This window comes from Euleptes europaea, chromosome 18 (assembly GCF_029931775.1).
Source record: "Euleptes europaea isolate rEulEur1 chromosome 18, rEulEur1.hap1, whole genome shotgun sequence".
Classification (NCBI taxonomy): domain Eukaryota; kingdom Metazoa; phylum Chordata; class Lepidosauria; order Squamata; family Sphaerodactylidae; genus Euleptes; species Euleptes europaea.
In genome coordinates this window covers 30,293,398-30,358,705 of record NC_079329.1, presented here as the reverse complement: position 1 = coordinate 30,358,705, position 65,308 = coordinate 30,293,398, and the positions used below count along the sequence as shown (strand labels likewise).

At 45.1% G+C, this 65,308-nt stretch overlaps 4 protein-coding genes across 6 annotated transcripts in view; all 4 read right to left on the bottom strand.

Moving 5' to 3' along the window:
- Nucleotides 1–5,740: 5,740 nt before the first annotated feature.
- LOC130490963 (keratin, type I cuticular Ha4-like) lies at nt 5,741–17,972 on the bottom strand. Its single transcript, XM_056864777.1, has 7 exons — nt 17,514–17,972; nt 15,604–15,686; nt 12,118–12,274; nt 11,002–11,163; nt 10,786–10,911; nt 9,466–9,686; nt 5,741–6,044 (listed from the first exon to the last, which is right to left on the bottom strand). Exons 1-7 carry the CDS (start codon nt 17,970–17,972, stop codon nt 5,741–5,743), a joined length of 1,512 nt encoding a protein of 503 aa, XP_056720755.1.
- Nucleotides 17,973–25,554: 7,582 nt separating this feature from the next.
- LOC130490969 (keratin, type I cuticular Ha6-like) lies at nt 25,555–31,488 on the bottom strand. Of its 3 annotated transcripts, none has more exons than XM_056864790.1 (8): nt 31,033–31,488; nt 30,097–30,179; nt 29,847–30,003; nt 29,295–29,456; nt 29,056–29,181; nt 28,128–28,344; nt 27,339–27,356; nt 25,555–25,667 (listed from the first exon to the last, which is right to left on the bottom strand). In XM_056864790.1, exons 1-8 carry the CDS (start codon nt 31,486–31,488, stop codon nt 25,555–25,557), a joined length of 1,332 nt encoding a protein of 443 aa, XP_056720768.1. The 3 variants fall into 3 exon arrangements, with proteins under 3 accessions (XP_056720768.1, XP_056720769.1, XP_056720766.1); XM_056864791.1 differs by lacking the exon at nt 27,339–27,356 and adding an exon at nt 27,028–27,054 and having other exon boundaries at nt 25,555–25,652; XM_056864788.1 differs by lacking the exon at nt 27,339–27,356 and having other exon boundaries at nt 25,555–25,693; nt 28,124–28,344.
- A 5,992-nt stretch (nt 31,489–37,480) lies between these two features.
- LOC130490837 (keratin, type I cytoskeletal 15-like) lies at nt 37,481–45,096 on the bottom strand. Its single transcript, XM_056864643.1, has 8 exons — nt 44,478–45,096; nt 42,203–42,285; nt 41,657–41,813; nt 40,828–40,989; nt 40,045–40,170; nt 39,183–39,403; nt 38,630–38,655; nt 37,481–37,593 (listed from the first exon to the last, which is right to left on the bottom strand). Exons 1-8 carry the CDS (start codon nt 45,030–45,032, stop codon nt 37,481–37,483), a joined length of 1,443 nt encoding a protein of 480 aa, XP_056720621.1. The 5' UTR covers nt 45,033–45,096.
- Nucleotides 45,097–63,002: 17,906 nt separating this feature from the next.
- LOC130490971 (keratin, type I cytoskeletal 19-like) overlaps nt 63,003–65,308 on the bottom strand; it is a 9,923-nt gene continuing 7,617 nt past the window's right edge. Inside the window, exons 4-6 of the mRNA XM_056864793.1 lie at nt 65,225–65,308; nt 64,973–65,098; nt 63,003–63,227 (exon numbers count right to left, since the gene is read on the bottom strand). The exon at nt 65,225–65,308 is cut by the window's right edge and continues 78 nt beyond it. Of these exons, the coding sequence (XP_056720771.1) occupies nt 63,003–63,227; nt 64,973–65,098; nt 65,225–65,308 (435 nt within the window). The remainder of the gene's footprint in view (nt 63,228–64,972; nt 65,099–65,224) is intronic.

Here is a 65,308-nt window from a genome sequence, read left to right as displayed (position 1 = left end):
TTGTAATAGCAGGAGATCTTCTGCTATTACCAGGAGGTTGGCAACCCTAGCTAGGACTTTGGTGAAACCTCTAGACCCTAGCATGCATGTCTGATAGGGTTGCCAACCTCCAGGTGGGGCCTGGAGATCTCCCAGAATTACAACTGATCTCCAGACTACACAGACCATTTTCGGTGGAGCTTTATAGGGGGGACTGTAATGGCCGAGATATCTCTAGTGGTCCAACTCTTTAGGAGGAGATCCAGAATTAGGTAGATTCTTTTAAGGAATGCATAATTCCAGTGACATTCCCAGAAAAAAAATAGTCAGTCAGCTAGTCAATCTTTATTCTGTCCCACAAGCCATTGGGGAAAAAAATCAGTTTTCATTCATCACTGAACCTGAGTTTAGCAATTGTAAGCTGCTCCTGAAATGCACCATGCATATGTTCAAGCATCTGGCTCCTGTCCTATGTACAGGCAACAAACCATTACTATAGGTATTGTACCCTCTCTGACATCCACATACACACACAGACTCTTCTCCCCCCCACACACACACACGAGAAAAGGTATAGAAGAAAACCCCAAAAATCAAACTGTGTGATGTCTTCTTCAAGCAAGAGCACGGAGGAGAAGTAAATCCAATCCTATTCCGGTAAGCAGCAGCCGCTCGGCCCAGTCAGGAATCAGATCTCTCAGCAGCACCGCCACCAAAATGGAAGGCAATGAGTACAGTCGGGACGGGAGGGGAGGGATGGGAGTTTTATACTCTTCTCCTGGCCATTTCAAAAGTGAGAATCCCTGCTCTGATTGGCCAGGAGAAGACCCAGCTTGGCCACCATTGGCCGCAGGAGAATGCTGCTTACAAACTGACACGCTGCTGCTTCGGAGCCCCCAAATTTGCTGAATTTATTCGGCGTTCGCCCGAACTTGCCGAATTCGCCTCCTTGTTTTCCCGCCTTTTTTGAATGCGGCTCTATCCGAACCGGAAATCGCCGAATCGGAGGAAATTCGGCTGTTTTTTGGTTCAGATGGAACCGAATCGACAGCCCTATGGGGACAGCAGAGGTGATCCAGTAACTGCTGCACTGGCTGCAGTGTTTCCTCAGATCTTTGGCTTCAGCATGAGCCGATTACATCAATTATTTATACAGAGGCTTAGAGAACTGTTAAAATCTAGATTACAACTCTTTTGGTTGTTGAGAACTTGGAAAATTGTGCAAAAGCGTAGCTACAGTGGAATTACTGAAAAACATCCCATTTTAATGGAACATCTTCTGTAGCATAGATGCCTGGTTTCACCCATCTCTAAACATGATCTCCATCTCGCACAAGTCCCTTACGTTCTCTACTGTGGGCCTGTTGATTACCACATCCCAGCTTTCTTTTGCAGAATTTGTTCCTCTGCTAGTCCAGTTTCTCATCTGTCTGTCATTGGCTTCGAGTCTAAGGACATTTCCCTGAAAGCAAGCCCCATTGAATAACATGAAACTTACTTCTAAGTAGACCTGCTTAGGAGTGCTCTTGCTTTGGTGTCCAGGTCAGACTCGTCATAGTCCTGTTTAACAACACCTCCTGGTGGCCCTTCTGACATTTTGTAGCTGTTGCTCTACCAGAACTTTTCTAGCTCAGAAGGATCTAAGACTGGCGATCTGCCCACTTCTGCGGACAGGAATAGCCTCTATTCAAGGCGGATGTAAGTTTGTTTTGCCGAGAAAAGGAACCTTCTTTCCCCCTTGAAGAAGAGTCATTAGCTATGGAGCTGCTAGGATGGCCCAAGAAACTGTGTTAACCCTTTCCCACCCAGGCTGTGGAGAAACGTATTCCCTCTGTACTACAAGAGGGTTGGGGGCGGAAGTGGTGACAATGGAGGGGTTAAAGGGGGCATGGCCAGAATGCGCAGGGGCAAGTTCTTAGCCACTGTGTCCTTTTCATCCCTGCAGGCGGAGGTAGCAGGAGCTGGTTGTAGAATCCGGCCCCAACCATGTGGAGCAGGAGCAACTCCAGCGTGCAGCTGGACTGCTACGCCCACCTGGTGTAACAGGCCATCCTGTGCCACAAGGTGGGCAAGTGCGCCACCAGTTGGATGCCTGCCTGCTTGCCCACGTGGGGGGTCATCTGGGCAGCTGCCTGCTTGGGGCTTAGTTGGTACCCCCTCTCCCTTCTAGTTCTTTCCCCTCTAAGTCCTGCAAAAGACATGTAGGGCAGGAAAGCGCCGGATCGGGGTGTTACTGGACCGGGCTCCTTCGCCTACAAGCCCCGAGTGGCTTGTAGCTCACTTCGTCTTGTGTTTTCTGGTCTGCCTGAATCTCTCGGGCCCAGCTGGGTACAGCAGAGCTCAAAAGTGAGTTGCTCTAAACACTTAGAGGAGAATACACTGAAGAACTTATGTAAGAAATAATATCTTTGTAACATACAGGCTCAGGCTGGAATTGACCTAGCTGGGGTGCAGTGAGAAGCCCTGGCCGTGATACTGCCAAAACAGAAACTCCTATCTGGTCATGTTCAAGAGGAAGTCCCCATTGGAGGTTTGTCCAGGGCACCTGCAGCCATCTTCGTGGTCCAGACTGCTTGGTTAGGCAATGGGCCAACCATTAACTTTTAATGCATGAATCCCAAGGTAAGATTTTCCTTTTCATTGTCACAGCTAGCTGTCAGGATTTCTTTGCAAGTTACTCCAGGATGGGGCCATGGCTCAGCAGCAGAACATCTTCTTTGAATGCCAAAGATCCTTGCTTCAATCCTCTAGTTAAAAGGATCAGGAAGCAGGTGACATGATCCACTGTTAGTCAGAGTACACAGCGCTCACCTGACCAATAGTCTGAGATGGGTGAAAAGTATAGTTCTGATGTAGTGATGCAAAAAGCTGAACAGCACTTCAGCTCCCCCTTGTGCTTCTACATTGGTACTGCATTCTGACTGAAATTTTATGCTTCAAGTTATTTCCCTTGGCTATATTCTAATTTCAAGATTTCCTGATTCATGTACATCTGATTATGATTATGATTATGACTATGATTATGATGATTGTTGTTGTTATTGTTCTTGTTATGGTTATTATTATGGCTATTATGGTTATTATGGTTATTATTATTATTATTATTGTAAAAGGCTTTCACTGTCAGAGTTCATTGGTTCTTGTAGGTTATCCTGGCTGTGTAACCGTGGTCTTGGTATTTTTCTTTCCTGACGTTTCGCCAGCAGCTGTGGCAGGCATCTTCAGAGGAGTAACACTGAGACACTGTCCTTCAGTGTTACTCCTCTGAAGATGCCTGCCACAGCTGCTGGCGAAACGTCAGGAAAGAAAATACCAAGACCACGGTTACACAGCCCGGATAACCTACAAGAACCAATTATTATTATTATTTGCCATCAAGTCACAGCTGACTTATGGCAACCCCTGGTGGGGTTTTCAAGGCAGGTGACGTTCACAGGTGGTTTGCTATTGTCTGCCTCCCCATCACACCCTTGGTATTCCTTGGAGGTCTCCCATCCAAATAATTGCCAGGGTCGAGGCTGAGTGTGTGTGACTGGCCCAAGGTCACCTAGCAAATTTCCATGGCAGAGTGGAGATTCGAACCCGGGTTTCCCAGATCCTAGTCCAACTCCTTAACCACTACAACCCGCTGGCTCTCACACTTCAGATTATAAGCAATTTAACAGCTATTGGGTAGGGTCCTCTTGGGTGGGACACAAAGGAACAGCGGCGGGTATGTGTGTATGGGGTGGTAGGATTTGATTCTGACTACTTTCTGCTTTATCTGAACTCTCTCAGCCCCAACTACCTCACAGGGTGTCTGATGTGGGGAGAGGAAAGGAAGGAGATTGTAAGCCAGTTTGATTCTCCTTAAAAAGTAGAGAAAGGTCATTTATGCATGGTTGCTTTAACCTCCTTTATTCCCCATTTTAGCCAGGATCAAAGTAACCCGGGTTGGGGGAAACTGTATGCATTGGCTGGAATGATCAGGGATGAAACTGTGTGCTAATGGAGGCAGGAGGGAATACCGAAAAGCAGTCTCCCAAGTTCAAATCAAGTCCCACCCCTTTAAATGCTGCTCTGTAATTGGCTGACTTTGCAACTCACCCTGAGAGAAGATTTCCTTCCCACCCAGACCCAACTGCAGCATAAAAAAGCATTTTAAGAATAAAAAACAAACAAAAAACAAAACAAAACGGAGCAATCTGAAAGAAGGTGGGGGAGGAGTCCAAGCCTTGTTTTTAAAAAGCCTTTATTTTGCTCAGAAAGAGCTCCAAGGTATCAGAAGCACTTGAATCCCTGCCTCTTTACACACTGCTTCGTGATTGGCTGTGAGAGAAGCCAATCTTCTGTGCTTCCCCTGTTTGGCTGCCTTGAAGAAGGGTTTGGAAAAGGGGGGGGCAAAGCTCAACCCGAGAAAGGTGTATGCTCGCTCTGTGGCTCTGGAATGAGCCAGGAAGAATGGTTTAATTTGGGCCAGAAGAAGAATGGGAAAAGCCGGGTTCGTTTTGCATCGAAACAGTGCTGAGCTTCCAAGGAATGAGATATTGTGCATACTGAAAAATTTGATCATGGCTGAAACAGGGAATAAAGGAAGAAGGCTAAAGCGACCATGCATAAAACACCAAAGTCAGCATATAAAAACTAACTCTTCTTCTTCTGTTAGTGATACATGCATGAAATAGATGATTTTATGAAGATTTTGAATGGGATGGATATTATGATCCTTTTCGTTTATGCATGGGGCAAGGTTAGGATTGACAACCTCCAGGTACTATCTGGAGATCATCTGCTATTACAACTGATCTCCAGCCGATAGCAATTAGTTTTCCTGGAGAAAATGGCCGCTTTGGCCTTTGGACTCTATGGCATTGAAGTCCCTCCCCAAGATTTTATATATATATATATATATATATATATATATATATATATATATATATATATATATATATATATATATATATATATATATATATAATTATTATTACGGCAATAGCCATATAAGCTATGTAATATATATAATCACTGGAACTCATGTTATGAGGATCCTTAGGATCATAGATTGTGGCTTTGGAAAGATAGAAACCCCTCTAGAATTTTGCATCAGCTGACTTTCCAGAGGTGCATCTGATTTTCTTTAGTAAGAATGTGGCATTCCCGAAAACTTCTTTCGACAGCAGGTGGCACCAGGACCTAAGGATGTGAGGGATTGATTGTTTGAAACTGATGTCGAATCTCTGCAACCGGTATCACACCTGCATCGTAAAGGGCAGGCATGTTGAAATGCAGTTGTAAATGTACCCTGTGTGGCTATCATTTGATTCAGATTGTGAGCTAAGGGCACACACCGCTACAAATACTGCGAATATTCAACAACTGAGCTCTGGCACAGGAAACTGATTCCGTGACTAAGGCCTTGTTCCGACTGAGCCTGGTTTGGGAATCTTGTCCACCTCTATAAACTTTAAATCAGTTGTCATAAAATGAACATTTCCTTTAAATCACACTTCAGACACCGTGGTTTATTTTTTTTTACTGTTAGGCCAGAAAACAAAAGTTTATTAAGAAAGAACCAAAGAGTCTTCCTAGAATCCTAGAAAGCACCAAAGCAGCGGGGAACGGAGGAACCATCTTATCAGAGCCACCTAGCAGACTATGCTTAACCTTAGCATGACTCTTAGCAGTGTTGTTTTCTAAGCACAGGGTAGGAGCATGTAGCCTTTTTTGTTGCTCGAGATCAGGTCCTCGAGGCCTTTTGATTTTATATCTGAATGCCGAGATTTCACATGCGGCAGATCTTTGTGCTGATCCGTGGGCCAGGTGGGCATGGTCCACAGGGTGGTGGGCAGGCGGGACCACAAGGGGCACAAGGGCGGGGGGGACAGGGCATAGGACCACATGGGGCACAGACTGGCCTGCAGGGATTGACGCAGGGCGGAGCCATGTTGGGTTCAATCAGCTGCACGCATGGTTGGCACTCCGGCGGACAGACAGGGATGCAGACTGTCTCTGGCACACAAACTGGCCGGCAGACAGAGGAACGGATGGCAGTCATACCCTCGGGGTCAGATGGTCGATTGGGGAGCCTGGAGGGAAACAAACATCGCCAAGGGAAGATAGAATCATAGAGTTGGAAGGGACCACCAGGGTCGTCTAGTCCAACCCCCTGCACAATGCAGGAAATTCACGACTACCTCCCCCCCACACACCCCAGTGACCCCTACTCCATGCCCAGAAGATGGCCAAGATGCCCTCCCTCTCATCATCTGCTTAAAGTCATAGAATCAGCATTGCTGACAGATGGCCATCTAACCTCTTATTAAAAACCTCCAGGGAAGGAGAGCTTACCACCTCCTGAGGAAGCCTGTTCCACTGAGGAACTGCTCTAAGTTGGTCAATTTCAAAAGCAGATAGTGAATTCCAAAAAACATAACGCCATGTAAATACCTTTTATTCGGATCAACCCACATAATATAAAACTGTGTGAGCTCTTTTGAGTTCTCCAGAATTTTTAAAATCAGGCTGAATATTAAAGAATGTTATTGGGGGGGGGGTGCGGATTTTGGGCCCTGACATTAAGGTTTATTCTGCATCCTGTGTAGTATGCCATGAATTTTTAAATAATGATACTGGGAGAAGCTGATACCTGAGCTGATTCCCAGGTTCTGCAGAACTCAAAAGCTTGCATATTGTTTCAGTTGGTCCTAAAAAGATATTCATAGAATCATAGAGTTTGAAGGGACCACCAGGGTCATCTAGTCCAACCCCCTGCACAATGGAGGGAATTCACAACTACCTCCCCCACACAGACACCCCAGTGACCCTTACTCCATGCCCAGAAGATGGCCAAGATGCCCTCCCTTCCATCATCCGCTTAAGGTCATAGAATCAGCATTGCTGACAGATGGCCATCTAACCTCTTATTAAAAACCTCCAGGGAAGAAATATTGCAATGTTTTTGTTTTGGGATTTCCCTTTACATCAGCTACCTGTAATCTATTTTCTGTTGTTGTTTTTTAAGCAGTGAGAGGAACTATCAAGTCATACAGTACACATTAATAAAATCTACAGTATAAATAAACGGGAGTTGCATTGCTGAATTATCCCCTGGACAGGCATTTAATTCTGAGCATTGTGTTATCGGAATTACTGCTTAATATCTGTTACTTATTAAGCAAAGGATTCACATTATTTTTTATTGTGCTTGCTCTCACATCAATATCTGAAGCAGAACAATGTTATTCTTTGGCAGGGGCAAGGAACTGAACTGTGACCTCACTACCAACATATTTACCTGGAAGTACAACTCATTTACTTCAAGTGGACTTATCTTTAAATAACTGTGCTTAGGATCACAGTCTAAATGAGTTGTAGGTATATCCTAATGGTGTGTTTCTGTGAGTCCATGAAAGTAATGCCTTTTTAAATAAAATGAAATGCCAGTTTTGAATGATTTAGCTCTGTGGTCTGATACTGTTGTACAGATCGGATGCCAACCTCCAGGTGGGACCTGGAGATCCCCTGGAATTACAGCTCATCTCCAGACTGCAGCGATCAGTTCCCCTGGAGGGAGTGGATGCCTTGGAGGGTGGACTCTATGGCATTGTACCCCCCTGAGGGCCCCATCTCTCCCAGGCTCTATCCCCAAATATCTAGGAGCTTCCCAACTTGGATCTGGCAACCCTGTTCCCCATCCCCTGCCAGTTGCCCAGGGGGACCTGCCAACCCTACACTGTTGCCTTGTATCACTTTTTAAAAAAATGTTCACTCGTTTAATGCAGGATGTAAAAATATTCCAGCTAAACACTTGTCCATCTCAAGCACTGCAGTCCTATTAGGAAATTGTAACTTTCCCCAACTATTTTAACCAATGACCTCCTGTTTACAGGTATGTCTCCCTAGTCAATCACTGTCCCTTTGGGGGAGAAGTATAAGAAGTCTTTTTAAAAATAAAATTGTCGATGTGTACACATCTGCCCTAAAGATTGCAGCTCCCATCCCTATGCCTCTAGAAGTTACATCTCTGAAGGGAGAGGCAGGCAGACACAGCTGAACTCTGGTATATATACATGCAATTACATGCATATGGACACGGAGCCGTTATAAATACAGACAGAACTACTGTGAGAAGACTTTGTTAAAGGAAATTGTTTTGGTCAGTTGACTAACTCACTCTCCTTTAGAAGTAGGGTTTCCAGGTCCCTCTTCGCCACCTGCGGGAGCCAGTGGTGTAGTGGTTAAGAGCGGTGGTTTGGAGCGGTGGACTCTGATCTGGAGAACCAGGTTTGATTTCACACTCCTCCACATGAGCGGCAGAGGCTAATCTGGTGAACTGGATTTGTTTCCCCACACATGAAGCCAGCTGGGTGACCTTGGGCTAGTCACACTCTCTCAGCCTCACCTACCTCACAGGGTGTCTGTTGTGGGGAGGGGAAGGGAAGGTGATTGTAAGCCGGTTTGATGCTGCCTTAAGTGGTAGAGAAAGTTGGCATATAAAAACCAACCCTTCTTCTTCATCTTTTGGGGCAGAGCCTGAGGAGGGCAGGGTTTGGGGAGGGGAGGGACCAATGCCATACAGTTCAAGTGCCAAAGTGGCCATTTTCTCCAGGTGAACTGATCTCTATCGGCTGGAGATCAGTTGTAATAGCAGGAGATCTCCAGCTAGTACCTGGAGGTTGGCAACCCTATTTAGAAGTCAGGCTGGGCACGCTATTGCAGAATAAACAAATATTTCATACAGGAGGCAGAGAAGAACATTCATCTGTAATTGGGGCAGGGCTCAGCTCAGGAGTAGTGAAAAGATAGGTGCTGCAAGAATGCAAAAGCACCCGTGTTTTCCTCTGTGAAATGTGATAAATTCAATTCCACAGGCATCAATGGGAGTTCCTTCCAAGTAGGTATGCTTAGGATCACAACAGAGAAGAGGTAAATAAACCTTTGATGAAGCCTGCCTGCTCTGGATCAATAATGTTCTCTGTGGAGATCCAATCAAGTAAGCGACGCAGCAGGACAGAAGCATATATTTTCCCCAGTATGGATAGTAGTTACTCGGATCGTTTTTGTCCCCTTTCTTATGGATAGGGACAATTATCGTCCTTCACCATATGTTAGGGATTTGACCTGTTTGATTAACAACAGTAAAGAGGGGTGCTAATATATCACACCACCAGTCTCGATTAACCAGAAAAAATTCAAGTGGAACTCAATCTGGCCCAGGTGATCTACCTATTTTCATCCCCCTAATGACTTCCCTAACTTCTTCTCTTGTTATTTCTGGCCAGTATGGTAAATTCTCAGGTTGTTCATGAGTAAAGTCCGCTGGACCGTTGGTGGCATATAACGTCGAGAAATATCGCTCCCACGTTGTTAGAGGAATACAGAAGGTGATTAATTTGCCAGTACTTTGGGAGGAAGAGATTAATGCCCAGAATTGTTTAGGGGTAAATAAACCAAGCAGCAAACAAATCCCTACTAGGCTGTGCCCCCAACTATCCATTCTATACATACTTGCAGTCTTCCCCTTCCAGCATGTTGCGGTAAGTGGTGATCTCGCAATCCAGGCGGGCCTTTTCATCGAGGAGGGTCTTGTACTCGCAGTTTTGGCGCTCGATGTCGCAGCGGATTTCACCAAGCTGGGCCTCCACGTTGCTGATCATGCATTGGAGCTGTGAGAGTTGGGTGCAGTAGCGGGATTCAGTTTCTTGCAATGTGTCTTCCAAAGCAGCTTTCTGGGGGTAGTCATGGGCAAAAAAGGCAAAGCGTTCTATCACGACATGTCATCTAGTCATGCCCATGCACAAAAACTAATGTTTAAAAGACCATAACGTTTTGTAATGGTTAGCTGGAGTTGAGATGGTTGATACTGGTGGCCCCCAGATTTCAGACTGCATATAAGTGAGCCCTAGATATGGAAAGGAAAAACCTGATTGCTAAAAAGAGAACTTATTTTAATTTGTGAAGGAGGCCATGGAAGCCTGTAATCCACCCTAATGTCTGCATTTTCAACACTTTAAAAATAATGGAAACAGAGATTTTTCAGGGTGTTTAATTATGTGTGCGATATCAACTTCCATAGATGTGCAGCAAGATTGTTGAATTGTTCAATGTACACAACCATGAATATCTGTTTTAGTTGTGGAGTTTGATCATTTGTATGCGAGGAGTCCTCATAGGTATGAGTTTTCAGAGCCCTTCAGAGCCCTTTTGAACTAGTTTGTCTTTTATCATATAGAAACATGGCACACGGGATGCGTGAGTGATGTAACACACCAACTTTGGGCTTGCTGTGTACCTTTTTAAGGATAGAATGAACTAAGATTGTCCCGAGCCTTTGAGATAGGAAAGAAAGTGATCTAGGTTAATAATATTCGATCCTACTTTGCCAATAGCCCTTTGTCTTGTTGTATAGACAGACCTCTGAATGAGGCTGCTGTTGCCAAAGTAGGGTTGCCAACCTCCGGGTACTAGCTGGAGATCTCCTGCTATTACAACTGATCTCCAGCTGAGAGAGATCAGTTCACCTGGAGAAAATGGTTGTTTTGGCAATTGGACTCTATGGCATTGAAGTCTCTCCTCTCCCCAAACCCCGCCCTCCTCAGGCTCCACCCCAAAAACCTCCCACCGGTGGTGAAGAGGGACCTGGCAACCCTATGCAGAAGAAATGTGCTCAAATATTAGGTAAATATGTGATTTGCAACAAAGCCTAGACTTAGGGGTTTGCCTCTGTTCTCTTCAGAACAACTGTTCAGAAGCAAGAGACACATTCTGTGCAAACACACAAGTATTTAATAAACAGTAATGGTTTGAATTTTCTGACTTCGGACTCACCATACTCTGCTGAGCTTGCAGGTCAATCTCCAGGGCCTGAACACAACGTCTGGTCTCGATTATCTCTGACTGGCAGCATTGCAACTGTTCTCCACTGGAGATCACCTCCCTGTTTAGTTCTTCCATCTGAAAAAAGTCCCCAAACAAGAAATGAGAAAGCAGCATTTCTGTCACCCAGAGAAACGGGTCTGGTTTGCATTGACTTCAGGGACGCACCTGTGTACAGTACCAGTCCTCGACTTCCCGGCGATTCTTTTCAAGATCAGCCTCATACTGGCCTCGCATTTCATCCAGGACCTTGTTGAGGTTGCAAGACGGGGCGGCGTCTACTTCTACGTTGATGCGATCACCAAGCTGGGAGCGGAGGGCACAGGACTCCTAGAGAAGGGGTGAGGAGGAGGATAAGGGACGGGCACAAGGGACTGTCCTTCCTTGTGCAAATAAGCATCATGGAGGGGGAAAAATGCTGAATTGGTTTCTGCTGCTAGTCATGACTGGATGAAATTTTGGACACTGGTGAAATTTTGTTTTGGGGAATTTTGTTATTTAGGGCATTGCTTCATGCTCTGTATAGTCAAGATCATGGAGCTCGGCCTGTATGCAGGAGAGTTGGTGAACAGAGGGTGTTCCTGCCCTCATACAAACACAGGGCGTTTTCTCACATGCCGAATAATACACATTCTATCCACTTTCAATGCCCTTTGCAGCTGGGTTTTACTGTGTGAAACTACAAAATCCACTATTGTTAAAGTGCATTGCAAGTGTATTATTCAGTATGTGTGAAAGTGCCCATAGAATAGGGTTCCAGATCCCTCTTTGCCATCGGCGGGAGGTTTCTGGGGTGGAGCCTGAGGAGGGTGGGATTTGGGGAGGGGAGGGACTTCAATGCCATTGAGTCCAATTGTCAAAGCAGCCATTTTCTCCAGCGGAACTGATCTCTATCGGCTGGAGATCAGTTGTAATAGCAGGAGCTCTCCAGCTACTACCTGGAGGTTGGCAACCCTACTGTAGAAACAGAACTGGAAGGGACCTTAAGGGTCATCTAGTGCAACCCTCTGCACAACACAGGTCATTCACAACTACCTTCCCCCAGTGACGTCTCTGTATGACCAGAGGAAGGTACAAAACCGTCCAGGATCCCTGGCCAATCTGGCCTGGAGGAAAATTCCCTTCCGATCCCAAAGTGGCCATCAGCATTACCCTGGGCATGTAAGAAAGGGTCACAAGAGCCAAACACTGACTCATCCCTTTCTGCTCTTCTTCTCATGATCTGCTTTTGTTAATGTTTTAGCAGCTCTTCTGGTCTTGGTGCTGGTAGTGTTTCATCCATACCTCTTCATGGTTTTTCTTCAGGCACATCATCTCCTCAGTCAGGGACTCGAGTTGAGTTTCCAGGTCAGCTCTGCACAGAGTGAGGTCATCCAGGACTCTGCGGAGGCCAGTGATGTCAGACTCATCCCGCTGACGAAGGCTGAGCTCATAATCATACCTTTGAAGAGATGGCAGATAGATAATTACAATACAATCCAAAATGTGAAGGCTGGAAAGAGAGACCTGGGCTTAAATCCCTGATCAGGTGTGGATCGAGAAGGTCATTAAAATGACTGTTTGCCCAAAGCTCATCCATTAAGGTGTGTTTACTGGGACTCTAGGCTGGTCCCTTTCACTACTGTTGACATTTCTCAACCGATGTTGGCCATCATAAGAAAGAATTAAAATTTTTGTGTTTACGTGTTCTAATTCGTATGGATAAAATCCTTATAATCAGAGATTACCCAAATCATATTATGCAAGTTCCAGCATACTCAAGTCCATAAATTGCACTTGTACTTTTTATGTTAACTCTATGGTCCAGTCTCTATCCAACCCTGTATTGCCACACTATCATATGCAGATGATACTGTCATCCTTTCCACCACCAAAGTAGGGCTAAAAAGAGCCCTTCGGGCACTCATGGTTTATTGTAAGGAGGAGCAATTAACCACCTCTCAAAAACTAAAATTGTTGTTTTCTCCAAAAAGAACTCCAGTCATAGATGGCAGATTGACGGTCACAAGATTGAGCAAGTAAAAATGTTTAAGTATCTAGGAGTGGTGTTCCAGTCATCTGGCTCATGGCCAGCTCAGTTATCTCATATATCTGAGGCAGCCCAAAGATCGGCCATAGCAGCTTTAAGATTCTTTTTTACAAAAGGGGGTTCACACATACCTTGTGCATTGAAAGTTTTTAAAGGTAAAGTGATTCCACAATTTATGTGTGGCTCCCAGATATGCTTATATAAAGACTATCATAAATTCCTTAGATCTTTATTTGGAGTACCCTGTTGTATCTCGAATTCCTTCCTTAGGTTAGAAGCAGGATGTCTAGAAACACACGCTTGGTTTCAAGCTATAATCCTTTGGTTTAAGCTAAATCTAGCTCCGTCCGGACCAACTTTGTTAATCCTCGCTGATAATTTCCCCTCAAGGTGGCTGAGAGCAATAGAGGACCAACTCCATCACCTTGGCTATAGTATAGCTTTACTACAACTTGGATACCAAAGAGTTCAAACATTAATTAAGCAAAGGCTATGGTATACTGCCCTTCAGGTTGACAGATCACGGGCTCTTTTTATCAGTAGTGAAAGATCATACTGAAAAAATTGTTCCTTCAAACTATCTCTACATATTGGAATTTTCCAAGCAGCCAGCGAAGATATTGTCGAAGGCTTTCACGGTCAGAGTTCATTGGTTCTTGTAGGTTATCCAGGCTGTGTAACCGTGGTCTTGGTATTTTCTTTCCTGACGTTTCGCCAGCAGCTGTGGCAGGCAACAGATGCCTGCCACAGCTGCTGGTGAAACGTCAGGAAAGAAAATACCAAGACCACGGTTACACAGCCCGATAACCTACAAGAACAAGCCAGCGAAGAGCTTTTACCTTAGTTCGACTTAATGCACTCTCATCTGCCCTTATTGAAGGGAGATATACATGCACTCCTTATGTACAGCACCTTTGGCTTTAATGAAACTACCTTTAGGGAGGCAAAATTCTGTGCATTGGCATGTTTAGAAAGGCAGAAGACGGTAGCTTAAGTATTATTATTAATACTTATTAATTTTAAATGCATTCTTTTATTAATTTCACTTAAGGTATAGAGATTTATGTGTATCTAATGTATTTTTTGGTTAATATTCAGTATTAATATATTTGTATGTAAGTAGGTATGTATGTATGTGGATATGTTTATGTCTGTAATATTGGAGTAGCGTTCAGTAGCCATGTATTTAGAGTAAGGATTTATCATTTTATATTAGGGATTTACCATTTTATTATAGTAGTAGCATCTGATATTACACGATTGGTATTATATCAGATGTTGCTGGTCTTTGACTGCAAATAATTTGAATTTGAATCTGAATCTGAAATCAAATGGGATGATCTTGTATATATCTGGCGTGAGCAGGGTGGGATAAGAAGTGGTGGCAGTATTTGAATCTTTACTCTTGCGCAGTATTTGATCACTTGGACTTATTCTGTATTGGTGCTGGTGGAAAGTGCCATCAAGTCGCAGCCAACATATGGTGACCACATAGGGTTTTCATGGCACGAAACGTCCAGAGGTGGTTTGCCATTGCCTGCTTCTGCATAGCAAACCTGGTATTCCTTGGAGGTCTCCCATCCAAATACTAGCCAGTGCTGGCTCTGCTTAGCTTCCAAGATCTGACGAGATCGGGCTAGCCTGAGACATCCAGGTCAGTGTTTTCTAGGTTTGATTAATCATTCTCAATCAAATGGTTCTAGTATTATATCATAAAGAAGAGGCAAGACCTACTAGGCTGAAGAAGAAAATGGGCAGGGGCTGAGATGGCGTAAGGAATGTATCTGTCTATATGTATCTGTCTATATGTAAATGGTAAAAGGTGGAAAATGCAGTCAAGTCGCAGCTAATTTATGGTGGCCCCGTAGGATTTTCAAGGCAAGAGATGAACAGAAATAGTTTGCCATTGCCTGCCCCTGCATAGCAAACCCTGGATTTCATTGGTGATCTCCCACATGTTCTAACCAGGGCCAACCCTGGTTAGCTTCCAAGATCTGATGAGATCAGGCTAGCCTGAGCCATCCAGGTCAGTGCTTCTGTGTAGGGTTGCCAACCTCCAGGTACTAGCTGGAGATCTCCTGCTATTATGACTGATCTCCAGCTGATAGGGATCAGATCATCTGGAGAAAATGGCCGCTTTGGCAATTGGACTCTATGGCATTGAAGTCCCTCCCCTCCCAAAACCACACCCTCCTCAGGCTCTGCCCCAAAAACCTCCTGCTGGTAGCAAAGAGGGACCTGGCAACCCTACTTCTCTCTCTCTCTCTGTGTGTGTGTGTGTGTGTGTGTGTGCCTTAAAACATTGTATGGGAGGAGATAAAGCATGAGACATGACAATCAGTTGTGGAAGTGATTCCGTAGATGTTTAAAAAAGAGGATATGTATGTCTCCATATGAAATATACTTTTAGGTTCCTTGATGCCTTCATGTGGAAGAATATTCATTATTATCCATTACAGCGTTCTTAATATAATATCTAAATGCTTTAGATCCTTATGGAATAGACCCCAAAATGTCCAGCATAATTTGTTTTGGAAATTTTGACCTGAGGAGCCCTAATTGATACCATTCTTGCTAGTGCCCTCACTTTTCATCCTAGTTTTCCTGAGCTGCTTGGGAATCACAGTTGTGCACACTGATATTAGTTGTGCTTACTGATATTAATGCCAGTGAGGGCAGGGCACTAGAACATACAGGGCTGATGAACGAGAGCCCTGAATCTTCCCCATGGACATTCTTACTTGGTGCAGTAGTCATCGGAAGCCATTTTGAGATTGTCAATATCCAGGCACAGCCTTGCGTTGTCAGCCTTAATGCAGCAAATCTGAAAAGCAAGAAAATAAAAATGTAACTTTAGCCCACCCAGATTGAGGGCGTAAGGCGAAGACAGGAGAGAAGTCTAAAGGACAAAGGAACAAACATCTGGATGTACCTTAGGGTTGCCAACCTCCAGGTACTAGCTGGAGATCTCTTGCTATTACAACTGATCTCCAGCCAATAAGAGATCAGTTCCCCTGGAGAAAATGGCTGCTTTGGCAATTGGACTCAATGCATTGAAGTCCCCTCCCCAAACCTCGTCCTCCTTAGGCTCCGCCACCAAAATCTCCAGGTATTTCCCAACCCGGAGCTGGAAACCCTAATGTACCTTGATACAGGGGTCCCCAACCTTTTTGAGCCTGTGGGCACATCTGGAATCCTGACACAGCATGGTGGGCGCAGCAACAAAATGCCTGCCACAAAATGCCTGCCACAGGAGGCAAAGCCAGCCACAAAACGATTGCCACAGCTTCACTTCAGTAACACAGTTGCAGAGCTTTGTGCTATGGTGGCAGCTGCTGCTAAAGCAACATTTTTAAAAACCTGCACAGCCAATCATATCTAATAGTCAATCAGAAGCCTTGTTGGGCAAAAGCCTTACCTGGATCCACCCACTTCTTAAAAACACCTGGTGGGCGCCAGAAAAGGTGTCAGCAGCCTCCACGGCACCTAGAGGTAGCATGTTGGGGACCCCTGCCTTAATATATTAGTAAACCTGCTTTTTAAAAAATCCATGGCCAACCCTGCTTCTGAGATCCAACGAGATGGGACTAGCCTATCTAAATATTTGAGTGTTTGACTATCCATACTGGCCATGTATGTTACTCTCATACGTTCCTCTGAACCTCCTGTCTGGGTACAGGCAAAAAAAAAAAAAAAAGCCTGAGTCTTTGGTCTGACTTTGTATGGCAGTCCCTATTTTCTTGTCAGACAAGAAATAAATCTTTAGTTACACCTTTAAAGCTCGAATTAAATGGAGATGATCTCAAACTGTACTGGAAACATTCTCACTTTCTTGTCTGTTCTCAAAAATATTTGCTGTGGAAGTATATCGGATTATTGAAGGCCCTTCATAGAATCATAGTTGGAAGGTACCACTAGGATCATCTAGTCCAACCCCCTGCACAATGCAGGAAATTTACAACTACTTCCCACACACACACCCCCAGTGACTCCTACTCCATGCCCCGAAGATGCCCTCCCTCTCATGATCTGCCTAAGGGCATAGGATCAGCATTGCTGGCAGATGACCATCTAGCCTCTGCTTAAAAACCTCCAGGGAAGGAGCGCTTACCACCTCCCGAGGAAGCCTGTTCCACTGAGGAACCACTCTGTTGGAAAGTTCTTCCTAATGTCTAGATGGAAACTCTTTTGACTTTTGAGAACAGACAAGAACCTTATGCCCATAAAGGACGATGTGACTGACATACAATCAGCATTGCTGACAGATGGCCATCTAGCCTCTGCTTAAAAACCTCCAGGGGAGGAGAGCTTACTTCCTCCCGAGGAAGCCTGTTCCACTGAGGAACCGCTCTGTTGGAAAGTTCTTCCTAATGTCTAGATGGAAACTCTTTTGACTTTTGAGAACAGACAAGAACCTTATGCCCATAAAGGACGATGTGACTGACATACAATCAGCATTGCTGACAGATGGCCATCTAGCCTCTGCTTAAAAACCTCCAGGGAAGGAGAGCTTACTTCCTCCCGAGGAAGCTCTAACTGTTAGAAAGGTCTTCCTAATGTCTAGATGGAAACTCTTTTGACTTTTGAGAACAGGCAAGAACCTTATGCCAATAAAGGACGATATGACTGACATACATCCAACAGCCATTACCTGCTGCTGGAGCTCGTCAATGCTGCAGTAGAATGGCTTGAAGTCAGTGCAGACGTAAGAGTTTTCGCATTCATACCATTCTCGGATCTTACATTCCAGCTCCGCATTCTCTTGTTCCAGGCAGCGCACTCTTTCCAGGTAGTTGCCCAGCCGGCTGTTCAGGAACTCCATGGTCTCCTTTTCATTGCAGTTGAGGATCCCTTGATCGTGGCCGACAGGGTAGAAGTTCAGAGGGCGAGCAGGTGGCGGGACACAGGTGGAACCCAGACCGGTAGGGGGAAGGCTAGTTCGGCTGCTGTTGGGAATCGACGGAGTCGTGCGACCTGGAGTAGGCAGGCACACGCTGGATCGCCGAGGAGGACGGCAGTTGACAGAGGCGGCGCTGTTTGGCCGGCAATTTGTCGTAACCCTGCAGGGACCCCTGAGGGACCCGCAAGGGTGAACTGAAGTGGCAGCCATAGCGGAGAGGGAGCGCAAGACTTCAGATTCAGCTGGAAAACCCAAGGCGCCCAAGTCTGAAAGACACTTTAGTTGGTGGAGCTTTTTTATACCGTGAGTGTTGGGTGTTAGCTCCTTTACAAGGCTTTATCCTAGTTAATATTTGTGGCGATTTGTGCATGGCCTTCTCATTATTCTGCACTATGCTTGCTTAAAAAGCATTTCTTGGCTCATAAATTTCCCCCTCCCCTTCACACTTGGCTTGCAAACTCAGGACTCCTCTTGCTGGCTGACCCTGGAATTATAGTTTTTTACAATGCATCATCAAAAGAAGCTCTCGGCATCAGGCACCAGCCCTCAATGGCTGGGTGTGGGTCCGCTGGGTAACATTATGGGCTTGGCATTTTACAATAGGGTTGGCCTCTCTCCCTCTCCCCCCCTCCCTTCCCTTCCCTTCCTCTGGCCTACTTTGACCAAACATAAAGCGGACATGTCAAAGTGATTCTCTTGGCTGCAATGCACAAAGGAGGTTGAGTGAAGGGATGAAATTTCCCAAAATGGATAAAATTTATCCTGTGTACAGCTTCATCAAGGATGTGTCATAAGTAGACCCCCCTCAATAAATTTCTGTAGGGGAGATGTTATGGATCACTTTCACGTCACACTCAGGGCACAAGTTAGTGTTGCCAGGTCCCTCTTCGCCACTGGCGGGAGGGTTTTGGGGTAGAGCCTGGGAAGGGTGGGGTTTGGAGGTGGGAGGGACTTCAATGTCATAGAGTCCAATTGCCAAAGCGGCCATTTTCTCCTGGGGAACTGATCTCTATCGGCTGGAGATCAGTTGTAATTGCAGGAGATCTTCAGCTAGTACCTGGAGGTTGGCAACCCTAGCACAAGGGATTGCCATATTTGAGGATGTGAAGGAAATTTCGTCCTGAGTTATATTGGTCAGGTAAGACCAGGTTGAATTGTGGCTCTGTCAGAACCTCTGGCAGCAGGTAGCCTTGTCCCTGAATCCTTCTGGGATCTGCAGTCCTGGCTCTTCCTGGCTCTCCCCCGAAACAAGCTCAGAGGATGGTATGTGCATATGAAGTATAAATTTCATCAGGGTTATGATGCTGGAGGGGGGTTTAACCCTATATCTGTGTGCCAGTTTCCATTGTAAACCATCCCCAAAGCTTTTACCACTTGGATAGCCGTACATTTTGCTCAGGGGTATTATTAGTAGTAGTAGTAGAAGAGTAGGTTTTTATATGCCAACTCTACTACTTAAGAAAGAATCAAACCGGCTTACAATCACCTTCCCTTTCCCTCCCCACAACAGGCACCCTGTGAGGTAGGTAGGGCTGAGAGAGTGTGACTAGCCCAATGTCACCCAGCTGGCTTCATGTGGAGGAGTGGGGAAACCAAGCCGTTTCACCAGATTAGTGTCTGCCGCTCATGTGGAGGAGTGGGGAATCAAACTGGTTCTCCAGATCAGAGTTCACCGCTCCAAACCACCACTCCTAACCACTACACCACCCTGGCTCTAATATGCAACTTATAGTCCCTTCCTCCTTCAGTACTGTGGCCCTGATTCGTTAACTCTAACTGTAGTTCTAGTGTAGGTTGTTGAGGTTGTGAGAGATCTGACTGTGTTTGAGGCAGTGCAGTCATTGGTGGGGATGGGGCAGCAAGACACAGACAGAAACCAGGGTACTATAGAGCAGTTTTTTAAAAACATACATTGTTCGCGGTAGCACTGGGAGACTGCAGGGGACTGGAAGCGGCAGATGGACTGAATTCCCGCATCTGTGGCTTCTTGTCACTTCGGAGCAATTCCCCTCAAACTGGGAAACCTCCTGGTGTCCCCTCCAGCATCTGCTGCAGAGAGCACTGCAGTTTGTTGATGGTATTTTGAGTAGGTTGTCTTCTCCATGTACTTTGGCTCCAATCCCAGATAGGTCCCCACTGCCTCTGTCTTCACTATAAGTACTTCCTGGTCATCTGCTGGTTCATAAACAAACAACCAGTAACTTCGTAATTGTGGGGTCTACTTCTCTGTGTTGCAGCAGTTCCCTGTCCCAGCTCTGTGAAGTTTCTTCTTCTGTTCCATCCATTTTGCTCAGGCTTTCCTCATCCCCTATCTTTCCTACACCCTTGGCTCCAGCCTTCCACATATGTGTTCTCACTTGGCCCATTTGACTGGGGACTCCCCATCAACACAATCCTCTGTACTGATGCCTTCTTCATAAAGGCTTGGCACTCTTTAGCTACCATTATGGGCATGTCCCCAAACTCCTTCTTCCAGTTCAGTTGGGACATATTACATCTCACAGTCTGATTCACACAGGCCTGCCCATACCTCATTTGTTGAGAAAGGGGATGCTGCTTTTACAGCCTCCTCTTTGGTTTCATATAAAAAATTATAGGCTAGGAAGTTGCTGGGCAGAGTTTTGTGTGTGACAACCTGGGATTGCATTATTGCTTGGAAACTCGTGGATACTAATGTTCATAGCTGAAGCTCACAGTTCTGAGGTCTTCACCAAGAGCTTTGTCTTCCAGTGTGGTGTAGTGGTTAAGAGCGGTGGACTCTAATCTGGAGAAGCGGGTTGGATTCCCCACTCCGCCACATGAAGCCTGCTGGGTGACCTTGGGCCAGTCACAGTTCTCTCTGAACTCCCTCAGCCCCAACCTTCCTCACAAGGTGTCCGTTGTGGGGAGGGGAAGGAAAGGAGATTGTAAGGATCTTTTAGATTTTTATGGTAGAGAAAAGCAGGGTATAAAAACCAACTCTTCTTCTTCAATTAATGCCAGTGATTCAGGACTGAGAAATGCAGATTCTCAAATTGCATATCCAACCATCTTTTTAATATGAAAGGTACCATGGGCGGGGGGGGGGGGGTGTCAAATAAAACACCTCCCTCCATGTTTTTTTTTAAATGGCACTAAAATATCAATATATCGATATGTGCCTTTTCCCTTATATCTCTGCTAGGGAAGAGGTTAGAGTCTTACTTTAAAAAAGAAAAGAAAGCTGGGAATTCAGAGAACTTGCTAAGTCTATGGTTACAATGCTCTAGTGATGTATCAATATTTTAGTGCCATTTTTAAAAAGGGGATGCTGTGACGCTACCTATGACACCATCAAGGATGACAGCAGCCTCCCCTGAAAATCCTGATTATTGGAGACATGCGTAGAAGAAAATAAACTGACTCCACAACTGTGAAAATGCAGAGGGAGGGCAGACATGTGGAAGAACCATGCCCAAACCGATTCTAATGCTTGTGGATCGTGCCAAGAAAATCAGGAGCAAGTCAAGCTTGCAGAATAGCCCTGAAATAAGATCCAAAGCCTGAAAACAATCATGTTTTGCTGTATTGCTGGTTCGCCTTGAATGCATCCGAGAGCAGAATTGTGTGCATTCTGGTAGTCAAACCGAGCAGAAATGCACAGGGCATTTTTTTCCCTTGCACACACAAGTGCTAAAACCTTATAGAGGGGAACTAAAGTCATATCCAGGCATTTTTGTTTTGTTTTTGGAATGGCCTGTGGGCCTCACACATCATCCCCATACAGAACTTCTGGAATTGTTTTCTTCTCCATTCTGTTCAAGCCCAAATCCCTTTGTTCCGTTCTTCTGGATGTATGTAGCTTTTCACTGTCCCACAAGGTTGCCTGGTCTGATTCCCAAGATGTTTGAAGAGATTTGAAGGAAACTAAGTAAGTTTCCCTTATGCCTGCAGAGTTTGAAGGTTGACTGAACTCCTTGCTCTAGGGCACAGGAATAAATATCTTGGAAGTCAGTTTGTTCTTTTTCAAATGAGTAAGCAGATTCTTTTAAAAGTCCATCAAGATTTTTTAAGTGCAGGGTAAACAGGGACGGATTTCTCCCCAGTGTTCTCTAGCCATGGCATATGGGTTTTGCTGGTTAATGCACATAAGTTAGAGTCCTAAGGTTGGCCTTTCTGGCATGCAGCTTACAACAACACAGCACTGGTGTTGCTAGTTTTTTATTCTTTTCCTTGTCAGCAAAGACAGGTCTTTTTAAAAATACCAAGCTCCAATAAACCGAGAACATAGCAATAGCATTGGAGTCCGTAGTGACAATGCCAGTACCCACCAATTATGGAAAACATGGCTAGACTGCTCCCATGTTAGCCATATAATGGATGGAAACTTACCAATCAATATTAGCAAAAACTAGTTTTATAATAGCAAAGTAAAGATCAAGCGTATCACAGTTATAACACCAAAACATACAAGCGCAAACCCACTAACCCAACCTCTCAAAGAGGTAGAAACAGGTATAGTCCAACAAGTCCACAATGAACTCCAAAATGAAATGTCTTCTGCAGGGAATAACCACCAAGATGATGAAGAAAATATGCTTCTTCAATAGGTAACTGGCAGTCGTGAAGGCAGATCAAGGGAGACGAATGTTCCGGATAAACTATTAAGATCCGTTTGCGCCAGTGGCTTCATCAGTCCCTTGATCCCCGTAAAGCCTAAATGCAATATACCATTATTTTCTACTATATTTTATTTATATATCTTTCAAGCTCTCAATGAGTCAGCTTCTCTAGCATCGCTCTCAGTGTAAGAGGCTTATAATTGAAGGAGCCAGTCAGCATGTAGCAGTGCCACCACAGCTCCGTGATATCCCCATACCCCTCCCCACCCACAGAACAGAATAAAAGAAGCCACGAAGGCAACACAGCGCCTTCAACTGTGTGAAGGACCAGGGTACGCCCAGTAGGAGCTCTGGATCTGTCATATTTAGAGAATCTCTGCAGGTGGTGGTGGTTTGGTTAAACCCCCTTCTAAAAACAGCTACTCTTTTCAGAAAGGGAAAGAAACATGGACAGTATAAGCTTCTACCACAGCTCACTTGGTAGAGGGAATTGCCAGTGAAACCCCATAATTCTCCCCGCACAAGATGTTGCAGGGACAACAGAGATACTCAACCATACTGTGCCGCTTCACAGCCCTACCTGTGTCGTTGTTCCAGCTCAGGATTCTCCATGGGAATAGAGCTGGGCACACCTGTCACGACTGTCCCAAGATGGCGCAGTGCTAGTGCTGTGGTTGCCACATGTGTGCCTTTTGTCTACCTAGCCTTAAAGAGCCCATAAGGCTGTGTGTGTAAAGTGCTGTCAAGTCACAACCTTATGGGGTTTTCAAGGCAAGAGACTAACAGAGGTGGTTTGCCATTGACTTCCTCTGCATAGCAGAGGTATTCCTTGGTGGTCTCCCATCCAAAAACTAACCAGGGCTGACCCTGCTTAGCTTCTGAGATCTGACAAGATCAGGCTAGCCTGGGCCATCCAAGTCAGGGCCTCCACACTGGTGCACACTATTTTAAATCTGTGTTAATCAAAGTGCAGGGTTATGATAACGTGCAGTTGTATCCTTAAAGGTAAAGGTCCCCTGTGCAAGCACCTGGTCATTCCTGACCCATGGAGTGACGTCACCCCAGGCATCTTCCCTTTACCCCTAGCAAGCTGGGTCTTCATTTTACCGACCTCGGAAGGATGGAAGGCTGAGTCAACCTCGAGCCGGCTACCTGAAACCGACTTCCGTTGGGATCGAACTCAGGTCGTGAGCAGAGCTTGGACTGCAGGACTGCAGCTTACCACTCTGGGCCACGGGACTCCTAGTTGTATCCTTACTAGAGGGGTAAGGGCAGTTTGCCAGTTAGGAGCCAGCTCAATGGCAATAGTTATATGCAAATGGCAAATGGCGTGGCTGGCTTTTTCTGAGCCAGTTCCTAGTGGTTTGCAGGGCAGGGTGAACATGGTGGATCCAACCAGCTTTCCCACTCAGTCTCACCCAACTCCCCTCTTTACTGTAGCCCTTGCCTCACATGGCTTTTGTCCATGCAGATCCCCAGCACATCCTTTTTGGGTGGTCAAAGGGGATTCTACTTACCTTTTCCACGAGCAGAAAAGCTGGTTGGATCTGGAGGTGCATAAAGGTGAATTTTGGGTTGGCAATCAATTGTTTGCTCAGAGCATGGATGCTGGGGTTGATTTTGCTTTGGCACCAGTTTTTCAGGGATAATCAGAAGAAGGGAATCAATCCAAAAAATTGCATTGAATCTTTATTTTTGTTTTTCCTGAAGTAGAAAATTCCTATATCCTTGTCATTCCACCTGTTATATGTTTTTTGTGTGGGACACTTGCCTGTTAGGAGAATGAGCAGGCTTTTATTCTCGAGGAGGATCAAAGCATGTAGGATTATTGTTAAAAGAGCTCTGTTCATTTGTTACAATTTTGGTGATCCAACTATGCATAAGGGGAGATCACACTATTCAGTTGCCATTTTGTGTGAACGGGGCAACTCCTTTATTTTACAGAATGGACACATGTGGTTGCAAATCCAGGTTTTTGAGGGTATGCTTACCAAAGCTGGAAGATATGCTCATTGCTTTATTCACACAAAATGGCAGATATACATATTGGGATAATTATGGTTAGCCTGGTGTCCTGTTGCATGAGGTGGGAGCACCAAAATCATACCTGAACACAGCTAAGGTCTGAGATCCTCTGTTAAACAGCAACAGTGGAGAAGATGCTGAGTGGACCAATGTTTGAATAAGAGGGGAAACAAAGGTCGTTTATGCATGGGTACTTTCATTCATGTTCGCCCCCGGTCTGTCTCGGTTGTTCCTTGGAGTTCTGCATGAGTTTTCCATCCATTAGAGATGACCTCGCTGCCAGCCCTCACAAATCCCGGGACTTCCCTTCCTCTGTTAACCCAATTCTTCCATCTCCCCTGAGCTCAGCTCGGGTGAAATCCCCATGCATAAGACAAAGGGCGGGACACACAAGCTTGGTTTCTCTCACAGCCAATTACAAAGCAGGGTGTAAAGAGGCAGGGATTCAAATGCTTCTTGCTTCCTCAGAGCTCTTTCTGGGCAGAAGAAAAACTTTTTTAAAATGTGGCTTGGATTTCTCCCCCCCACCCCACATTGCTCCATTTTTTGTTTTTTGTTCTTAAAATGCTTTTTTATGCCACAATTGGGTTAGGGAGGGGGAGGGCTTTTCTCTCGCAGTAAGCACTACAAAGTTAGCCAATTACAAAGCAGCATTTAAAGGAGTGGGACTTGATTTGAACTTGGAGACTGCTGGTGCATACATTCCCAACAGGAAGGTGTGGATCCAGCGAGCAACGAACCTCAGGTAAAACTTCCATGCATAAACAACCAGAATGACCATCCATGAAAAGGGAAGTTATTAGGGTGGGGTAGTGGTATAATTGGAAAACACGTGCTTGTCAGATAAAGTCAACCAATCTAATATCTAGCAGTGGGTTATAAACAACAATTGATGAAAGCCGGCACCAATGAACTGCAGCACAAGCCAATTTTTCTCCATGCAATAGGAGGAAAACAAAAGAAGTTTTATTGAGAATGCTGACCAAAGAGCTTCCTTGCATCCCACAGTGAAGACACAGGTCTTTTATTATGAGACAATTTAAAAGTTGAAGGTGCTGAAGAACTGAAACTGGTCAAAGCCACCCGACTATTCGCTGTGAGATCCCCTTAGTATTATGGTTGAATGCTGACTTCTTTCTGTCATGCTGGACGGGTTTTTTCGTTTTGATATTTTGCTGCGCAGATTTTTAGAGGGTTACATGCTGGACTTGTTCTCTAGAGGATATGACCTTTCCATCCTTAATCTCCTCTGTGATGGTGCGGATTTTTTTAGTGATTTGGGAGACTGGAGGGAGGCATTCTGGTACACATGGAGCCCTGGGATACCTAAAGTTACAAAGTAATTTGGGGTGAATATTGGATTAAGGAAGAAACACAGTGTTGTATGCTCAATGTAGATTAGCCCAGTAAACATAGGCCAAAAACGCATGGTCCCTTAACCCACTTTATTCCCCGTTTCAGCCAGGATCAAATTTACCCTGGCTGGGGGAAAACTGTACGCATTACCTTGAAAAGCAGGGACGAAACTGTGTGAAAATCCATCCATGTAAACAGAAAATGCGGGAGACATGCACAGTTCCTGTTTAGCTTGCAACATCCCCGCCCTCGGTGATTGGTCGTTTCCCGGGGCAGGGAAGGCCCTCATTGGTATATTGGAAATGACCAATCATCAGGGGCCTGGGGTGTGTGCCAAACTAAACAGGAACTTCATGTCTCCCGCATTTTCTGTTTACATGGATCGATTGGCACAGTTTCGTCCCTGCTTTCCAAGGTAATGCGTACAGTTTCCCCCCCCCCTTCAGCCCGGGTAAATTTGATCCTGGCTGAAACGGGGAATAAAGTGGGTTAAGGGACCATGTGTTTTTGGCCATGGCCTTCATTCCCCCCCCCCCACACACACACCATTATATTCAGGAAAGAGATCTTGCAAAATCAAGCTTGCATCAGTGTCTAACACAAATGGATTCTCCTGGGTATTCATTTTTTTAAAAATAGTGACAGTTTCTCAGAAGACCTACTTACTAGAATTTATAGTCTAAATGTGCCTTGCCTTCTTCACACTGCATTTAGGTGAAACCAAATAAGAATACCCTCAATATATTTTGCTAATATTAGAAAAACCCTTCTTGCTTTGCTCAGAACTCTTAGGCATGGCTATTTCCCTCAAGGTCACCCCTCCAAAGACTTCGGGTCTTTGTTTTGATTACGCATGCTGTTTCCCACCATCAGAGATCACCTCACACTTCCCCTGCGTTTCCCCGCGTTTTGCCCGCGATTTTAGGGACCTGTTTTATTTTGAATTTGAAAATGCGGCCAAAACGTGGCTAAACATAGGGGGAGAGCAAGGAGACCTCTGTCAGTCGGAAACAGAATACAAAATCAAAACAAGTCAAAGACCTGAAGTTGTCGGAGGGTTGACGGTGAGTCAAACAGCCATGCATAAAATACCTTAGATGTTTCTGTCAAGCAGGAACCCTCGAATTCATCTCAAGGTTTCACTTTTGGTAACTTCTATCGCTAGACCATGGAGAGACTCTCTTCAATGGGGCATCTTGGGATGAGAGGCAGATATGTACTGCATTAATGTTTTCTGCGGTCCCGCAGATGCTCAGGGATATCCCCCCCCCCCCCGCAGAATGTTTCACTAATCTCACTAAAACTTTTCTTTTGTGAGCAGGAAATTTCAACTTTTCTTTGAAATTTCACTTAGGTGAAATTCAGTAGCAACTCTAGTCCTAGGTCTTTCTGTTAAACCTGTATCTGCGCTGTACCTATCTAGACCTCGGTCCCCCTGCATGGTGCCCATGGGTGCCATAGTGTCTGCAGACAGCTTTCCTGGCACCTGCCAAGGGTTTTTAGAAAGTGGGTGGGGCCAGGGGGGAGTTTTGCCCAGTGGGGCATCTGATTGATTGAGCAGATTTTTAAAAAGTTGTTTCAGCAGTAGCTACCACCACAGCACAAGGATTATCACTGTATGCCTGAAGATAAGCTCCTGAGATTTTTTTATCTGGCTCTGACTTTTGTGGCAGCCATTTTGCGCTTGTGCCCACCATCCAGTGTCAAAATCACAGCTAGCCGTCTGTGATTACAAGGAAGGCACACTCCTTTGCCACATAAATGAACTCTCAAGCATACAGAAGACTTGGAAGCTTGAAAAAATTGTTATGAAATGGGAATTTTACCGGAAGCCCATTGCATTTTTATTATTCTGTTGCTTTTGAATTACTAAACGCTTTGCATTTATTGTACATTGTGATATTTGACCTGTTGGTCTTGCACCTATTTTTTGTCAACTGTGGTTGTTTACCCTATGGTTGTTTCAATACACTTTGTTAGCATTTTCCAATTTGGGCATTAATGTGCCTTAGTTTGGCTTCTTGTTCTTGTGCTTTTTGTTTGAATTCAACCTCCTATTTAAGCACTTGTAGCCTCTCTTGATTATTAAATATTTATTTTATTTATACCCCGCCCTCCCCAGCCAAAGGCCGAGCGCAGAATGGCTTACGTAAAAACATACACATGCATCTTACATACAGATGTCAGGAAGAACCCTAGGCTGGACTTCTTCTTCCTGATATCTAGTTTTGTTTATCGATTGATTATTTTTTGTTGAGTTGACGGAGCTTTAGACCTTGTGAGCCCCCACTTGTAGCCTGGAGTGACGTAGTCCAGACACACGTTGACCGTCTCACTGACAACTAGGGCTTTTATACTTAGCTAAGATTTCTTCCAGTGCTCGTTTGGGGTTATACATACTTGCAATCTTCTCCCTCCAGCAGACGTCGGTATGTAGCAATCTCTGATTCCAGGCGGGTCTTGACATCCAGAAGAATCTTGTAGTCATGGCTTTGACGTTCCATTTCACATCGAAGCTCACCTAACTGGCCTTCCACGTTGCTGATCACACACTGGAGCTGTGCTAACTGGGTGCCGTAGCGGGCTTCAGTTTCCTGCAAGGTGCCTTCTAGAGCCGCTTTCTGAAACGGACATAAGAGATAGTAAAATTAATGGCTAGGTGTTTGGAGGAGGGTTGTTTACAAGAATTTTAGGCAATGTAATGTAGCAGCAAAAACACCAGTTTTCCAAGAGTTCGGGTCTCATTTGGGCATTAAAATTAACACTGAATTATACAAAGCAATTTAAGTAGACAAAGCCTGAAATGTGGGCCTAGAAGTGCATTGGGGGGGGGGTTAGTGCATTAGGAGGCAAGATCATATGACCTAGGGTTGCCAACCACCAGGTATTAGCTGGAGCTCTCCTGCTGTTACAACTGATCTCCAGCTGATAGAGATCAGTTCACCTGGAAAAAATGGCCACTTTGGCAATTGGACTCTATGGCATTGAAGTCCCTCCCCTCCCCAAACCCCGCCCTCCTCAGACTCTGCCCCCAAAACCTCCCAGCGGTGGGGAAGAGGGACCTGGCAACCCTAATAAGACCTCCCCCACGAATAGGGTTGCCAACCTCCAGGTGGTGGCTGGAGATCTCCTGCTATTACAACTGATCTCCAGGCAACAGAGATCAGTCCCCCTGGAGAAAATGGCCACTTTGGCAATCAGACTCTATGGCATTGAAGTCCCTCCCTTCTCTAAACCCCACCCTCCTCAGACTCCACCCCTGCATCTCCAGGTATTTCCCAACCCCTGAGCTGGCAACCCTACCCATGAAGAATGATGCTGTTGTCACATACCATGTTCTGTTGGGCATCCAGATCAATCTCAAGGGTCTGAACAGTGTGCCTCAGCTCTATGATCTCTGACTGGCAAGACTGCAGCTCTTCGCCACTGGAGACCACTTGTTGGTTCAGTTCTTCCATCTGATTTGCAGAAAGAAAAAAACCCAGAAGCAATATGGCCAAGCACCCCCATTTTCAGAGGAAACCATTGATCCTTTGTGCCCTCCTGAAGATACCCATCTCAAGATACCCACCTTGGAAGTGAACCAAGTCTCAACATCTTTGCGGTTTTTTTCAGCCAGACATTCATATTGGCTCCTGATCTCATCCAGGACCTTGTTGAGGTCACATGAAGGGGCAGCATCCACCTCCACATTAACTCTGGCTCCAAGTTTTGAACGCAGACCATTCGCTTCCTGCAGGAAGAGAGCCCGTACGGCATAATGTAGATTGCTTTGTGGATATGGCTTGGTTTCCATTAGATTTGAAATTTTATCCCCAACACTTATGATAGATTACTATGAATCCACATAGGCTTGATTTGAATGAGGGCCCAAAGGTGTAACATTTTCAAGCAAAAGCCTAAGTCTGAGCTATGTGAAATGATGAGAAAGAGGAGAAGTCAGCCTTACACTTCACAGGAAAATGTGAAAAACAGATGCGTAGGTGATTTTTGCGCCTGTTTACACTTCCGGAGTAAAAGGCAAACACAGTTCGCATGAAGAAATTCAAGATACTCCTCCATTTGGAGCATGTGCATCTGTTTAAATATACAACAGCGACAACATTTTGAACTTTGTTCTCACCTCCTCATGGTTCTTCTTGAGGCAAATAAGTTCCTCCTTGAGGGATTCTAGCTGAGCTTCCAGGTCAGACCTGCACAACGTCAGTTCATCCAGAATCCTGCGCAGCCCATTGATATCGGCCTCAACACTTTGACGGAGGGCAAGCTCTGTCTCATACCTTTTGGAGAGAAGATGGTAAATCAACAAGAGGCTGTTTTTAGATGAAGGTACCATCACCAGCAAGTTATCACTCTGAGTAAGATGGCCTTACTTAGTCCTGAAGTCATCCGCTGCCAGACGAGCATTGTCAATTTCCAAGACCAGCCTGGCATTGTCTGTCTTGGCACACAGGATCTGGATAAGAAACCACAGAGCTGTGAAATGGACTTTAGCGTGGTGGGGAAAACATATTACAAAGTTAGACAGCAATTTTAGATGTCCTTTCCAAAAGACCCAAGCAGATTCCTAAAATAGCTAAGAATGAAAATACATATACTGTAAAACATCCCTTGAATGAAGGGATGCTTCCTGGCATCAGCAAAAAATGCTGAGTACCTTGCCCAATGTTACCCAGTAAGTTCATGGCACAGTGCATTGTCCAAGATTTGCTGTGCAACCCTGAGCAGAGTTACACCCTGCTAAACCTATTGACTTCAGTGGACTTCGAAGAGTGTAATTCTGATTAGGGTGTTACTCGGAGGTTCCTTGTTAAATGAGCCCCCTCACCTGTGCAGCTTTCTTCAGTGAGAAAGTAGCAACCGAAGGAGTGTTTTAAGAGAAGGAGGATGGTTGGCTTGATGGATAGCAATGGCCAGTTTGTGCTGTGCTTAGAAAGTAGCATGGGAAAAGCACATGAAGGTGGGTATGGGAGAAGATACAAAGGAGGCTGATGAGGACAGATGAAGAGTTGAAATGGTCCAGCAAATCAAAAGGTTAGCCCACTGCTTAGTCAGTAAATACTGTCAGGAGAGATAAACCTCCATATATCTGTGAAGCCTTTAATTAGCCCTGCCCTAACTGGAGCTATAAGGAAGTGCTTGCTCACATTCACTGTTTGTTACCTTTCCTTCTCCTTCTCTCCGTCCATTCCCCATTATGACATTTCATACAGTTAAATCAAGCATCTACGTTTGTTGTTGATGTTTTAAAATACGACTTAATGGTGCTTTATAAGTAAATTATAACAGAAGAAAAAAAAAAACATTACCTGGTGCTGGTGCTCCTCAATTATCTTGTAGTAAGACTGGAAGTCGATGCATACATAGGGGACCTGGCATTCGTACCACTCCCGGATCTTGCATTCCAGATTGGCATTTTCCTGCTCCAAGCAGCGCACTCTCTCCAGGTAGCTTGCCAGGCGGTCATTCAGACACTGCATCAGCTCTTTTTCATTGCAACTGAGTATCCCTTCGTCATGCCAGCCATAGCTTCCAACAAACCCTGGCCCAAAAGCGCTGCTTGGTTGGCAACCGCTGGGCATGCAGCTCCCAGATCCCAGCTTAAGGGAAGAAGAGGACGCACTTCTGCTGCCAAAGGAGTGGCCTGGGGCTCTGCATGAGCCACCAGAGTGGACAGGAGAAATCCGAGCATGGCCCCCATGGGGGCCACACAACCCCATGACGGAACCAGAAGAGATGGTATGAGCATAGTACTTGGAAGCCATAGTGCCGGATGATACAACGACACTTTACTTCAGCAGGCTTGCAAAACAGCTGGCGAAGGCCAAATAATTGTGGAGTGAACCTGTCGTTCCCCGCTACAGCATTTTTATACACCACTGTCGGGGTGTTGGCAAATTACATGGGCTGTTTCTCTTGGGAAAGTTTATGCCGGCTTTCCTGTGTGCAGCTCTCAGGCTGTTGTTTAATTACCCATAAGAGGGCTACTTCCTCATAAAAATAAGAAAAGCTTAGATAAGTCCAGACTCAGCATTAGTGCTTCTTTGCCACCAATAACATTCATTTTATAGTACCATCAAAGGGACTAACTTCATAATAAAGCAACAGGTTTTGTTAATGGGGCGTGGGAGATACTGGAATGAACAGTTGCACACCTCTGTGTGCGCCTAGATTGCTTTTTGTCTAGATGTGTCTAGGTTACACTGACAGCTTTAAGTATGTTTGTAAAGAAGCAAGTCCTACTGAGTTTCCTGGCATGTATGTTAAATATACTTATGATCACGGCCAGAACATTTCTTCCACCCCCACCCCCAATATTTCATTATAAAGGAAAAATGGGCAGCTTTGCATCCATTTTAAGTCATTCTAGGGGTGGACTAGTATTGTGCAGGAAGGACAATGTAGATAGAATAACAGAGTTTGAAAGGGACCAACAATGATCCTAGTATGGGAGCTTGCAAATGTCAATTTGGTGAGTCTTCTCCAAAGGGGGGAAAGGAGCAATTTATGCTTCCTTTGAGGCAAAAGACTTGTCATGAGGTTTTTTTTTCCTCTTTGCAACTTGGACATTAACAGATCAGAAGGAATTGGAGAAGAATAAGGTCTGCACGGTCCCATACGTTTCTTTGGGAAGGGGGTTTGGGGAGTCAGTATTTATACTTCTGTGTGGTGCTTTGCTTAACTGCACGTGCAATCTTGAACACTAGCGCAAGACTACACATAAAGTATCTGGATGCAGCGGTAGTTATAATCACATCATTGCCGTAGAGTCTTTATTGCCATAGAGTCTAATTGCCAAAGTGGCCATTTTCTCCAGGTGAACTGATCTCTATCGGCTGGAGATCAGTTGTGATAGCAGATCTCTAGCCACCACCTGGAGGTTGGCAACCCTATGTTAGCCAAAATGCTCGGTTATGAATATTATGGGGAAATTAGCGTTCAATAACAGGCAAGGGCATAACCTAGGGATCTTAACCAGTGTTTATGGGAGTCCAATCCGAGACCCAATAAATGAGGCGAAGGCAAATGGATTTTAGTTTCAAGAGTTTACTTATTAATAAAATATGTGCACACGCACGCAAATATCATGTACACGCCAACATACAAAGTCTAGGAACAAAAGAGAGGAGTGGAGAGACAGTCACCAATGTGGCAGGCCCTGATGACGGGTTATACTGCACCTGTCCTGAAGTGGAGTTGTCCTGGGTTCCGTAGGCTAAAATACTGGGAGAGCGGGGCAAGGAAGAGGGGTTCCCGGAGACTCGACCAACGAGGCGGGAGGGGTGTGTGACCAGGCTGCGCAAAACCCAAATCACAGAGTGGTGGCAAGGAAGCCAAGGGAAGACCTAACGTACCGTATGGATGGTGGGGACCCCATATATACTGTTTTCTGGGGGTGGGGTGATTGGATTACCCCCGTGGTTCCCAAGCTAAAACAAAAGGTGACAAAGGGATTAATGATCGGCTGCTGGGGTGGGGAAATGGGCAATTGAGTCAACTATGCTGTTTCCATTGATTTGCGCAATTCTGGGAGGATCAGGAGTTGCTTGCAGATGGGATTACTGCTCATACACAAAGAGACGCATCGCTGTCTCTGGGAAGCGTCGCTTTGCATAGCAGGAGGAATGGTGGTTTCGTTGTCTCAACGTCTCTCGATGGCTCGCTAATCATGCTGATGAAGCAAGGGGAGGGGGGTGTTGATGGTGGCTGCGTGCTGACAGTTCCCTGCGAGATGGCTTCCACTGGAACGGGGGCACACAGGAAAATGGATTCCCTCTGGTTCACTTGAGGGGTTGACCTGGCGTCTGCTCCTTGACTGCCGGTTCGCGGGATGACGGGGCACTCTTTTCCAGGTGGCTCTAGGCTTGCCGCTCGCTCTGGAGAGGCAGAGGCACGCACCAGCTGGGGTTGCCATGGCCAGGCTGGGAAATAGGCAACGCATTTCGTAAGACCTATGTCCTTCATTGTGGACAATGCAAGACAGATGTGTGAGGGAAGATCATATGACATCCCCCCTATATTGCAGTTCTGGCATTCTCAGTGCTTTTTGCAATAAAGTCACTTTCGGCCTGTGCCAACTAATCAGAAAAGGAATTACTGGAGGTTTGGTGTTTTATTTACAAAACGGGGACTATTTAAAAACACTGTTTAAATTATTTTTGGGACTCTGGCACTGTCGACTGACAAAAGCAAAGAGAGAAGGGACTGAGCGTAGCAAAATGCTGCTTTTATAGAAGTGTTTTATGTGCGTCTCTTATTTAGATTGAAGAAGCCTCTTAAATCTTTATAAGCTTCACCCTTGAATTGCATATGTGCACATTCATTTCTTAAGTTGTTTCTGCTGGAAAACACTAACAAGTCCTGAGAACCAAAAGCAAATAAATTAGCGAAGAATCACAGATTAATGGAGACCTAAATCTTCAAAGCAAATAGTCTGCCACTTAACCCTTTTGTATGTCTGTTGTGATTCCCCTTAGATACAGATTTTGTTGAAATAACCTTTCTGCTAAATAGTTCTGCTAAATAGACGGTGAGCCTGTGTTTGGGTTGTACATAAAGCAGGTTGGGGCTCAACTGATCGAATCCATGTACTTGCATACAAAAACAATCCCATCTTAAAGAAAAATAGATATCAAGAAGATGTGCTTGTCTGTGACTAGTTAATGTTCTTTCTGCGATCTTCCTTCTTATTTCCATAGGGGAATATTCAATCAATGTAACCTCCAGTGGCATTTTTACGTAGTAAAGTCCAGACATAAGTTTATCACCTCCCATGAAAACAGAGCCTAATAATGAACATTCTGGTACAGAGGGGGTTCGTTCTAGCATATTTATTTGTTTATTTAGATTTTTAGATTTATTTAGATTATTTAGATTTTTATCCCATCCTTAATCCCCAGCCGAGGCTGGTTTCAGGGCAGCTAACAGCAAAACAGTCAATACAGCCCGATATAATAACCATAAAAGTGGTTATTTTAGACCATAGTCTAAAAGTGGTTAAAGCAATCCCTACAATCCGTCAATTAGGGTTGCAATTTAAACAGATGGCGCTCATCCTCAGAGCGTAGCTAGAGTTGCCAGGTCCCTCTTCGCCACCGGCGGGAGGGTTTTGGGGCGAAACCTGTGGAGGGCAGGGTTTGGGGAGGGGACTTCAATGCCAGAGAGTCCAATTGCCAAAGCAGCTATTTTCTCCAGGTGAACTGATCTCTATTTGCTGGAGATCAGTTGTAATAGCAGGAGAGCTCCAGCTAGTACCTGGAGGTTGGGAACCCTAAGCGTAGTGACCACTGGGGGGCCTGACAAACAGGCCCCCCATGTCAGTTGATGACAATCAATGGATAAAACAAAAGGGGGGAGTAGGGAGGCCAGCACTGAAGGAAGCCGTCGCTGTCCTCAACTATCGACGTGGCGGAATATCTCAATTTTGCAGACCCTGAGGAACTCTTTAAGATCCCGCAGGGGCCTGGTCTCGCTGGAACGGGCCGGGGCCACGGCAGAAAAAGCCCTGGCCCTAGTTGAGGACAACCGGCTTTCCTCCCCAAAGAGGCTTACAGCATAATTCTCCCCTCCTCCATTTTATCTACACAACAAGCCTATGAGGTAGCTTGAACTGAGAGTGACTGGCCCAAACTGAGTGAGGCGGCCAGTTTGAGTTGGTTCTGGCTTAGGTTTATGGTTAGGGTTGCCAGGTCCCTCTTGTTAGGGTTCTTAAGGTTGTGTTTCTGTTTTCTTTGATGATACCTGTCCCTCCTTAGAGGCACCTCAGCATATTTCTGCACCATCCAAAATTCAGTAGATGAGTTATACAGGAAAGAACCTCTTCCCTTGTCAAGGGATGTCCATCTTCTTGCCCCTTTTTATTGGCTTGCTTCCATAAGGTTAAAACAGTTCTTGGTGTGTTTGTGTTTGTGTGGCTTTGGGGCTTGAACTGGCTGCTTTTCCTCACAGCGTACATTTTATGGCCCAGTTTAGCATCAGTTCAAAGTCAATGCACATCTGGATTTATACCCATGAAGACATACTCTAAAGATAGCAGCAGACTGGTCATGACGTTTTGGGAGAATGTTGGTAACATGATATTTGGTGTGTGGTGTAAGGCTATCAGCTGGAAGAGGAGCCCTAAGCACATGAACACGTAAACACATGAAGCTGCCTTATACTGAATCAGACCCCTGGTCCATCAAAGTCAGAATTGTCTCAGACCAGCAGCGGCTCTCCAGGGTCTCAGACAGGTGACTTTCACATCACCTAGTCCCTTTAACTGGAGATGCCAGGGATTGAACCTGGGACATTCTGCATGCCAAGCAGATGCTCTACCACTGAGCCACAGCCCCGCCTCTAAAGAAATGGGATTGTTCCATGAGATGACAAGGAACTATTATGTCCCGGTTTCTAAGATGCCAGTGCATAAGGAAAGTTCTGCTGGTGACCCCAGTACATTGATCCACTGAACCGCTCACTTGCTTGGATTGAATCATAGAATAGAATCATAGAATCATAGAGTTGGAAGGGACCACCAGGGTCATCTAGTCCAACCCCCTGCACAATGCAGGAATTTCACAACTACTTCCCCCCCACACACCCAGCAACCCCTACTCCATGGCCAGAAGATGGCCAAAATGCTCTCCCTCTCATGAACTGTCTAAAGTCATAGAATGCCTCTGCTTAAAAACCTCCAGGAAAGGAGCGCTTATTACCTCCCGAGGAAGCCTGTTCCACTGAGGAACCGCTCTGTTAGAAAATTCTTCCTAATGTCTACATGGAAACTCTTTTGATTTATTTTTAACCCATTGGTTCTGGTCCGACCTTCTGCGGCAACAGAAAACAACTTGGCACCATCCTCTATATGACAGCCCTTCAAGTACTTGAACATGGTTATCACATCCCCTCTCAGTCTTCTCCTCTTCAGGCTAAACATACCCAGCTCCTTCAACCTTTCCTAATAGGACTTGGTCTCCAGACCCCTCACCATCTTTGTTGCCCTCCTCTGGATACGTTTCAGCTTGTCTACATCTTTCTTAAATTGTGGTGCCCAAAACTGAACACAATACTCTAGGTGAGGTCTAACCAGAGCAGAGTAAAGTGATACCAGTACTTCACGTGATCTGGACACTATACTTCTGTTAATGCAGGCCAAGATTGCATTTGCCTTCTTAGCTACCGCATCACACTGCTGACTCATGTTCAGTGTTTGGTCTACTAAGACCCCAAGATCCTTTTCGCACACAGTACTGCTAAGACAAGTCTCCCCCATCCTCTAATTATGCATTTGATTTTTCCTACCTAAATGCAGAACTTTACATTTATCTCTGTTGAAATGCATTTTATTGGTTTTAGCCCAATTTTCCAGCCTGTCAAGATCATCCTGTATCCTGGCTCTGTCTTCTACTGTATTTGCTACCCCTCCCAATTGAGTATCATCCCCTGCAAATTTAATAAGGATTGGGTGCTTGACAAAACAAGCGGCCCACATTGCAAAACAATTCTGGTCAGTGGAACAAATAACAGAAAGGTCCGACACACATATTTATCTGCAAAAAAGCCTGAGAAGAAACTTTATTATCAAAAGCATTACACAGCAGTGCATCTACTTCGATGAGCAAGACAAAGCTAGTGAGAAAGTGCCATTAAGGGAGTGACCAAGCCAAGGCACTTTTGGGCAACAGGAGGGCAATTTGTGTGCATGCTGAGAATGCTCGTTTCCCACGAGGAGGATGGATGCAGCTTTCAGAAGCGGAGCTTCGATGCCGAGGAGATTCAGTATCTCCTTTCTTCACTGCCTGCACGTGCTTTGCTGCTGCTGCCGCCGCCACCACTGCTATAACTAGTAGAGCTGCCGTAGGAGACGTTGCTACCCCCACCATGGGATGCTGTGATAAAAAGAGAAAGGGCAGAACTGTTAGGTAGAATGGGAGGCTGCTGAATCTCAATGCCGTACAGTGAAGGCGCACTATCCTATATACATAGAGTTGCCAACCTCCAGGTGCTAGCTGGAGATCTCCTGCTATTACAACTGATCTCCAGCCGACAGAGATCAGTTCCCCTGGAGAAAATGGCTGCTTTGGCCATTGGACTCTATGGCACTGAAGTCCCTCCCCTCCCCAAACCCCACCCTCCTCAGGCTCCACCCCAAAAACCTCCCGCTGGTGGTGAAGAGGGACCCGGCAACCCTATATATACAGTTTCTGATTCCATGATCAGCATGTCAGCTTGTCCATTTTTTCAATCTATAATTTCCCTCAGTTAGGTGTAAGACTGTTGTTCTGATCCCCACCCCCATTTACAAACAAAGAGGGAAAATATCTCATGCAATTGCTCCCTGCTTTATCTTTCTGTTTTGGAAATTAAGAACACAACCGGAAATAACTGGCAGGCCATCATCCTTAACTACAGAAATCATGTCTGAAAATACACAAAAGATCTCAAATCCAGCCCCCATGATATTTGCATGGAATATTCTCCAGCCCTGCTACCTGATCCTTTGACTGGACAGGCCATGGACTGCACCTGGGATCTTCTGTGTGCAAAGACTACGCTTAGAGTTGCCAACCTCCAGGTACTAGCTGGATATCTCCTGCTATTACAACTGATCTCCAGCTGATAGAGATCAGTTCACCTAGAGAAAAATGGTCACTTTGGCAATTGGACTCTATGGCATTGAAGTTCCTCCGCTCCCCAAACTCCGCCCTCCTCAGGCTCTGCCCCAAAAATCTACCAAAGGTGGTGAAGAGGGACCTGGCAACCCTAACTATGCTTCATCATTGAGTTGTGGTTCTCGCCTTAGAGGGTATAATGTGATTAGCTCTCTGGGCAAGGTTTTAAGATCTTGCTCATTCTGGAAAGATAGTGTTTTAAATAAGGAGCCTGCCCAGATTCACTTTATATCTCAGTAGAATTCTTCCTTACCGTCTTTTGGAGACCATCCGGGGATTCTGTAATAGAGGGAAAAGATGGAGTAAGTAACAATTAAAGGATGTAGCAGTGAACTTAAATGTGATGAGGATTATGTAGAACCTCTGCCTAGAGATGAGGGGATTTGCCCAATTCAGTTCCTTTATTTTTCCAGATTTTTTCTCTGCATTGCATTTTGCTCTAACTTAATTGCAGCGTTTAAAAGAAAAATGTCTTAATAAATTCCAAACTTAGACGTGGGCAGTTTGCCGCAGTTTTTATTTATTTTGGTACATTGGATTGTCGTCGTCCCCCCACCACCAATGATGTGTATGTGCTTATTGATAAAGAAGGGGGAAACAATCTTTATGATCAAATGCACAATTGCATTAAGATTCTTTTTATGTAGTGTACAGGCATACACTCCTGTGCACTGGGAAAACTCCATACAAAAGAGTCTTCATAAGTGCAGTTACATCAAGACTGTTCTTTGCAGTGTTTTAGCACATTCTGCATGTGGATTAGTGCTTTTATCTCTGACTTTTGTTATTGCTAGCCAGTTACATACTTGGCGTCTTGGCCCTCCAACAGGTTGCGATAGGTGGCGATCTCCTGCTCCAGCCTCGTCTTGATATCCATGAGCATCTTGTACTCGTGGTTCTGGCGCTCCATGTCATTCCGCAGGTCTGCCAGCTGCTCCTCCACGCCGGTGATCATGTTCTGTATTTGAGCCAGCTGAGCGCAATACCGGCCTTCTGTCTCTGCCAAGTTGGATTCCAAGCCAGCTTTCTATGCAGGGAGAAAAATCAGAGGACCTTGGAGTCTGAATGATTAAAATGCCCTTGCACTACAGGACCTAATCTCTACCTGAGGATACTGAGAACCAGCTTGCTTGCTTTAATAGCAACTTGCTACTAGCTTTCATGAAAAATTGAATTGATTACCAAGTGTTAAAGACAAAAGGCCTGGGTTAGCTATGTCCATCTTTAGGGTTGCCGACCTCCAGGTACTACCTGAGCCTTTGACTGGAGAGGCCATGGATTGCACCTGGGATCTTCTGTGTGCAAAGACTATGCTTAGAGTTGCCAACCTCCAGGTAATAGCTAGAGATCTCCTGCTATTACAACTGATCTCCAGCCGATAGAGATCAGTTCACCTGGAGAACATGGCCGCTTTGGTAATTGGACGCTATGGCACTGAAGTCCCTCCCCTCCCTAAACCCTACCCTCCTCAGGTTCCACCCCAAAAACCTCCCACTGGTGGCAAAGAGGGACCCGGCAACCCTATCCATCTTGCCATGGTAAGCAACATCTCTGAGGTTATCTAGCCGAGGCAAAAATTAACTAACTGTGCCATTGATCTTACCCCAGCATTTCTATTCTTATGTCCCTATCCATTCATTGATTCCATTCAAAGAAGTAACAACATACCATGCTAAGCTGTGACTGTAACTCAATCTCCAAACTCTGTATGGTACGCCTTAGTTCTGAAATCTCACTCTTGCTTGTCTGTATCTGTTCTGTGTTGGTGGCGACTTCACGGTTTAGTTCTTCAGTCTAGAGGGAACAGGATTAAAAATCAAAGTTAACGCGATGTAAAATGTCACAGATCTATAGTTAGCAAAGAAAAAGAAACCTTGTTATAAAGATATGGTTAACAGCTACACATTTACACACTTAAAATATTTAAAAATCATTCTTTTTAGGGAACTCTTGAAATTAATTCTGTGAGATGGGGCTAGAGATCTCTAACAGAGAATTCTCAATCACTATCAATTCCTAGGGTTGTTGAGAAGAAGATATTACAGTTACATAGGTTAAAAAACTGATATATGTTTGCAGACTAGATATGCTTTCCGTATTTATTTATTTACATTATTTATAGTTCGGGATGTCAGCCTCCAGGTGGGACCTGGATGCTTTGGAGAGTGGACTCCATGACATTGTACCCCACTGAGGTCCCTGTCCTCCCCAGGCTCCACACCCAAATCTCCAGGCGTTTCCCAACCTGGATCTGGCAACCCTACCCCTCATCCCCCACTGGTGACCAGGGGGGACCTGGCAACCGTATTTATAGTCCGCCTTTCTGACTGAGACTTAAGGCGGATGACACAGTGTAAGTCAATTTGATCACCGGCGGGGACAACCGATAGCAATGCAGCAGGGTGTGGATCGCAGCACAGCAAACATGACCATCAGGAAAGGGAAACCCACCTTGGCAAAGAACCAGGCCTCACAGTCTCTGCGGTTCTTGTCAGCCAGTTGTTCATATTGTTCTCTCATGTCTGTCAAAACCTTGGTGAGGTCGATTCCAGGCGCGGCATCCATCTCAACACTGACACTTCCGGTCAGCTGACCGCCGTATTCTTTCAGCAACTGGAGGGAGGAAAATGCAGACAATAAGAATCCCGGAAACGGCTACAAATGGCATTTTGTTCAGCGGTTGGTGATCTGCCGTGGTGTACTTGAAGGAGCTGTTGCATTCACACAAACAAAAGCAGAACAGCATTCTCTACAGCAGTCCATAGATTTGGGTTGGGATTGGGAGCCGACTGAAGCAAAGTAACTGTGACTTTTTTTGTGCCTACTGCCCAATAAGTGGGTTTTACAGGGGATGGGCAGTAGGTAGAATCGATGCTTGTAGCAATCCTTCCACTCCAGCCAATGGTACCAATGATGCTTTTCACCTCAAGGCTCTGAATGGCACCATGTTGATGGAGACTATTCTCTGCCTTTGTGTATTGCCAGCAGTTTTACAAAAAAATGTTACTACAGTGGTGGGATATACTGGAGGCTCCCCTGCAGATCACCAGAATTAAAATGTTGCTCACCATTTGGTGACTTGGCAATTGGTGCTAGTGGACCTCAAAGGGTTTACTTCTGTAGGGACTATTTATTTTGTCTTGCTTATGCATCTTTTATGTCTGGAGCTACAGAGCAGATGCTTGTGGAACGTCCCGTGTTTCTTGTCCCAAAACTCAATTCCAAATGTGAGTGGATGGGGCTTGTCCTGCCTCTGTCTCTCTCTCTCTCTCTCTCTCACCTCCTCGTGGTTCTTGTTGAGGTAGGCCAGGTCTTCCTTCAGCCCTTCGATCTGCATCTCCATATCAGATTTGGACAGAGTCAGCTCATCCAAGACTCTGCGCAGACCATTGATGTCTGCCTCAACACTCTGGCGGAGGTGCAGCTCATTCTCATATCTGCCGGTTTTAAAGGGGGTGGGAGGGAAATCAGAAACTTGAATGTGGGGGTAACGCTGTGCACATAAATATAAATTCTGCAATATATTTCTTTTCTTTTTTTATATAATTTTTTTATTATTTTTCTAAAATTATAACATATCTTATTTGACTATACAACCAGTATAATATTCCTTAACCAAACAATATATTTCTTAATCTGAGACTTTCCTCCCTCCTGTAGACTATTTTTCTTCCTTCGAATTAAGAAAAACCATTCCATCAAACCAAGCATTTGTACTCATTTCTCCTTGTCCATCCCTTTAGTTTGCCCTTTGTCCTTTTCTTGCTCCCCCTTGTCTCAGACAGAGGCATTGAGGAAAGGGAAACAAGCAAGGGAAGAAACTTACTTCAGTCTGAAGTCATCAGCAGCCAGCCTGGCGTTGTCAATCTCCAAGACAACCCTTGAGTTGTCAGTTGTGGCTTGAAGAATCTGTCCGTGGGGGTGAGAAGAAAAAAAAAGGTTAAGTGCTGTTGGCAAAATACTGTTGTGTGCAATACATCATTGAAATATATGGGAAAATATATTCAGTTTATGGAATATGTAACGAGACCAATACTGCGTCCTAAACAAAGTTACGTTCTAAACCCGCTGACTTGAATAGACTTAGCAGGGTGAAGCCCTGCATAAGATTGTACTGCAAGCCAGTTAATCCACATTTATGGTTGTAATTCTGAGGCCAAGAGAGGATGAATGTGGATTTAAATTATAGGTTTTGAAACAATTATGGAAGATTTATCTGAGAAGAAATTGTGTGTATGTTAAGTGCCGACTCATGGCGACCCTATGAATAAAAGTCCTCCAAAATGTCCTATCTTTGACAGCCTTGCTCAGATCTTGCAAACTGAAGGCTCCTAAGGAGAAATTAGTTAACCTAAATTAATTTTTGGTCATGCGCACATTTTAGCTCCAAGCAAGTCAGGTTGGTATGAAGTTTCCTCTTTCAGCATCAAGTTTTTGCCATAGAACCATAGAGCTAGAAGCTGCAGCCAAAGCACCCCCTCCCCTCTTCCAGCAAGGTGGTTTCATTTCTAACGAACCTTCAAGAGTTGCTTACCACCTTCAAGAGTTTGCCTTTTTCTTAGCAAACTCAGAAGGAAAGTTTTCTAGCAACATTTTCAGGAAGAAGAATAGTAAGAGTTCAAGTAGAAAATCTATTGCTGTATTATAGCGAAGCATTTGATTGCATTAGTTTAGGAGGGTTTAATTTTTGACGCAAGAATTTCTCAGTCTCTCCCATTTGGAAATGGAAGCAAAATATTGTAATATTGCTCTTAGTGGGGTTTAATTCAGAACACACTCTTGGAGAACAGCAATTATAATTTCTCAGCACTACGCAGAGGTGGATGATATACATAGGAATATCAATCACTGATATCTTTGGGGAATTATTCCTAATGTGGGGCAAGTTTGAGTAGATAAGCTGTAAGTATGTCCCAGTGGCCTAACCAGTTGTTATTCTGTTTTTTTATTACTTGTGGCAAGCAAATAAAAGAAAGGAGTAATAAAAACATAATATATCATTTTATTACCCCTAAAGAGCTTACAATGAATGTAGACACGCAACAGAATGCATGAATTTATACACACATGTTTATTACTTGATGACCACCGTGGATCCAATTCTACAGAGTTTCATTTCACCTTGTACATTGCTTCTCAGCGTTGGCAATTCATACACATAGTTGCAGATAACTGAGCAATTTGGTCATCTAGCCATGAGATGCCGGGTGATGTAGGCGCACGTATAAATCTGCCCTCAGTTCTGCATCCCATTTCTGATGTATTTCATCAAGTAGCAGTGGAGCTGCCTTGCTGAATTTGTACAGTTATCTTGCCTTCATCACAAAGAAACCACAATCATGCCTACTCACATCTGGAACCCATGACAGATTTCCAGGTCTGAGAGGCTAACCAAAATGAGGGTATTCACATCCTCTCTGGAATAGGATGGTAAGTAAATCTCAGATAACAGCTATAAGTACACCAAATTAGTTTGTCAAGTTGTTTTTATTAGCCCTCCTCCTGTCCTTTTAACCAGCAGTTTTATGTGTACACGTTAAGCATGTGAAGTGATTCCTGACAGGTAGATGTAGATGAAGGATGCTCTACTGCTTATCTCCAGGCTACTAAAATAAATAGGCATTGAATAGCTGCTGATAAATTCCACAGTGTTTGCCTTTCCATTCCGCAAGCAGCTTAATTACATCACAGCATGCTGGACCTCATTTTTAGTCATTTTGCTCCCTGTTTTGCTAGTTTGGTGTGATACCTCCACTTGTTTCGACTTTTAAAAACAATCAGTTATATCTACTTCTCTTCCTATTTTTGTTCTGTTTAATGTTTCTGCAGTGTAGCTGGAAACATTTACTGCACTTTCACACATGCCAAATAATGCACTTTCAATCCACTTTCAATGCACTTTATGCTGCGTTTTACTGTGTGAAACAGCACAATCCGCTTGCAAACGATCGCCAAAGTGCATTGAAAGTGGATTGAAAGTGCATTATTTAGCATGTGTGAAAGTGCCCTTAGCCTTTCATCATTAAATATGCACTTTTTAACCAAACCACTGGCAAGATGTTCATTTGAGAAAGTGACGTAGCATCATCACATAGTCCTACCTTGTCTCGAAGGTCCTCAATAGTCTTGTAGTAGTGGCTGTAATCCCTGGCTGGGCTGGTAGGGGCCTGTTTCTGATGCCAGTCTCGGATCTTGATCTCCAGTTCGGTGTTGGCTTCTTCCAGAGCCCGCACCTTGTCCAGGTAGTTAGCCAGGCGGTCATTGAGATTCTGCATGGTGACCTTCTCGTTTCCAGTGAGAAGGGCATCTCCACCTCCGCCACCGGCCAGGAAGTCAAAACCACCACCAAAGCCACCACCATAGCCTCCGGCATAACCACCTCCAAGGCCTCCACCAAAACAACTACCATAGCCACCACCTCCACCAGAAACAAGGGCATTGCCATAGGAACCGCCGCCAAAGCCACCACCACATCCATAACCTCCTTCTGATCCAGAAGATACGAACCTAGCAGAAGAGGCAGACATGCGTCCACCAGCTCCCCCAAGGCTGGGAGATCCCACTCGGACAGAGGACATGCGGCTGGAGCCGCCACTCCCACCTCCCAAACGGCCACCATAGGAAGCAGATGAGCTCTGGTAATAGCTTGTAGCCATGGCTGGAAGCGAGGAAGGTTCAGACCCAAACTGTTACTCGGCTTGGTCAAGAAGGAAAAAGCAAATCTTTGCACCATAGCATGGTTCATATATACTCCTCGCAGGGCGTGTTCTCTTCCACTAGCAAAAAGACACCCTGCCAAAAAGGAGTCTCCACCCTTGTGGGTGAGGCCAGGCAAAATAATGTTCTTGCTGGGAAATGTAGCTGCTCATCTCAAGTTGGGCTGAGAGTATTCATGTTACCGTTCAGTTAAACAAAAGGCTTCGTTCAGGATGAATCTGTTGGATTCCCCTGTCCCTGAAGCTAGAGCGCTGACACAGGTTTTGTATATTCCTTCTTTTTTTGATGTGCAAGTAAAAGGGGGGAGGACACAAATAAATTGGACCTCATCTCATTTCTGCATTAATTGCACAACTCCCTACCTAGCTTTTGTATAGAACTCCACACTGAACAAGGTTTTTTTTAACGCAGAAAAAAAAAAACCCTTTCCCTTCATTTCCTCCCCACCATAACATTTCGCAGCCAGGTGACAGTTAATTGATTTTGTCATTTTTACACACTGTTAGGGTTTTAAAAATCATGCCCACTGCTCCTTTATCCAGAAATGCAAAGCACAGTCTCCCAGGAACCTCTCCTGTGCAACCTTACAAACTCACAAGTAGCATTTTTATTTAAAAAAGGGAGTACCAGATCAGAATGACACTACATGTTCACTGAAGTTTCTGAATATTTAGAGGTATCCCTTCTAAGCTTATACCACCTTCATAATCCACCAAATGACAAACATTTTTTCCATGGATGACTATGGAAACATCCTCGTGGAGGGATGCCAGCCTCCAGGTGGGATCTGGGGATCCCCTGGAATTAGAGCTCAACTCCAGACTACAGAGATCAGTTCCCCTGGAGAAAATGGTTGCTTTGGAGGGTGGATTCTGTGGCATTGTACCCCACTGAGGTCCCTGTCCTCCCCAGGTACTGTCTCCCAAATCTCCAGGAGTTTCCAAACTTGGATTTGGAAACCCTATCTCCCACCAGTGGCCAGGGGGACCTGGCAACCCCATCCTTGTGCCTTGAGGACTTGTGAATTGAGAGAAAAGTATATTGTACTCATATATTCCATCAGGAACATTTCCCTCTTCTGCCCCTCTCCCACTGCAGCCTCTCTCTCGCTTGGCTTCAGCTCCCTGCTCACTTGCCGACAAAGTTCAGCTTGGGAAAGAGGAACAGAGCAAGACTGGCTGAGACTAGCCTTCATCCCAAGCGAAGGGTTAATCCTGCCTGAAGAGTCTGGCTGTCTTTCCCCATGCAAAAGTGTTCTTTCCGCCCACTCTGGGAACCTAGGATGTTCCGTATGTAACAGTGCACAGAAGATCGAATAGAAGCTAGCTCAAAGGCACAGTTGCACAAGGAATCTCAAGCAAAGAAAAGAACATTTGGGTTGATCTAGCCTTAATGGCACTGATGTGCAACATTTGGAAGATGTCTCTGACATGCCTGGTTGTGGAACTGTTTTTGCACATCAGAGCCCTGCTGTCAAGCTCAGGTGTCTACCTCTCGATCTATGTAAAGGACTCACTCAGACAGGTGTGGTCTGAAGTAAAACGCTTTATTCAAAGACAAGCAGGTTAAGACTAAAGACTTGACCGCTCACAAGCGTAGCGAAGCAGGCAATACTTCCCTAGGAAAGTTTACTAGACTATAAGCACTTCTTCTGGGGTCCCGGGCTGGCATTGCCGGGCAACGACGAAGGTAAGGATTCCCACGGTTGAAGACTCAACACAGCCCAGGTGCTTGGCCAGGCTAAACCGAAAGCACAAACACTAGAGAGGCCCTGGGAAGCGAGACCAGGCCGAAGCCCTGACACCTGCATGCTCACTGGAGATCTTGCTTTGTGCTGCAATAACCATACACTCATTGATCCAGGCCAGCAGTGATGCTCGCAGGGGAGCTCATGTGTGAGCATCCTTCCCCAGTTATCTCACCAGTGGGAGAAAACTGGGTATGTGCATCCCTTGTATCCAGAGCTGCTGCCTCCCTTTAGGTAACTGGAATGGGAGAGCTTTAATGAACAGGAGAGTGCACAGTTTTGGATTCTAGAGAGAAGGAAGGAGAAATTAACCTGTGGAGTTCACTGCCTGTAGGTGTTGCAATGACCATCACCGTACACATGAAGCTGCCTTATACTGAATTAGACCATCAAGGTCCATCGAAGTTAGTATAGTCTACTCAGACTGACAGCGGCTCTCCAGGATCTCAGGCTGAGGTCTTTCACATCACCTACCTGCCTAGTCCTTTTTAACTGGAGATGTCGGGGATTGAACCTGGGACCTTCTACATGCCAACCAGATGCTCTACCACTGAGCCACAGCCCCACTAAACCACAACCCCATAGCCCCACTGCCCCACAGCTTTAGATTCATGGTCCATCAATGGCTACTAGCCATAATGACTAAAGGGAACATCCATATACAGAAGCAGTGTACCTCTGAATATCAGTGCTAGGAGGCAGCATCAGGGGAAGGGCCTCGGCCTCCATACCCTGTTGTTTGGCCCCCCAGGGCAGTTGGTTGCCCATGGTGTGAAAGAGTATGCTGGACTAGATGGACCACTGGTCTGATCCAGCAGGCTCTATTTGTATTCTTATGTTCTAGTGCTTTTAAAAGGGTACCATCCCATGCAGTGGGGAATAGGTTCCCTTGATCCCAGTTAGACTTACCCCGGAATAGAAATGAGCTGAGAAAGTGCCTTTGAGCATGTAAGAAAAAGTGAACGTGCAGGCTGTTTTTCTGTCATTGTTGCAACAAGCTCAACACATTTGCAATTCCGAGGATTAAGCTTCAAGGCACACTTGAGCCCGATTGTCTACTTTTCAATATGTTGGTCCCTGATAATTACTTTAATAGCTGTCCATTTTTGACAAGTTTAATGGTTGTTCCCAAACAAAGGGAATGTGCCTTTCCAACCCCTACTGGTCATCATTTTCATTTGTTAGAACGGGGGATGAAAATTAGGGAGTTTTCACATTAGTCAAGAGCTGTACACCCTGACTGAGCAAAGTACCTTACAGTAGCTTAGCTGAACCTTTAAAGTTGCAGGTCCACCCAGTAGAGAGGAAAGGTGAAACTTTTCTGCCCTGGTAGTCGAAACTTATAGTCAGCCTCTTCTATTGGCTCATACCTTGAGAATGTGCCTGGCACCAGCTTTTAAGCAGTGAGGAAAAGTGTCTTGTGAAGTCTTGAAACAAAGTACTGTCGCTCCTGTTTGGAAACACGTCTCCAATGGAGCTTGGCTTTCAGCCATGGAATATCAGCAGGCATGCCAGGGAAATGATTGATAGTTGTAAGGATCTTGCCAAATTTATATATCACCGAGGAGCAGGTATTTTAATAAGCAAGTTTAGACAAACCTTTGCTTACCTTTCCATCAGACCTCTTTATGTGAACATAAACCTTTCCATCAGACCTTTCCATCAGACCTCTTTATGTGAACATGATTAATACTAGGCTCAAGTTACTCTTCATCCTACCTTTTAAAAAAGGAAGATTGGGTTAACCACTTTGGTGGAAAATGCCATCAAGACTTAGGGTAGCCCCACTGGGTTTTCAAGGCAAGAGACATTCAGAGGTGGTTTTTGCTTCTGTGTATAGGGTTGCCAGCTCCAGGTTGTGAAATACCTGGAGATTTGGGGGGTGGAATCTCAGGAGGGTGGTGTTTGGAATGGGGAGGGACTTCAGTGCCACAGAGTTCAGTTGCCAAAGTGGCCCCATTTTCTCCAGGGAAACTGATCTCTGTCGCCTGGAGATCAGTTGTGATAGCGGAGGTTGGCAACTCTATCTGTGTAGCAACCCTGGACTTCCTTGGTGGTCTCCCATCCAAATACTAACCAGGGCTGACACTGCTTAGCTTCTGAGATCATGGAATCATAGAATCATAGAGTTGGAAGGGACCACCAGGGTCCGACCCCCTGCACAATGCAGGAAATTTACAACTACTTCCCCCACACACACCCAATGCCCAGAAGTGCCCAGATCTGAGGAGAGCAGGCTACCTGGGCCATTCAGGCCAGGGGAGGAGGAGGAGGAGAAGGAGAAGAAGAGTTTGTTTTTATATGCCAATTTTCTCTACCAGTTAAGGAAGACTCAATCCAGCTTAGAATCACCTTCCCTTCCCCTCCCCACAACAGATACCCTGCTAGGTAGGTGAGACTGAGAGAGTGTGACTAGCTCAAGGTCACCCAGCTGGCTTCATGTGTAGGAGTGGGGAAACAAATCCAGTTCACCAGATTAGCCTCCGCCGCTCATGTGGAGAAGTGGGGAATCAAACCTTGTTCTCCAAATCAGACTCCACTGCTCCAAACCACCGTTCTTAACCACTACACCACGCTGGCTCACTATACCATGCTGGCAAAGATCACTTTGCCCATCTTGAAATTGGCCAGGGATCAGGCAAATGCAGAATAATTGACTAAATGTAGCGGTCAGGCTGACAGAGCCATCTGAGGCAGGATCCAGCCCATTGACTTCAAGGAAATGGAAGGGTGTGGCTCTGCTTGGGATGACACCGCAAGACACCATTCCTATGAATATATATCGCTATGATGGCGCACAAAGGAGGCTTCGTCAGCATAGCTCCAGTGGCAGCTTATATGAGAGGCCCATGTTGCAACTCCATCACGATATGTTACCTGCCATTTGCAATCCCATTGTAATAACTTAAACCTGTGCAGAATTTTTTTCTTAATAACTTCAAGAGCTCTAATCTTTCTGGCCGCAATAGCAAATTGGGACACTCTGAGGGTGACATGTGAATCAGAGTCAGAAAGCAAAAAGATCAGTTTATCAAATTCAGAACAGAAAATTACTCTCTTCAAGATTCCATCCAAAAATTTGGCTCTAGCCTTGCTATACAGCGCCATCTTAACACACAGTGAAAGATGTCCTCCAATGATGAAGATCCACAGATACATGTGCGATGTTCCTTTGGGGTTTTGTTATAATGTCCTGTCAGAAGGGCCGAAGGCATAGTCTGAAATTTTAGGGTGAAGGCCGCCCCAAGGTTCTGGGATGTGACGTTGACCAAATAGGGGGATTTGAGATTATCTTTCTTATAGGTATGGAACCCAAGGGGGGATTTAGACTGTCGGATTACTGCTTTGTCAATTACGGCATCCATCCTAAACACCCAGTCGCCAAGTGCAGAGTTATCCGAGGCAGCATCTAAAAAACCATCAGGTGTAGAGTAATGACAGTAGATATTATTAAGGTGTCTCTGGTGGACCTGATCTTTTGTCAATAAGTAATCGAAAGATATGCCACCAAACCCGTGTGGCCTGACAGTCCTATGTTTTTTACAGTATTTCATGATAGCAAGATGTGTTTGGGCCCTCAGGGACGGGAAACCTGTTTTGGCTCTCATCAGGGCTGCTGGGGCTACTAATAACTTAAACCTGTCAGGAACATCGATAATAAATCCATGAGCAAGCAGTGGCCCCTCCAAAGGCCAATGAAGGTTGTATAGAGGCTTCCCACCGGTTTAACCCGTGTCAGGGCTTCATGAGAACTTAGCGACCCTAAGCATTGCACATGGTCTAAGCTGCACAGGTGGCTTTTTGCAAGAGTCCTCTGAAAACAGACCAGCCTTTCCTCATTGCACTTTGTACAGTAGCCAGATGTAATCTATGCCTTTAGTAGTTGTGTAGAAGAGGGAGTTTGGTGCCGCTTGCCCTGCAGGTATGAGGAAAGCTGTGCTTCATTCCCAGGCCGCCTCTGCATCAGGTTATCCTAGCGATTGGTGTCCTCTTGGATATGTTTACCTCGGGCTGGACCAGTCAGCCCTTCGCCCACAAGGGGCAAAAGAAGCCCATGGGGAGTAAAGAGTTAAGTTTTGCTCGCCAGGGTGGGCCTCGCTGGTGAGAGGAAAGCAAGCAAGCAAGCAAGCAAGCAAGCAAGCAAGCAAGCAAGCAAGCAAGCAAGATAGATAGATAGATAGATAGATAGATAGATAGATAGATAGATAGATAGATAGATAGATAGATAGAGGCAGGGGAAGCAAGTAGAGGATTGAGAGACTCACAAGCCAGTGTGGTGTAGTGGCTAGGAGCAGCGGACTCTAATCTGAAGAACCGGGTTTGTTTCCCTACTCCTCCACATGTAGCCTGCTCATTAAGTCTCTCAAACTTTCTTTCTTTCTTTCTTTCTTTCTTTCTTTCTTTCTTTCTTTCTTTCTTTCTTTCTTTCTTTCTTTCTTTCTTTCTTCCTTCCTTCCTTCCTTCCTTCCTTCCTTCCTTCCTTTCTTTCGTGCTTTCTTTCGTGCTTTCTTTCGTGCTTTCTTTCGTGCTTTCCTCTCGCTTGCTTTCACCAGCAAGGCCCACACTGGCGAGCAAAACCTAACACTTTACTCCCCATGGGCTTCTTTTGCCCCCTGTGGGCTAAGGGTTGACTGGGCCAGCCTTGGGCCAGCCACAGTTCTCTTTGAACTCTCTCAGCCCCACCGACCTCACAGGGTGCCTGTTGTGGGGAGGGGAAGGGAAGGTGATTGTAAGCCACTTTGAGACTCCTTAAGGTAGAGAAAAGTGGGATATAAAAACCAACTCTTCTTCTTCTACTCTTCTGCTTGGATCCAAGTTGCCTTCTAGGCACACCCACAGGCTTTTCTTTTTTCCTATTGAGTGCTTAATGAGCAATAATAAAGCCAGAAAACCTCGGTGACGGTTTACAGTTTAACTGTCTTGCTTTCACAGTTCTTTTGCTACTGTCTTCACAGTTATGCTCCATTTAGTCTTTTTCTCTATATGATTACATCCTTATTTCAGTCAAAGGAAACCAAGATCGGTCTCATATTCATCCTTTCTGCCTTGCAATTCCTTTTTCAGATGGCTGCATTCTGGCATGCTTCCATCAATGCTCTTTGCAAACTTCTCCAACGGTCACGGTTTTGTTAGCATCTACGGAACCAGTCTGTTCTCTCATATGGACAAAAAAGTATCATTCAGGATTTTATTCAGAGCATCTTGAATCGCCCTGCCTTTGTTCAGCCAGATTGTCTAAGCTGTCAAATTTGTAAGCGGTGTTTCACAAAGGATGGAGTAGAGAGGTTCAGCTGGGTTTGATCTGAGCTGTGGCTCAGCCTTGGAATCTCTTCTCAATGCCAAAGTTCAGCCCTGGACATGAGTCATAATTAAGTACCTGGAAAAAAATTTTTTGCCGTCAAGTCACAGCTGACATATGGCAACTCCAAAGGGTTTTCAAGGCAAGAGATGTTCAAAGATGGTTTGCCATTGCCTGTGTCCATGTCATGCCCCTGGTATTCCTTGGAAGTCTCCCATCCAAATACTTGCCAGGGTCAAGGCGGAGACTGGTCCAGGGTCACCCAGCAAGTTTCCATGGAAGAGTGGGGATTCTAACCTGGGTTTCCCAGATCCTGGTCCAATATCTTAACTACTACACCATGTTGGCTTTCTACCTGACAAGATATGGAACACAAAATCAGTTGCAGTGGGGGGATCTGTATATATATATACAGAACTGCAGTCTTTTGCTTGGTTTACTTTCTTCCACCAAAAGCCATCCCCAGGCCTTTTGAGTGATCTCTTGCCTCCAGTTATTTCACCTGTAACTAGGGTTGCCAGATCCCCCTTTGCCACTGGCAGGTTTTTGGGGCGGAGCCTGAGAAGGGCGGGGTTTGGCGAGGGGAGGGACTTCAATGCCATAGAGTCCAATTGCCAAAGCAGCCATTTTCTCCAGGTGAACTGATCTTTATCAGCTGGAGATCAGTTGTAATAGCAGGACATCTCCAGCTAGTACCTGGAGGTTTTGCAAAACAATAGCATTAGCTTGTTGCAATGTGTGTGGTGAAAACTTAGCAACAATGATTTAAAGCCAGTAGAAATTACTGCATATATTCAACAATCAATATAAAGTCATGTGCATAGACATATTGTGGGAAACATATAAGACAACAATACAGACAATATACCTACAATAAATATACAAAATTGACAGTGTAAGTACAAAGTTACATCAACAGTATGTGTTCTCCAAGCTGGATCCTCTTTTTAGGTAAACAGTATCCTTAGAATATTTCGGTTGTGCTGAGGAATAATTCCTTTAACATCAGACTTCCAATATGTATTAGTCCCGGAATCATCTCAGGGATTGATAGTCCAACTGAGTGAAACAGCTCCAACTGCTCCAAGAGCAGAGTGAACGAGTGGAGCTCCGTGCGCAGCAGCCAATCAAGCGAGCAGGCAAGTAGCTTTTCAAGTGAGTGGTAGGCAGCACCGAGCCGCTAGTGGCGGGCGGCACCGAAAAACTGGCAGTACTACAGGGATCCGAATAAGCCCCTGTTTCGACCCATGTCTTCCTCAGGGATCACTAAAACATACATACATACATACATACATACATACATACATACATACATACATACATACACTTAATGTTCTGGCCAAGGCTTAATATAAAGACAGTTATTAAATGTATAAAAATACAATAATATCAAAAATAGAGATATATTTACTTACACACTGGCAGCTATCTAACTTGCTCCTGTGCTGATAGGAACAGTGTTCTCTAACCTCGGGTGTGGTTGATCACATTTAAAGGGTTAGCTATTAATTACATTCACCTGTTGTACCCAATTACCAATGGATTCTCAAATTGTTTTAAAATTCTCAAGTTGTTTTTAAAGTTGTTTCTAAAGTTATTTTCAAGGAATTCCTAACATTTATATAACAAACATTTGTTTTAAAGGTACTATTTATAGATAACAAAATAGTTCTAAGGAGGTATTTTGTCCATCTGGTTGTAATGTCCTGAAAAGATGTATGAATCTTGTCTCTTGTTGGCGTAATAATAAATCTACATCTACACAATTGGAGTTGTATTTTTCAAAACACCACACAACAAAAAATACAAGGTCATCTTCGCTATGATTTTTTTCTACAAAATGTAATACCATGGGAGCATTTATAACCCTGTTTCTAATTCGTGAGCGATGCTGTCCTATTCTGTACTTAATAGGTCTATTGGTTTTGCCAATGTACCATAACTGGCATAAACATTTGATAATGTAAACCAAATTTCTGGATTCACAGTTATTAAAGTTCCTAACTTGGAATTTAGAGACTGGATTAGTAAATTATCATACAGGTAACACAAATTTGCAAAAAGAGCACCTTCCACATTTGAAGTTTCCCGGTGGGAGGGTGGTAACCTGCGGTTCTGGAATGTCTGCATGTACCAGATGGTCCCGGATAGATTTAGTTTTCCTATAGGCAATTCTGGATGGATTGGCACATCCCGGTATGTTCTAAGGATATTGTTTGCCAATAAGAGGATCCAGCTTGGAGAACACATACTGTTGATGTAGCTTTGTACTTACACTGTCAGTTTTGTATATTTATTGTAGGTATATTGTCTATATGTTTCCCACAATATGTCTGTGCACATGACTTTATTTTGATTGTTGAATATATGCAATAATTTTCACTGGCTTTGAATCATTGTTGCTAAATTTTCCAAGTACCTGGAGGTTGGCAACCCTAGTTGCCAGCTCTGTGTTGGTAATTACCTGGAGATTTTGGGGTAGGGGATCAATCGGCTGGAGATCAGTCGTAATAGCAGGAAATCTCCTGCCACCACCTGGGGGTTGGCAACCCTAGCTGTAACAGAAATGCAATCCGGAATTATGCATTCCTTTAGAATCGACTCCTGCGGACAGCCTTTTTTGCAGGCTTATTGTTTACAGTTATTTTAATACTACTGAAAGGAATGTCTGAATAAGCGCTCGGCTTTAGGGAAGGATAAAGACCTGCAAGTTGATAACTGTTTGTGAGAAATCAAGTCAGCTTTTAATAAGCAGTACAGAAAAGTCCTTTGAGTTTGAGACTGTGTGTGTGTCTCCTTCCCCTCCTGTCTTTTTGCTTCCTTCCCATCTGAATAACCCAAAATAAAGGAGTACTGTATAAAAGGAAGCTTATTGTTCTTTGTTCCTGCATTCCTCATGTGCTCGACTCCCACCCTCTCTGATCCTGGCACTCCTTCAGCCGTGTCTGGGCAACTCAGTCAAATATCAATCCCGCCTTGAATTACGCTCCTTACCTCATGTACCTCCGAGGTGGAATTCTGCGCTGCTTTCATGATTTTATCCAGGCTATTGTTTAGTCGTGTTGAGTCATTGCCCCTCTAGCAGTAATTTCCTAAACAATGACCTGAACCCTGTGACCATTTCTGTCACGTTGAAGTCAAGGTCCTTCTATTTGGTGTGGTGTAGGGTTGCCAGTAGGGTTGCCAGGTCCCTCTTTGCAACTGGGGGGAGATTTTGGGGGTGGAGCCTGAGGAGGGCAGGGTTTGGGATGGGGAGGGACTTCAATGGCATACAGTCCAATTGCCAAAGCGGCCATTTTCTCCAGGTGAACTGATCTCTATCAGCTGGAGATCAGTTGTAATAGCAGGAGATCTCCAGCTAGTACCTGGAAGTTGGCAACCCTAGTTGCCAGCTCTGGGTTGGTAATTACCTGGAGATTTTGGGGTAGGGGCCTGAGGAGGGTGGGGTTTGGGGAGGGGAGAGATGTCAATAGAATATAATGCCATAGAGTCCACCTTCTAAAGCCGCCATTTTCTCCAGCTGATCTCCAGCCAATAGAGATCAGTTCACCTGGAGAAGATGGCTATGTTGGCAATTGGACTCTAGGGCATTGAAGTCCCTCCCCTCCCCAAACCTCAGTCTCTGCCCCAAAAATCCCTAGGTATTTCCCATCCCGGAGCTGGCAACCCTACTGATTCAGTGTAAGGCAGCTTCTTGTGTTCACATGCTGTCTGAAATATATCAAAACTGATGATTGCTCCTTAAGCTGCACTAAAACAAAAAGCAGACAAATACAAACGCAAACTAAGAAGATCATTTGGACCATTTCAACACTCAGACAGCAACCACAGCACATCTCATCATCCGTTTTAGTCCGAGTTGTGTCCTGAATGCTGTTTCAGTTGGATATAGACATCTCTTGCCTTGATATGGAATCTTCTGTTATGTCCAGAAGGCCCATACACTTCATAGCTCCAGTGGGGGGTGTTGTGTGCACATGTGTATATATAGTCCTTGTAATATTTGGGACTTATGTGTATGTGTGTGTAAAGTGCCGTCAAGTCACAGCTGACTTATGGCGACCCGTTTTTTTGGGTTTTCATGGCAAGAGACTAACAGAGGTGGTTTGCCAGTGCCTTCCTCTGCATAGCAACCCTGGTATTCCTTGGTGGTCTCCCATCCAAGTACTAACCAGGGCTGACCCTGCTTAGCTTCTGAGATCTGACGAGATCTGGCTAGCCTGGGCCATCCAGGTCAGGGTGGGACTTACGCCATGGTGGAAAAAAATTGTGATTGCTTGACATGCACCGATAGGGTTGCCAACCACCACCAGCGACTAGCTGGAGATCTCCTGCTCTTACAACTGATCTCCAGCCGATAGAGATCAGTTCACCTGGAGAAATTGGCTGCTTTGGCAATTGGACTCTATGGCACTGACGTCCCTCCCCACCCTCCTCAGGCTCCACCCCAAAAACCTCCCTCTGGTTGTGAAGAGGGACCTGGCAAGAGGAGCTCATTCTAGTGTGCGAGAGATTGCCTTGGAAAATACGGTGCATGGCTTACATGCATGCTCTACCCTGAAGCCCTGTTGGAAGATAACATCCTGATCTTGGATACGTCCTGTTTTTCCTCCTATTGTGAGAATGGAGCAGATAACATTACATGCTGATTGTGACACGGACACTTCCGAATCAAAGCCCTGCCCAAGTAGGGTTGCCAGGTCCCTCCTCGCTAGGGTTGCCAACCTCCAGGTACAACCTCCCCAAACCCCGCCCTCCTCAGGCTCCGCCCCCAAACCCTCCCGTCGGTGGCAAAGAGGGACCTGGTATCCCTATTGTGATCCCTTAACCTTCTTTGAGTTTACAGGAAACAATAATGCTTTAAAACTACCCAGCTGTAGAATTTAGTTAATCATTACTTTTAAAAAAATTCCCATATGCCCTGGAACAAATTGTCAAGGGAGACTGTGGAGCCGCACACTTTGGAGGTTCTCAAGGAAAAGTGGGATGGTTTATAGGGTTGCCAGCTCTGGGTTAGGAAATACCTGGAGATTTTGGGGTGGAGCCTGGGGAAGACAGGGTTTGGGGAAGGGAGGGACCTCAGCAGGGTATAATGCCATAGAGTCCACCCTCCAAAGCAGCCATTTTCTCCAGGGGAACTGATCTTGGTTGTCTGAAGATCAGTTGTAATAGCGGGAGATCTCCAGGTGCCACCTGGAGGTTGGCAACACTAATGGTTTAGGTATAGGGCGTCTTGCCTTAGAACAATCACTGAACAACTGTAGCGTGGGCATGAGACATTTTCCATCTGTCTGCGTTGTGGGTGAAGATAAGAAGGAGAGCTGTGTTTGTGCTGCGTGGGTGTGAGCGATGCAGAGATGTAAAGTGATCCGCCAAGTTAGGAAGTCACTGGACTGTGCAGACCATAAGAGCTCTACAAGTAGGGTTGCCAGGTCCCTCTTCGCCACGGGCGGAAGGTTTTTGGGGTGAAGCCTGAAGAGTGCGGGGTTTGGGGAGGGGAGTAGGGTTGCCAACCTCCAGGGATTAGCAGGAGATCTCCTGCTATTACAACTGATCTCCATCCGACAGAGATCAGTTCCCCTGGAGAAAATGGCCGCTCGGGCAATTGGACGCTACGGCATCGAAGTCCCTCCCCAAACCCCGCCCTGCTCAGGCTCCGCCCCCAAAACCTCCCGCCGGTGGCGGAGAGGGACCTGGCAACCCTAGAGGGGAGGACTTCAATGCCATAGAGTTCAATTGCCAAAGTGGCCATTTTCTCCAGGGGAACTGATCTCTATCAGCTGGAGATCAGTTGTAATAGCAGGAGATCTCCAGCTAGTACCTGGAGGTTGGCAACCCTATTGTCAGCATTTTATGAAATGGGCCACCCCAGGACCTTGGTCACTGCTGGTATTGTGGTGATTGAGAAGTACATCATCATGCACCTCTGCATCAGCTGCAGCTAGCGTTGCCAACTCTGGGTTGGGGAAACCTGGAGATTTGGGGGGGGGGGTGCCTGAGGAGGGGAGGGTTTGGGGAGGGGAGGGACTTAATTAGGGCAGAATGCCATAGAGTCTATCTTCCGAAGTGGCCATTTTCTCCAGGGGAACTGATCTCTGTCTCCTGGAGATGAGTTGTAATCCCAGGAGATCTTCAGCCACCACCTGAAGGTTGGCGACCCTACCTGCAGCTGCCACAGAGTTACCTCCAAGCACTGTCTGTTTCCCTTGATGAATATATAGGGTTGCTAGGTCCCTCTTCACCACCAGCGAGAGGTTTTTGGGGTGGAACATGAGGAGGGTGCCTGGCGTATGGGGAGGGGAGGGATCGTAGTAGTTGTTCCAGATCACATGACATTAAACGCTAAGCATGCTTACTCAGAAGTAAGTGCCATTGAGCTAATCAGGATTGCAGCCTTCATCTGGATTTTAAATGTTTTATGACTTTTGATTCTGTGAATTTAGGCAGATGATGAGGCAGGAAGGTTTGCATCAGTTTTTGGCTCTCATGGCCCTTTCTTACATGCCCAAAGTAATTCCGATTGGCACTTTGGGGCCAGGAAGCAATTTTCCTCCAGGTCAGATTGGCCAGGGATCCTGGAGGATTTTTTTTGTCATCTTCTGGGCATGGAGTGTGTGTGTTTGTGTGTGTGTGGGGGGTCATTAGGGGTGTTGGGGTGGGGAGACAGTTGCGAATTTCTTGCATTGTGCAGTGGGTGGACTAGATGACCCTGGTGATCCCTTCCAATTCTATGATACTATGTATTTGAGATCAAATTGTTCATCCATTTGGCAAAGATCAGTGGTAGTTGTAGGTGGGAGAATTCAACCTGTTTAATAGATGTATGGTTAATAGATATGAGCCCCGTGGCGCAGAGTGGTAAGCTGCAGTACTGCAGTCCAAGCTCTGCTCACGACCTGAGTTTGATCCCAACGGAAATCGGTTTCAGGCAGCCAGCTCAAGGTTGACTCAGCCGAGGTCGGTAAAATGAGGACTCAGCTTGCTGGGGGTAAAGGGAAGATGACTGGGGAAGGCAATGGCAAACCACCCCGTAAACAAAGTCTGCCTAGGAAACGTCGGGATGTGACGACACCCCATGGTTCAGGAATGACCCGGTGCTTGCACAGGGGACCTTTACCTTTTAATAGATGTATGCAAAATACTTTGGAGGTCATCAGAAAACATGGATCATAATTCACTGTTATTTATATTTTAGTTGTAGCAATAATGAGCAGAGGTATTTGCAGCTTTATATTTGCAAGAAGGAGTTTTATTAGGCAACACAAAGAAAGAGCATACATAAAGATAAGAGCAAGAAAGTCAAAGTCAAATACTCTAACCTTCAAATGACTTTCAGCCACCCAGAATGAGAGAAGCAGAAGTTACAGTCAGAATTTGGGGTTCTTCCGGGATGGTTGTTTTATTCCACAGAAGCTCTGGTACACACCTGCAGAAGCCTTTTTTTAATGAATATTTTTAACCCACATTTTTGGCACACAAGAGCTTAGTTTTGATAAAGAGTTTGAATTATTTATGTTTTGTTCATGCGCTCTTATAAAATGTTTAACAAAAAGGCCCTTCAACCCTCCTGTTGTGCTATTACAGAAAAGCAACAAAAATGAATGAAATATTTTTCATTTGGGACACCAATTGTTTAAGTAAAAGATGTACCTTATAACTTGTATTTTTGCTTGTACAAAATCTGTTATCAGTTTCCCAAAATTCCTCTTTCTTGCCAAAAGATAACCGGGATAGAACCCAAAGTGCGATGAAACCATAGACTAATAATGCAAAGGAACTGCTGGACTCCACCCTATCCCCACCAAGAATGTGTCTTCAAGCGCCTTTAACTGCAAATGATTTAGAAATCCTAATTTCCATGTGTTAATAACAGCTGCTTCCCCACCCCTTTCTCTCTTGTGTCGTGTCTTGCCTTGCGTCTTGCTTCGTGAAGATTACTTCTTGGGGTCAACTGTTTTGTCTGTAGGACACCAAAGAAGAAAGACGGAAACGTTATTAGATCTACGTACACATCTGAATCCTAGTCTAGTTTACCATAACTAGTGAAAGATCTCTGTAGTTCCTCTGTTAAATATGAATTTAAAAATACATTTAATTAGTATTTCCAGCATTTTGTGGCCCATTAGACCCACTGTTTTTTTTTGTCAAACCTCCTACATATAACGATTGCATAGTAATGTTCCACTCATAGCATCTGAAGAAGTGGGTTGCAGTCCATGAAAGTTTATGTTGTTCGTCTTTAAGGTGCCACAAACAGGTCCTGTTTATTTTTTTCCAGGCTGAAGCTCCCATGCTACATGAGTCTTAGTTAGGGTTGCCAACCTCCAGGTACTAGCTGGAGATCTCCTGCAATTACAACCGATCTCCAGCTGGTAGAGATCAGTTAACCTGGAGAAAATGGCCACTTTGACAATTGGCATTGAAGTCCCTCTCCTCTCCAAACCCCACCCTCCGCAGCCCCCCCCCCCTGCTGGTGGCGAAGAGGGACCTGGGAACCCTAGGTGGAGATCTGTTATTACAATTGATCTCCAGACCACAGAGATCAGTTCAACTGGAGAAAATGGCTGCTTTGGAAGGTAGACTGTATGGCATTATACCAGACTGAAGTCCCTCCCCTCCCTAAACCCCACCCTCCTCAGGTTCCACCCCCAAAACCTCCAGGTGTTTCACAATCCGGAGCTGGCAACTCTAGTCTTAGTTTACTAATTCTGTAGGCTTCCCTTCCAATTGCTGCTATTTAATGTTACAGTGCTTAGTTTGGCATAAAGCACGCAATTAATGTAGCCTCTGCTCAAAGGATTTATGATGCATTATATGCATGCGGCATAGGGTTGCCAACCTCCAGGTACTAGCTGGAGATCCCCTGCTAACTGATCTCCAGATGATAGAGATTACCTGGAGAAAATGGCCACCTTGCAATTGGACACTATGGCATTGAAGTCCCTCCCCTCTCCAAACCCTGCCCTCAGGATCTGCCCCAAAAACCTCCCGCCGGTGGCACAGAGGGACCTGGCAACCCTAATGCGGCATAAATCAAAGGAAGAAGAAGCTTGGAGGAAACAGTCAGAGAGGATGAAGTAAAAAAAGAAGAAGGAATGGGTAGTGTAGAGTTGGAACAATGGAGGAGGAATAAAATTACAATAGTTCTGGAGTGACCTTACTAAAAGCTTCCTACTCTAGAGCTTGGATTTGTGGTCTCTGAACTCAAGCAAAACCCCACAGAATGTAGCTTATAGCCTGCCACAAAGAACAGCATGGCTGAAGAAGGAGTACCATGACACAAATCTCAGCATGCAAGTACAATACCATATTCTCTAATAGCTGTGTTAAGTAACCCCCTCCTATTACCATATGAATGAAAGAAGTCTTACCATGGGTTCCTGAAAAGCTGTGGGAAGCAAAAGAGGGAAAATTCACAGTCAATGTCACGCCAAACAAGCTTTGAGTCATTAAAAATGGGGTGGGGCTGTTTTCTACATGAGAATGTCTTGTCTAATTGGGTTTCCCGAAGCAGTGTCTTGCTTTTATTTCAGAAAAGGGCTGAAATGTCTGAAAACCTAGTACCCAGTTTCATACTGCAGGAGTAAAGGTGGAATAATGGGTCGAGGAGTAACAGGTCTGTTGGTCAGCCAAGGCAAGAGACTAATCTGTGTCTCAGAGCAACGAGGTAAAGGTTTTAAGATGCTTTACTTGCTGTATCACCTCTTAAAACTCTTACCTAATGCTTTACACATTGCCAAGTCATATACAGTGAATTCAGTATTTACGCAAATACAAGCCTAAGTCGCCTCCCCATTATGCCATAAAAAAAAGAGGGCATCAGCTTACATTTGCATACAAGTTACAGTTATGGCCAATAATATTTGTTTATGTGTATAACATTTAACGGGGGTCATTTTAGATTCAGGATCATCTTTCTTACAGTAATTCCAAATAGCTGTTTCATGGAACTTCTCCTCACTTTCATTATATCCCATTTTTTTCTGAAAGCTTGAGTGCTAAGAATTTTTTTACATTATAAAACAAACGTGTTGATGATTCTGGCATAACTATCAGCTTCCATCCTGCATGGTTTACACTGCCATGCTAAACAGAGTTATGGACTTAGGCTTTGCTTAGGATGGCACTGCAAATCTTTCAATCTGGACCCCTGTTCTATATTAAAGTAATTGTTCTGATCTCCCCCGCCCCACCGTCAAGTCACAGTTGACTTATGGCGACCCTGTGGGGTTTTCAAGGCAAGAGACATTCAGAGGTGGTTTGCCATTGTCTGTCTCCACGTAATACCCCTGGTATTCCTTGGAGGTCTCCCATCCAAATTCTAGCCATGGCTAACCCTATTTAGCTCCCAAGACGTGATGATATTGGGCTAGCCTGGGGCTATCCTGGTCAGGGAAGAATAAGGTGGTGGTTATGGATAGTGCCCTCAGGTCAAGCAGATTTATGGTGACTTCTGGCAATCCTGGTGGGGTTTTCAAGGCAAGAGATGTTCAGAGGTGGTTTACCATTGCCTGCCTCTGCATAGCAACCGTGGACTTCCTTGGTGGTCTCCCATCTAGGCAGTAACCAGGGCCACCCCTGCTTAGCTTCCAAGATCGGATGAGATCAGGCTACTGTGGGCTACTCTGATCTACAGCACAGCAAATAAGAAGGCTGATGATCAGTTGGGGGGAAAGTCCTAACAGTCTTAATGTAAGCGTTGACCCCATATGACTTCATCATTTTGTCTCCTGCCAATGGTTACCAAGCTGTCACAAGAAAATGGTCAAGCAGTAGTCATGTCCTGTTGGTCAATACCCAGAAGTTGGCACTCAGTGATATATTGTCTCTAAATACTAGGTCATTAGAGCCCATCAAGATAACTTACTGGAGATCTTGGCCATCCAAAAGATGGCGGTAAGTCTCGATCTCCTGTTCCAGCCGGCTCTTGATGTCCATAAGGATCTTATAGTCGCTGTTTTGACGCTCCATGTCGGATCGGAGTTCAACCAGCTGAGATTCGATGTTGCCGATCAGACCCTGGATCTGGGCCAGCTGGGCACTGTAGCGACATTCCGTGTCTGCCAAAGTGTTTTCCAGTGCGGTTTTCTAAAAAGAGACATAGCAGGGGTGAGAAAGGGGGCTCAAGGATTATGGCCAAAGGAGAGTGAGAATTTTCAGAAAGTTTTGAAAGCATGGTGGAAAACTGGGCTGGGGAACAGAAATTTGAAATAATGCTGGAATATTTACATTGTTTATTTGAACTTGATTCTATAACTCTATACGCTTGCTTCTTAGTAATCTGCCAAAGCCTAGTTAGATCGCCTTTAAAAGCATCTATGTGCTGGCTCTAGATTGCCAGGATTCATCTGGTGTTGTACATTAACATTTGTGTGTGTAAAGTGCCATCAAGTTTGCACCTGACTTATGGCGACCCCAGCCAGGGGCTTTCAAGGCAAGTGAGAAGCAGAGGTGGTTTGCCATTGCCTTCCTCTGCAGAGTCTTCCTTGGTGGTCTCCCTTCCAAGTCCTGACCCTGCTTAGCTTCCGAGATCTGACACGATCAGGCTATATCATGCCTCCTTCCCTCCCAACTTTAACATTTATTAGGTTTTTATTGCTACATTTTAATTGGTTGTTTTCATGCATATTTTTATGTGGTGTTACCTGCTCTGTCAGGAAATGGGGGGTGGGCTGCAAATGTACATAAATTATATCCTTTGGATCTGAGATAACTTGCTCTGAAATTAGTACATACGTGAGTGGAGGAAACCCATATGTGTCCTCACTCCCCCAGGAAGTGCAAGGCAAGTTTTGTTCAGAGGAGCTCTTATTTGAACTGTGTGCTGTTGATTTTTGACTGCTGGTTTGGTAACTTTCTGATTACTAATTACTTTCTGATATATTTATACTGGCTGTTACTGAGATTTTTATGTCTTCTGTTTTATGTAGAGCAGTGGTTCCCAAACTTTTCGGGCCACCTCTCCCTTGGTTCCACAAACTTAACCCCAGCACCCCCTACCCTACCCTATGAAAAGCATTATTCAAAATAGGGGTTTGCATGACTCGCTAAAGAAGATAATAACAATAAAATTTCAAAACAATTAACAATTAATTGCACAAAAATCAAAAATTCAAAATCAAATTAAAACTTTTTAGTTGAAATTTATTCAACAAAACTGATTAACTTGATCCAGTGGTACCAGCTTTACAAAGTCTGGAAAAAAAATCTGATAGTTTCCACCAGATTTGCCAGCATGGTGCCACAGCTTGATCTATTGTAAATTAGTGAACAGCACAGTTGAAGGGGCCCACTTCTAGTGGCCCCTGCTGTCCCCTTGCCTCTTAGCGCCCCCCTAGGTAATCCCACCGCCCCCTAGGGGGTGGTACTGCTCACTTTAGGAACTACTGATGTAGACCATTCCTCTTAAATTCAGGTTAATTATTTAGAGCACTTGTAGCCACCTTGTGCTCAGGTTTTTTTTGGGGGGGGCGGGGGTTGAGGAAGCATGCCCTCAGAAATAAATATATAGAACTAGGCTATGGACTAGTTAGTTATTCCACCATCCATTTGTCCCCCCAACAAAAGTTGAACAAATGTGGAAATAATTGTCGCTAGGGTTGCCAACTGCCAGGTAGCAGCAGGAGATCTCCTGCTAATTCAACTGATCTCCAGCTGATAGAGATCAGATCACCTAGAGAAAAATGGCCGCTTTGGCAATTGAACTCTATGGCATTGAAGTCCCTCCCCATCCCAAACCTCGCCCTCTTCAGGCTCCGCCCCCAAAATCTCCCGCCGGTTGCGAAGAGGGACCTGGCAACCCTAATTGTCGCCCTTGTCGCCATTCAGTGTACCATGCTAAGCTGAGACTGGAGCTCAATCTCCAAGCCTTGGAAGGTGCGTCTCAAGTCTGTGATCTCCGTCTTGCTGGACTGAAGCTGTTCGGTGTTGACGGCAACTTCGTGACTCAGTTCTTCGGTCTGTATTAGGGGAGAAGATATTTATCAACCAGGGTATGACTGTGAAAGTTATGAACCTTCCCGAATCCTTCTATGAAATCCTGCCCCGCCCAGTCTGTTCTTTCTCTTGCTGGTTTTTCATCTCACCTTGCTGTTGAACCAAGCCTCTGCTTCCCTCCTGTTCTTGTCAGCCATCAATTCATACTGGTCTCTCATATCAGCCAGGATCTT

Coding starts and splice junctions, on each gene's coding strand:
- LOC130490963 (XM_056864777.1), bottom strand. CDS start 17,972: ATGGCTGCCACTTCAGTTCACCCTTGCGGGTCCCTCAGGGGTCCCTGC. Junction 9,687..10,785: donor TGCAAGCTCAGCAGAGTATG/GTGAGTCCGAAG, acceptor GACTACCCCCAG/AAAGCTGCTTTGGAAGACAC. Junction 6,045..9,465: donor CTGGAAGGGGAAGACTGCAA/GTATGTATAGAA, acceptor GTTTCCCTCCAG/GCTCCCCAATCGACCATCTG.
- LOC130490969 (XM_056864788.1), bottom strand. CDS start 31,488: ATGGCTTCCAAGTACTATGCTCATACCATCTCTTCTGGTTCCGTCATG. Junction 30,004..30,096: donor GCGGATGACTTCAGGACTAA/GTAAGGCCATCT, acceptor TCTCTCCAAAAG/GTATGAGACAGAGCTTGCCC. Junction 29,457..29,846: donor TCAAGAAGAACCATGAGGAG/GTGAGAACAAAG, acceptor CTCTTCCTGCAG/GAAGCGAATGGTCTGCGTTC.
- LOC130490837 (XM_056864643.1), bottom strand. CDS start 45,032: ATGGCTACAAGCTATTACCAGAGCTCATCTGCTTCCTATGGTGGCCGT. Junction 39,404..40,044: donor TACAGTCACAGCTTAGCATG/GTATGTTGTTAC, acceptor CTCCCTGCATAG/AAAGCTGGCTTGGAATCCAA. Junction 37,594..38,629: donor CGGATGGTCTCCAAAAGACG/GTAAGGAAGAAT, acceptor TTTTTATCACAG/CATCCCATGGTGGGGGTAGC.